General features: G+C 40.9%; 5 protein-coding genes across 6 annotated transcripts; all 5 read left to right on the top strand.

Annotated features, from left to right (window-relative positions):
* The first annotated feature begins 11921 nt into the window (after window positions 1–11921).
* On the top strand, window positions 11922–44183 carry pard6gb (par-6 family cell polarity regulator gamma b). Its single transcript, XM_035682015.1, has 3 exons — window positions 11922–12344; window positions 17301–17523; window positions 42572–44183. The coding sequence occupies exons 1-3, from the start codon at window positions 12273–12275 to the stop codon at window positions 43660–43662; spliced, it is 1386 nt and encodes a 461-aa protein (XP_035537908.1). The 5' UTR covers window positions 11922–12272; the 3' UTR covers window positions 43663–44183.
* Window positions 44184–46423: 2240 nt separating this feature from the next.
* bloc1s4 (biogenesis of lysosomal organelles complex-1, subunit 4, cappuccino) lies at window positions 46424–50246 on the top strand. The gene is made up of 5 exons (XM_035681982.1): window positions 46424–46830; window positions 47940–48011; window positions 48113–48214; window positions 48909–49043; window positions 49266–50246. The coding sequence occupies exons 1-5, from the start codon at window positions 46513–46515 to the stop codon at window positions 49362–49364; spliced, it is 726 nt and encodes a 241-aa protein (XP_035537875.1). The 5' UTR covers window positions 46424–46512; the 3' UTR covers window positions 49365–50246.
* A 259-nt stretch (window positions 50247–50505) lies between these two features.
* On the top strand, window positions 50506–54329 carry LOC118342699 (nuclear transport factor 2-like). 2 transcript variants are annotated; one of them, XM_035681321.1, is made up of 5 exons: window positions 50506–50668; window positions 51897–52017; window positions 52347–52418; window positions 52618–52716; window positions 54024–54329. In XM_035681321.1, exons 2-5 carry the CDS (start codon window positions 51913–51915, stop codon window positions 54138–54140), a joined length of 393 nt encoding a protein of 130 aa, XP_035537214.1. In that variant the 5' UTR covers window positions 50506–50668; window positions 51897–51912; the 3' UTR covers window positions 54141–54329. The 2 variants fall into 2 exon arrangements, with proteins under 2 accessions (XP_035537214.1, XP_035537213.1); XM_035681320.1 differs by lacking the exon at window positions 50506–50668 and adding an exon at window positions 51073–51119.
* Window positions 54330–54547: 218 nt separating this feature from the next.
* rrm2b (ribonucleotide reductase M2 b) lies at window positions 54548–58724 on the top strand. The gene is made up of 9 exons (XM_035681044.1): window positions 54548–54714; window positions 55343–55507; window positions 55796–55912; window positions 56052–56185; window positions 56754–56848; window positions 56965–57098; window positions 57518–57622; window positions 57799–57912; window positions 58153–58724. The coding sequence occupies exons 1-9, from the start codon at window positions 54637–54639 to the stop codon at window positions 58303–58305; spliced, it is 1095 nt and encodes a 364-aa protein (XP_035536937.1). The 5' UTR covers window positions 54548–54636; the 3' UTR covers window positions 58306–58724.
* Window positions 58725–59021: 297 nt separating this feature from the next.
* Window positions 59022–66216, top strand: mtdha (metadherin a). The gene is made up of 12 exons (XM_035681043.1): window positions 59022–59445; window positions 60202–60300; window positions 60548–60659; window positions 60934–61101; window positions 61292–61342; window positions 61596–61760; window positions 62329–62409; window positions 62557–62628; window positions 62899–63026; window positions 63328–63438; window positions 63561–63636; window positions 63792–66216. Exons 1-12 carry the CDS (start codon window positions 59095–59097, stop codon window positions 63857–63859), a joined length of 1482 nt encoding a protein of 493 aa, XP_035536936.1. The 5' UTR covers window positions 59022–59094; the 3' UTR covers window positions 63860–66216.
* Window positions 66217–66286: the final 70 nt, after the last annotated feature.

Raw genomic sequence — 66286 nt, 5'->3', positions numbered from 1 at the left:
AGCTGAGCCAAAACACCTAGTTAGCTTTCTTTGATAGCTGATCCTACATCTGTGGTTCGATGGCACCTTGTCCAACCTGCTCTGAATGATCCAGCCAGCAGGCCGTACGCTGAGCTGAATCCTCCCTGTGTGCCAAGAGACTGTCGAAATATTAATCCCACCCCGGGTCAGAGTACATTAACAGTCTCTTTTATGAGGTAGCGTACCCCCAGAGCCTTTCAGGGGGGAAACCTTTAGAACAATGGAGATTGTTTCCTGGAGGCTCTGAAGCAAATAAATTCAGCCTGTAGGGACCTTTGAAGGGCACATGGCGTTCTCACCGAGCTCCAGTAACTTCTCAGCAGCAGATAAGTGTTAAATTGTAATGCTCTGAATCCCTGCTGTGTATCTGCTGCCACAAAATATCCACACATAAAAAGAAAAACGGGGTTCAAAGGAAATGTAATAGCCAAGTATTGAGAGAGCTACTGTACAAATCAGAGCTGGAACAGGTGTGGAAGAAAGATACTAAGACAAGGAAGCCAAGTCCAGACTGTTGGGACAAGGCTATAGGGTTGTGGTGAACTAATCCTAAGCAGACCTACCTCGTCTGTCTTCAACCAGCGACACCTCGTAACACAGACGTGTATGTGTGTTTAAATGTATGTGTAGGAGGACGTATAGGGACTGGTCTGCATCATGTTACAAGTTTAAAAAAGGAGGAGACATTTTGGAGAGTCTGCAGGCTCTCCCCTTCACTAACACAGTGTGTGCATGTATGTGCACCACGTGTGTGTGTGTGTGTGTGTGCGTGCGTGTGGGTTGTCAAAACCTCCCACCATATGGGGTGTTTTAGCAGGTGACCCAGCGGACTGCGTTAGTGGATGACGGAGATGCAAAACGAAGCCTCATCCATCTCCACATCTGCAGTGAAGACAGGGAGGTGGGGTTGGGGGGGGGGCATTGGAGATGGATAAGATGCAAATTGGTGTGAAGCTCGTATGCAGTGCATTGTTTCCTTTCTAAGAGAAGTAGTTGAGCACATGACATCAGCTCAAAACTCCTTTTCTCCACATGTGGCACCTTGCTGAACAGCTAAAAATGTAAATGGTACAAACAATTCTTAAGATTTATGCTGTATTCTAATCAGTGTTTTGACTTTTTTACTTGTATTAGCAGTACAATTAATTTAAGAATTTCTTTTCCATTTCTATTTCTTGGAATGAGCATTAATTGCGCTGCAGGGAAGAAAACAACACACACACTTACACACGAACATAGCCCCAACGGCAGTTCTCCTTCCTCTCTGCTCGTCTCTCCCACGCTTACCTTTCACTCCTACACAGTCTCTACTCCAACACCGCGTGAACATACTGTAAACATGTCAGCTATTTAAAAATATGGACACGTCTTGGCATTCACAGTCTCTCGAGTAAAAATAGCTGGAGTGGAAGAGGGATATTTTTCTTCAAGGATGAAATCATGCAAGTTATTGTTTTAAGGAGCAATTTTGTGATTTTGTTAGAGTAACTTTTCCTAATCTCGATCCTGCTGTAACATTAAATGTAAAATTGTGTCTGTTATTTTCTGTTCTCAGTTTACATTTTCCTGCTATCTGTACATTCAAAAATAGTCTCCCTTTGTTTTGAGCCTGGAAATGAGATGACTGAGAGCTGCGTGTTAACTTCTTAGTTGCTAAGCTGCATGGCAGCCATCAACCAAATGACTAGTCGTAAATACACAGAAGGCATGCACAGATGTAACCTTACAAACTGATCTTTATCATAGGCTTGTCTTTTTTCTGCAGCATATTCAAAGTGTGCCCTGAGTTGGAGGCCTTGTACCGCCAACCAGAAAGTGCATAAAGCAGACCGTTGGCAAACGAAAAAGGAGAGGAGGAGGAGGAGGAGTGAGGTAAGGGCTGTGGGAGCTGAGTGGGGTGAAGGGAATCAGGGCATGTTTACCTCTGTTCTCTTGGGGCACTGCTTTAGGGATGGTGTGGGGGGGTTCGCTTGTTCTTTCAAAGAGGGATGGGGGAGTTTTGGGGAAGACTCTAGGAGGGGGTAGACAGGGCAAAAATTTTATATTTGGGAAAAGTGAAGGTTGCGTAGTTCTCCGCTGCCCTCTTTTAGCCGGGCTTGTTTTCATTTGTCAGAGTGCCCGATAAAGCATTAGAAAAAATGTACAACCCAGACAGCCTTATCAACTGCAAACCGTCCTGTGGGTTGATCACTTCCTCAAATAATCACACATTTCAGTCCCTCTCACACACTTGACATGACGTTCACACTTACAGCCAAGTGGTATGGGGGTACTGCACGTAAAAAGTGGGCAGTGCAAGTATGCTATACGCTTTATATGCTCTGTCTTCCCTCTGCTTCTCTCAAAAAATTATTTAAAAATGTATTGTGCTACATAAATCAATTTTGGAGCGAAAGTAGCTTTTGCCTGAAATTCATAAGTTGGGAGTGTAGTCTTAAAAATAGTTTCTGTCAACCAAGGACTTCTTTTCATTTTGTAAAGTATCAAATTTTGTGGCCTGTATCTCAATTTGGCTCTAAAGTGAGCTTGTTAAAAAAAGGGAAGAAAAATATTAACAAACAATGAAATGTGAGCTACTTGTTTGTTATACTCTACTTGTTAATTTTATTCCATCCAGATCCCAAAAAAGAACTCAAAAATCATGCACATAAACACCAGCGCAAAATGAAACCACTAAACCCGGCCCACACCTACGATAACCCCCCTCACAGTCGCCAGCAACTCCTCACCCCTGCAGCTCTCTCTCTTTCTTTTTTCTCTCTCTCTCTNNACACACACACAAACACACAGGCACCAAAGGCCCCCGCCAACAAAGAGAGGGGGCAGCAGAGGAGCGAGAGAGGCATAGAAAGGGAGAAGAAGGAAAATGCACGCTTGACTAATTCTTGTATTCAGAGTTGGTAGTCCCTTCCCCTCCCTCTCCTCTTGCTGTGTGTGTATGTGTGTGTGTGTGTGTGTGTGAGAACTGGCACACTCTAACCTTGACATTTTAGCATCATGGGGGCGATGAATGAAAATGACCACAATACACTTGGGAAGGAGGGAGGGTGGAGGAGGGACGGGAGATGATAAGGGGCAAGCAAGGTTTAAATGGTGAAGGGGTAGCAGAGAGAGAACGATCTGTTTGTCTATATATTCATATATGTGTGTGAAGGCGAAGTGTTTGTGTACAGTTTTGTGTCCAAAGTCAGCAGCAGCAGCAGCAGTAGGGAGGGAATGGGATCTCTGCTCTAAACAGCCTGACGGTTATTTAAAGGCCTTGGGGCCTGTGCTAGATTGATGTTGTTTTCTTTCAATCAAGAAGCCGTGTGGGACGCGCTCACGCTGCAGACTGCTCGCATAAACACTCTTTACTGCTCGTGTAGGGGAGGAAGACAGGCCTAGACACTGTGTCTACATCGGGCTGTCTCTGTCTCCATGTCCGTCTCCGTCTACGTGTCTCTGTCTCAAGGCCTGATGGGAACTTCTCACAAACTTACTGTAACCTCCATGTTTTTCCCATGTTTCATGCTCCAGGGCAGTGTGAAAATACATACAAGGAACAGCAGCTGAACCAGACTATTATTATACCCACTTAGGATCCATCCTGAATTCATCCCAGATTTCTCTCTAGCATGTTGTTACTCAAAGCACTCTACCTGTCTACCTTTTACTACAAAGGAACGAACATGTTGGAGCATAGCTTCATTCCTATCTGTAACTTTGCATTTCTATGCCTGGTATCTTGTTTGTTTTATATCATCTTCCACTGTTGTACTGATTGTGTTCTGCTTTTGGGGTTGTTATAAATTAATTCCTGTATTTTCCCTTTTATATTCTGTTATTATTGTAATTAATTGCAATTTCTGTCTTTCTGTTGTTTTCAGTTTTATGAAATCATTGTTGTTTTGAACAAATGCTATACAAGTTAACTTTACTCTTCATTTATATATGTGTTCATTTGCAGAAAAAAACACAGCATAAGGCTAAAAGGCCTTTACTTATTCAAAATACTCCTAAAAAATGATTTCATGTCAGTACCAGTTGAGATATTTGAGGTTTACCAAGGACAGAATCTGTCAGTACAGCCCAACGCTTAATAGAACAGGATGGTTCAAATTTAAACACTCCATCCAGAGGTGTAAAATTACAATGCATGCTACAGTTTTTCACAAGTATGTAGTTTGAGCTACACTTCAAAGAGGCCTTTGTTACTGGTACAACAAATGTTCTCATCTCACCTCAGCCACAATGATGTCCCCCTTCACATCCAACAGACACAAAAAAGTGAGCTAGAATAACCGACTGGGTGCTTTTGTGTTTGTGTGAACGCGTAAAGTATGATTGTTTTCTGGGTAATGGCAGATGATCTGTGCATGCACATGGCTATGAGAAGTTTGTCTACAGGTAGAAATCATTCACCAGACTAGAATGTGTCCTCAAGGCTTATAGGCAGTAAAAAGAGAGTGAGGTTATGAAATGTCTTGAGGTCTGTCGGAAAAAGGCGTTTTAATTTTCCCACCAGTAAATATTCTGTGAATACATTGTGAATTATATCTTTAATTTCTCCAGGCTGTCCCGACAATTCAGAATTACATTGTACATATCCAGCCTTCAAGGCAAGCAAGAAGCACAATCTCTCCCTAGTTTTTTCCCATGAGTGAAAGATTCATGCTTGTACTTTTAAAAGATAAATAATCAATATACTACACATCACACACACAACTGCTCCAACTCAGCCACAACTGATATTTTATACCAAAAGATACCAAAGGGACATTGGAGGCAAAACATTAAACATTGGAGAGTCCAGCTCTCTCTGGCTCACTGTTGTTAAAGAGACAAACTATTTTAACTCCTGTGGGCAGAAAAGTGTCCAAATCTAAGAGCTGAATTTTAACAAGTGTAGTTGCAAGTTCTTTGTGAAACCTTTAAATGTATAAAAAAAAAGCTATGTATTTAGCCTGCTTTAATTCCTTCCCTCATTTCATCTGAAATTGTAAATGAGAAAATCCACAGGTCCATCCACAGCCAAAGAATGTTATCTGGACAATAGATTGCACTTCTGTATATGTGCTACATAATCTACTACTGCACATAGTCTTCAATAAAGTGTATGTATGAATTAATTTTATCCATTGTCAGTTTTTCATTACTGTGTGGCCAATTGTAGGTGGAAAACAATTTTGCACCCTCACCATCTATGTACATCCCTGAGGGCTGCTGTCCTTATATCATTATTACAATTGCACATGTAATGTATGTAAGGAATTTCTGCTCTACATACATTATTATTAAACTGCTCTGTGGTTGGGGACAGAGACTACTAAGATCACACCCAAAGGTTACTGGTAAAGCGCGAGAGGTGGGCTTACTGCTGAGGACATGGGTATTCCATTATTCCAACCATCTTTTGCATCTCCATGGCAACAACACCAACACACACACAGACACACATAATAGTCTATAAAGAGCATAAAAGGAAGTGAGTATAACTCAGTTTACTTGTGAGCTCTCTGTACTTGACTGCACTGCCGAGTCTCACCGTTGGCCCATTTTGTTTTCCAGCCAATTAGGTGGCAATGCTGCAGAGGCCAAATGAGACCTGTTACTATTATCCAACAGCCTACCTTTAGATAGACCTGCATGTTATAGTTACTGCCAGTAGAAATTCTGAGGAAATTATTACAGTCATGGTGGAAAATAACTGGAACAAATTATGGGATGTGTTGGATGGGTGGAAGAAAAGGTTGGTGAACATGCAGGCACACACACACTCACACAAACACCTCTGTCACAGCAGTAGCCTCTATGCCTTTTTCTTTCTCATCGACCAGAGCTATTGATGTACTGAATGTTGGAAGGCTGAGTCAATAAACAAGAGGAAAAGCTTTTTGAGGGGAGAGTGACTGAAAGGAAGACTGTATCCACATGCAGTCTATCTTTCTGTGCATTTGTGTACCTTCACATGAGCGTGTGTTTGTGTTGTGTGCATGCATCCATGTGTCTACCTGCACATTTCTCTCACTGTGAAATCACGTTGTCTCTTTGCCTCCACTCACATCTCCTGTCCTTTCGTCTCCCCTCTCCTCTCTCCAGACTCTCAGAGCTGACTCATTAATGTTTAATGCTCACTCAGGAAGCAGACATGCTCAGCACGGCTCGTACGTGCACACACACACACACACACACACACAAACACACACTCTCCTACATCCCCCTAGCGACGCCATCCTCATTACCAGCCTGAGATTTGACCTTTCACCCCTAGACCAGATGGCTGATGTTTTCATTCTAGAGAGAGAAGAAATGAACCAGGAGTGGCTTCACATCGCACAGCGTCACAAGAAGGAAAGTGTGTCAGAGGATGATGAGGGTGTTTGTCTATCAGCAGGAGGATCGCCTAGAACTATTGCTGAATCAGGCAGAGCCATTGTGAATTTATATTCTAAAAAATAAAAAATATAAAGGATTTCCAGGAGGCAAAACGGATATAGTTGCTGTATATCATAACCTGTAGAAACAGTTTGATACTGAGAGGAAGAGGAAACTGCTTGTTCACTAGTATAGCAGGTTTTCTGATTACCTTCAAGGGATTCATATTAACAAATTTAAGGTGAATTGTTCTTGGAGTTGGACCTAAAAGCCAGTGTAAAGGTGCCCTTACACACTCTCATTTCTTCCACTGGCCTGCAGACTTTGCTGACTCTACAAACTGTGACAAAGTCCAGATCAGGCTGCAGGTCTTTACACACTTTACACATCAAAAGATTCCACAAATCACACAGCGTGGATGAGAGGCAACATCCATACGGGATTGAAACTAAGCAGGCGTCAATGTGTGTGTGAGGTGGCATTGTGTGAAAGTGTGTGTGTTGTGAAAAAGAGAATTAGAGAATGAGTGAAAGCAGCAATTTCACAAGTTTGTGTGTGTGCCTGAGCACATGTTCGTATGTAGCTACTGGTATGCCAATGGCACCCTCAGGTGGTGATGGTGGTCTCTGATGAGGGTAAGTGCATGCATCTGTTTAGTTTTAGTGTGTGCATCTCATGCCAAGTCAAGTTAAGATTATGTGTACATCTCAATATTACTTATAAAGTCACAACTGGCTTCAGAGTGGAACAACAGGTATGGATTCAAACTAATAGAAACAAAGAAAGCCACCAAAAAAACTTGATGAGAGAAAAAAATGAGAGAAACAAAGGCAAGAAAAAAGGCAAGAAAACAGCCAATAGACAGCAATAAATAAAACAAAATAAAATTGACTAATATTCAGGCAAAGGGTAAAATAAAGTCACCACCTGAAAAACAGTGGCTGGTGGCAAGCTGGAGGTTGCATTAAAAAGCCTGTCTGGCAAAATATATCTTATGCAGGGATTTAAAAGTCATAGTCATAGAATTACAGCAAACACTTTTTGCCTTTTTGCTAACCTTAATCAAGGAACAGCTGTGCCACAGAATCCTATATGCATTATATGTAATCACAAAAAAAAAAAAAATTGAGGTTCGCAAATTTTGCAAAACTATTTCAGAAAAAAATTCAGGACAATTTTGGACATTCTTGTCCTCAATTCAGTTTATGAGAGCAACTAAATTTCTAGTGTCACCTTGTGTTATTGGTACATATAGCTGGATGTCATCAGCATAAAAATTTAAATTTATACTGTATTTGCAAATAATAAAAAGTGTGTATACAGAACAAAATTGTGGACCTAAAATGGAGCCTTGAGGCATACCACGAATGAGATGAGCGATACAGGAAGGTGAGAAGGTAATCCTTCAGTTTTCAAGACAAGGTCTAGTACTATCAGAGTGAAGCAGTCACCAGAATCACATATATAGATATTTATTTTTATTTTTTATACAATGGCAGCAGATGTGTGGTCAGCACTACTTAGTCATCAAGTCGCCCCCATAACAGAGGTGACAGCCTTCTAGAGAGCTTCTGCCAACAGCATTGCATGTGTTCACTTCACTCTGTCTTTCTACCTCCTACAAAGACTCTCACCATCATTTTCTGCCTTTTTTTCCCACCTCCTCCCTCTCTGTCTCATACGCAGGCATATACTTTTAGAACTACACAGCAGGAGAGAAAGACAGAGTAATGGAAACAAGCAAAAAGATTACTTTTCCATTTTTGCACTGTGGCTGTATTATAGTTTGCCACAGAGTAAACGAGTCAGAGGACAGGGCTGGACAGTCTGATTGTGTGTGATCCAGGGGAAAGGCTGTAGCTCTGTTTATGTTAAAACACAACCACATTGTCTGTTCAGTATGACCTGAATGCTGAGATCACCCGGAGATTCATATGACGGCAGTATTTGTGTGTGTTTGTGTGTGTGTGTGCCCTCCTTTCTCTTTAATCAGAGAGTGAGTGGAGCAGAACAGAGCGGAGGGTTGAATCAGGGGCCTTTCTGCCGGTCTGGCTGACTTTAGGTTGGCACTGCTGCCGTCTAAATACCCTCTTATAACCAGCTCCGCATGTTTCTCTGTCTCTACACAGAGGATGGATTACTGCAAGTATCTTTTCATCTCACTGTAATCTTCTGCTCTCACATTACCCCCAGAGGACCACCTGAATTCAGACATATTGAGCAGGATTAAAACCACATACTGCAATAAGTTCTGAGTATAAAGTGACTGTCTGCACACTCGTCCTTACACACAACATCATGTGAGGAGAGAAGAAGGAGGGTTGCCGTCTGACTGCGATGATTAACTCAGCCTTCCTGATTCTTTTCCTTTTTACCTTTCTTTTGTCTTACTCCTTTATTTATTATTTCTGTCTTTCATCAGTTGTTATTTCATTTCATTCATTTGCTTTTCTCTCTTCCAAATTTTTATAATGCATCTTGGTCTTCTCCTAACTCTGTTTTTGTCTTTTTTGTCTAATTCATTCATTTGCTACTTCACATATAGCCACTGATACTGAATCAGTGCTTATTCAAAAGCTTATTCACCAAGCTTCAGCAGGCCCCACATGGCAAAAGTTTAAGAATTACTTTCCTTGTAAAGTTCCAGTATACATTCAGATATATTAGAAATTATTTATTTGTTTAGCAGTATTTAATAGAGTAAATTTGCAGCCATCTGTTAAAAAAATTATAATATTTCATCAGTGTATGAAATTTAGAAATGATGCCTTTTCTGTTTTGTTTTTCTCCTCTCTCATCTTACATCTTGACCACCAATCTTGGCCCTCCCATCTCTTTTCTCAGGACTATCTGTGTCCCAGTAACAGAGAAAATAATTTTTTTGTCAGTGATTTCTCATATGCGTGTTTTATCAATTGCCAAGTCCGGTTTGGGGTGAAAAGTGCATGTTCTATTTCTGCTGTGGAAAAACTATTTATGAGCGTATGCATGAGGCGAATGTCAAAATCTAGGATGATGTGACACATGATTGGTTGAAAGTGAAAAAACATGCTTTGTAATTGTTGTGTCAGCGCTCTCAGTGCCTGACAAAGCCTTCTGCATCTAGACCCAGTAAAGATCTATTGTATGTGCTTTATGTGGGTATGTGCTGACCTCTGCTGGGGATAAGTGGGACTACTGCATTAGGGAGGAGAAAAATGAAATTTGAGATTTATCCTACAAGGTACCCAGGCACTAATTCACTGACTCGTGGCAATTTTGTTCTTATTTCCTTTGAAAAAGGGCAGTACTTATACGTATTAGAGAGCTAAGTTTCCCTAATGTTACGACTGCTTCAGTGTACCATTTAGGCTCTATATTATGTGTCATTGTCCTCCTCACTGTTAGACTCTATGCTAAATGTCACTGAATGACTTTTAAGTTGTCAAAGAATAAAGCAAAGTTGTTTTTAAGTGTGCACGTCGAACTCCAGTCTCTAAAAGTCTCTCTAGCAAAAAATGCATTCAAATAGCCTTTAAACATGATTAAGTCTGGAAGATACTTCAATGTCCCCTGTCTACATGTATAGCTCACGCACTTGAGAGGGACATGTGCAACACTTGATACTGGCCTCGAGTGGGCGCCATAAGCTTTACTACCAAATCACGTTACATAGAATATATTATTGTTTACTAGACACAGATTCATCAGTTTTAATCACCTCACATCCAAAATGTTTTGTGCACCTCATACAGTTTGATGCAGCAACAATATCTGTTGAATAAGTGACTAATTAAAATGTAATCTGTTGTCATCAAAGTCTTCTGATTGTTCATACCAGTAAGCAGTAATAATAATAATAACTTTAACATGAAACACAACTTATGGAAAATGGTATCTGAGCCTGTTTATGAGAGGGTTGAAAAAATTTGGAGCTCCACGTCAGAAAATGTGACAACAGTTACAAATGTTACAATTAAATAAAAGTACATTTGAGCCCAGTTTCACTAGCAAACAACCTAAAAGACAAAATTATCTCTGCAATCATTACTGGAGCCAAAACATGGACATTGCTGTACCAGAACAAAAAACTGTACCACTACCATGACCACACAGGAAACACTGGTATACCTTAAGGGCATAGCTACAGTGAAACTAGCATCTGACAGTGTACTTAGTAGGTTTGTAACTGGTCAACACATTCCTATAGTGGGTAAACAAGCAATAGTTTCAGCTACTGGGAGGCATTACAAACTGCAGCTGTTGTACACAGGCGGCTTTAGGGGCCTAGGAATGTTGTAAAGCAGGACTGCAGTCAGAGATATTCATCACCCTGTGTTTCTCAAAGCTGTAAGAAGCACTGTGGGTGTTGGTCACAGTTCAGAGTAGCTGCAATGCTACTGCCTACTGGACGTAAAACTTAATGGACTTGTCAGGAGCTATAGGTGTGCTGTTACTATCTTTTCCAGAAGTGGAATTTACAGGTTTCTTTCTTAAAAGCAAATTTTATGTATATCCACCTGTCTGACAAGTCAGCACAGGTAGTAATAGATCAAAGATAAAGACAGATAATGAGCTTCCCCTCATATGGATTCAGGTCTGTACATGGCAGGCATGTTTGAGTGCCAAGATATCAGTAGTATTGGGAGTTGCTGTTTGCTCCTTTTGAATAAACACTGAGGACACTGGGGGAAATTAGGCTTATGTACTCATATTCCATATCACAGATCAATTTCTTGGCCTTCTTACTATAGTAATGACGCAACTGCATGAGCTGTAATGAAGAAAAAGGAACCAATTACCGAGATAATGAGATAAGGCCTGTATATGGCTCTGTCTCTCTCAAACCTGCAACATATCATTAAGAGGGGGAACAGCACACACAACAGGAACACAGCATCAGTTTCATGCTGCTTCTGCAAAGGTTTTTATTGTAACGCTCAACTAGAATTAACTGCAAATTAGATTAGTGTTATACTTTCCAGCACATACTATAATTTTAATTTACACCATATTCTACAATCAACTATCTGTGGTTCTAACAAGGAGCTTTGAAAATATTTGTGTTGAGAAATGCGTCCTCTGGCGCACTGGAGGACCAGTGTAGCCTGCTGCTACTTTCATGTGCTGTTGGAAATATTAGAACTATTAGTGAAGTGTCATGAAAGACCAAAAGAAAAAAAAAAAGATGGATAGGACTGGAAACGTTTAAGTCCAGGTTATTATTGATTAAGAGGACCGCTTTGTTAAATGTAGGCAATTTTACATATTGTGCACCACATTCAACAAAAGGTGCTTGTATTGATTTACTTAATTTGTTTTCTGTAATACTTAAACTGTGGTGGAGGAGAGGAAAAGAGTTCATCAGTTAATAATAATATTGTATTTTAATGATATAAATTATTTGTAGCCATTGAATAGATTTATATGAATAATTAAGATTGCTATGTTGAGTTTTCACCGCGCATTGTGTTTTTAATAAGCGTATTAATATGTGTACAAGTAATGTGTATTATAAATGGACGTTTAAGTCAACTCTTACCTGCGACAAGAAAGCGCCTACGAAGACCTGACGGAGGAAGCTGGAGATTACGAGCAGCCAGTGAAGGCCTCATAGGATCCCATTTTTTAGGAGGGCTGATGTCATTTCAAAACTTAACTCACTCCCAAGTCAACGCGGCGGGTTGCTCGCCTCCTATTCTCCCGTAAAGTCCTCTCTGAAGTCTGGTGGAGCACATTGGGGGGAAGAAAAACTCCAGGAGGTGAAATAAACTAAAGGAAAACGTCAACTTTTCTACCAGAGACGAAGCAGAGGGATTTTACACGAGAAACCCCGGGACCAGAGCCCCTCTTTCTGCGGGCAAAGGCGGCTGAACTTTTCTTTTTTCTTTTTTTCTTTGAACTGCAACCACAGAAAAATGAATCGGAGCTTTAATAAGTCGCAACCTCTGCGAACTGCGGATTGTAACGCGGTGGAGGTGAAAAGCAAGGTGAGTGTTGAAGGGGTGTGAGGTTTTCTAGCCTCTAAATGGTGGGGGGGGTTTTTAGGGGAGAAAATAAAAAAAGAGTTCACATGGTCGTCCCCCGTAACGGAGCTGGAGCTGGTTCGGACAATCCGCATCTAACGACACATCTTTTCTCCTCTCAGTGATAAAAGCCTGTATCTGGTTCATTAAAACAGCAGCTGAACGCAGCAGTTCCTGCATGTTTCTGTAATTTGCACTGATTATTTTCTTCCTTACCTCCGAGCATGCAGATTGTGCTGATTTGGCTCTTTCCCTCCCTGACACGAAGCTTATGGGCGAGAAAAAAAAAAGAAAAACTGGTTTGACGTTGTTTCTCAAACAACCTGGCTTTAAGTTTGTTACAATAAGTTTGTATCTGTTTTTAAATCGGATGTTTGGTTTTTGTTGCAAACATTCACTGCGGGGTTTTTGTGCCACAGCCTCCTCATTGTTTTGAGTAGTTTGTGAGAGGCTGATGGCTGCATAAATTAAGTTAACCACCAAGTAAGTGACCACAGTTATCTCCTAATTTCAGGCTTATGTAATGGCCACCAATTTAACACAAAATGTGAACGCACACATCACATGAATTTCAGTGTCAAAACCTCATCAGATGCACTAAAACAATTGCATGCATTCTTAAAAAGTTCTGAAGGCTGTAGACTCAACAGTTTCTACAGTATAGTGAGAATCCTCCCAGAAATACACACTCCGTTCAATCCTGACCACAAAGTGAACAAACAGTGAACTATTTATAATTTTGCCACAGCTTCTCAGGGACTTCTTGTGGACAACATTTTTCTCTAAATTCCATTAAAATGACAACCTAGACTGGTATTTATGAGTGTGTGTGTACACATTGCCAGCACACACACACACACACACACAAACAGAGAGTGTGTGTACTGCACATATGTGAAGGACAGCTCCTGAGTCACAGTTGACATGCCAGATTGAGAGGATTTTGGAGAGGTGACTCATCCAGTCCAGTGGTCTTTTCACTTTTAGTTTCGGCTGCCAGGTTTCAGCAGGGGTGGTGGGGCAGTGACCTGAGATAACAGACCCACTGATGGTGGGTGGAACAGAAAAGGAGGGAGCACATCTATTCCAGGATGCTCATACAGCGTCATCAAAGGGTTTGTTTTTTTGGTTGTTTTTTGCGGCAGGGTGGGTTTCAGTGTTAGTCCCGCAGAGACAGGAGTGGTCTCTCTGGAGCTACCAGAGATTGTTTGTGGGTGGGAGTGAGGAGCGAGGTGCTGCGTGGCTGGAACAGGGAGGTTTAACAGCGTCATCACTATAGAGCTGACTCACTGTCATACAACGTCACATGTTTCCCTTTTTGGATCATGTGTAGCTCATCACTCTCATTACGTCACTGTGTTCTAGTTTTAGTTGAACAAAATGACTACGTTTAGTTTCACGACACATCCCTCTCGCTGACAGATTTATTGTAAGAAACCGAATTGAGACCGTTTAGTTGAGTTTCACTACTGCTGCTAGTAGTTAGGGGTCTATTTGGATGCGTAAACGCAACAATTAGGAATTTCCTAAGCACACCGCATCTACTGCATGTGATGTGTTTTAAGCTAAAAAGGCATAAATCACAAGGGGGTTCAACTCAAGCAGTAACCAGAAACCTACTTGAAGTGTACAAAATGAATCGTTTCATGCACATTTTAAAATACTAGGACTTGCTGATGGAAAGTTGCATTTCAGATTCTAACAACAGTTCATCTTACTTCAAATTCTTAAAATGCAGATGTAAATAATCTATCCTTCCGCTTGTTGATAGCAGATTGAAACTGTTCCTTCAGTCTTAGAACTGGATACCAAAGTCAAAGGGAAAAGGACTTAATGTAGAGTGCCTAGCAATAATAGAGACCCTATGACCTAGAAGACTGAGAATCTTCACAGACATAAGAGCCAGTTAGTTGTTTGAGTGCTTTCATCCAACAATTGAGAAATCAACCTCAAAACTTGTAAAACAGTTTGAGTCCTAAAGAAAACTTTGCCAAACAATAGTTGAGGTTAAACAGTCAGACTCACTATAGATGGCCAGGGGGTGATATAAGTTATGGTGTGATATGTTGTGTGCCTGGTTCTCACTGGTTAGCGTTTGGTTTTCTCAGAGGCAAACTGTTCCAATGATAAGCTTCTCAGGGATAACACGAGAGGTGTCTGGCTGCCTGTCGTGGAGCCTGGGCCAGGAGCTGGTTTCACTCACTTAAAGCTGTTATCAGAGACAGAGAGAGTGCGTAAGGATGTAGGGGGTTGGGCGGGATTGTTTAGTTTTACTCCCTCTGCCCTCACTTGAATTAATCCAGATTTGGAAGTACTGTTCATTTCATCACAAAAAAAAAACAGCCTGAGCCATTCCACCATCAGTGTTTTTGCAGATCAGATCGCATATTTATTTGTTAATCTTCTAAAATGCCAAGAACTTGTAGGTGAGATTTCTTAGGTGAGTTGTCCCTGACTTTCAGAGTATTAGGTGAGGACAAAGCCAGTGTTGGCGAAAGACACGAGTCAGTTATCTTCCATTTCCTCCAGTGTGTCAGAGTTTGTGTGTCCAGACGTGTTACAACGTGTTATCATTACCCTGCCCTGATAGGCTAGGAAGGACAGGTGATGTCACATTTGTAGCGATGTATTCTTAGGTTTGGGTTAATCACTCCCATGTTCAGACTTGCTCATACCAGAGGGCCGAGTTCTGCTTGTGAAAACAAATTGTTCAGACCGATCACGAGGCGCGGTGCCAAGAGAACATTCAGATTCTGAGCAATGATGGTGCGCTTACTGATTATCATTTGGTGCGCTGAGTGGAACACGTTGACGTCTTGCAGTGTTAATCACACTTAATTCATGTGTATGTTTCACTTTCCCCAAATGTTAAGTACGCCTACTGAACACTGACAAACCTGTTTGTCGACTTGTGTCATCTCTCACATGTAGGTTGAGTTTTAATAGCTGGAATTTAAGTTGGGTGCTTTTGAAATGCAGGTTCACATACGTGCCTCCGTTTGTTTTGTCAGTGAATCTGGCAGTAAACCACACACCCGCCTGGCATCCCATCCAGTCTCCTAACACGCCCCCTCTTAAATTCATATGTCTTCTTCTAATTACAGAGCCCCCCCCGCACCTCTTCTCTCCTCCCACTCAGTATACTACGACTCCTTTTCTGCTGCTCTTGTCAGCAGTTTGCCTCTCCCTCCCTTCCTCCCGCTTCTTGATCATCTCTCCACTGTTCTCCTCTGCCGTGAGCTGATGATTACAGGAACAAAAAGCACCTTAGTCTACAAATTACCACTGTGATTCAGACACCTGTGCTACAGCAATTGTCTGTTGTTGTGGTTTATCGTGCTGCGCTTTTGTGCCTCGGCTGTACCTCTCCCCCTCAAGTCCATTCTTGTCTGAGTCACATGATGACCCCACTGTGACCCTCAGCCGTGCTCTCATTGGTGGTTTGGTGACCTAGCCGGGAAAGCGTAGCACAATTGTCCAAGTCGGTGTGTGTAAATAGTGGGTGGGAGGTGGGCCTGCCTGCCACTGTCATTTATATATGCTGAGACAGCTTACTCATCTACCTGTATTGTTCTATTGTACAACAACCTCCTTCCCTTTTCCGGATGTTTTCCTGGTCAAAGTTGCATGTGATGCGCAACTGACTGATGTTTTTCTAATGATATGATCTTGTCATAACACAAAGCTCTGCACAGTTTCTACCAGGAAATTGTTTAGCTGGGGTGGTTAGCCACCCAGATCCTGATGCATCTTTTCTTGTGATCAATTTAGTTAATGGATGAAACAACAATCACACTCAGTTCCCATTCTGGGAAATATGCGTATCCACTACACCCAGCAGTCAGTTAGCCTAAAATAGGACACAAAGACTGAAAAACAGGGTGAAAAAGTTAGCCTGACTCTACAAACAAATGCTTTAGATAAGATTGGTACCACTGTTATATCTGTTTGTTACATATAAGGCTACAGCCAGCCGCTGCTTAGCATAAAGTTTGGAAACGGGCGGAAAAGGGTTTGTACGCATTTCCATCTAACTCTCTGCAAAGAAGTGAATTAACACACTTCCCAAAATGTCAAACTAGTCCTATAAATATGTTACTTGCTGTGTGAGAAGCACCTCTGCTCTTTTCCCCGGAAGGTTAATGTTTCATTTCATAAAAGCGTATACATCTTTATGATGATAGCAGAGGTATATTTTAGGCGAGGTGGCCCACCTCAGCTATAAAACACTGCAGGAAACACTAATTTATAAGTCTTTCATACACAAAGGCACTTTAGTTTATTCAGGTATGTTGCTGAATATCGGAGATCCACTATGCTCTCAATAATTTTACCTGTGTTTTTCTGTAAATGTCAAACTCTTCCTGTGGTTTTGACTAGGGCTACAATTGATCATTCAATCTGCAGACTTCCCAGTTAACTGATTAATTGTTTGGACTTTAAAACAACAGAAAATTATGAAAAATGACAGCCCAAATCCCCCAAATTTTAAATAAAAACATTAAAGAGCCAAAAATAAAGTAGTGAATTTTTACAATTGAGAACCTTGAAGCATCAAATGTTTAAATTTTTTGCTTTAAAGATGATTTAAAAATAATTGCAGATTAATTTCCTTTCAATCAACTACTGCTTGTTGTAGCTCTTCGTCCATGAGAGTCTAACATGCAAATGTTTGGGCAATGATGCTTCTTTGGCTGCACTGAAACCAGGAACAGCTTCCCCTGTGCCATATTTTACATAAGGTCATGACCACAACTGTGACAGAGCTGAGTGGACGTCCACCCTGTTAGTTTTATGTGTGCCAGTCAGATGGTTTAGATAAGCGCATGGGGTCGGACATCCCGGTTTCCTCTTCCTGTTTGGTTGTCCTTGTAACTGTCCCTCTTAAAGGCCTCTCTTTTGATCTTCCTTTCTCTACAGTATGGGGCAGAATTTCGCCGGTTCTCTGTGGACCGGGTCAAGCCCGGAAAGTTTGAGGAGTTTTACAAGCTCATTCTGCACATTCACCGCATCGCCAACATGGAGGTGATGATCGGCTACGCGGACATCCACGGTGATTTGCTGCCGATCAACAACGACGACAACTTCTGCAAGGCGGTGTCAACAGCTCATCCGCTGCTCAGGATCTTCATACAGAGACAAGGTAAGCTGTCTGAAAAGTTTTTAAGACCACATGACTTCCTTTGGCCTTTTTTTTTCTTTATTCCACAGCAGGAATCAAGCCTACTGAGTCTAAATCTTTTTCTCCTAGACATTTTGTCTTAAAACTGGTTGTTAGTTTAAATAAACGTTGAATGGATATTGGGTTTTCAAATATCCTGCAACTGGTAAGCCTATAAAACAATCCTCTCTTGCAATAACTGCATCTTGGGCTGCAATTATTGCGCTGACTCGAATGAAGTTTCCCCACAGAATATTTCCTCATCCAATTATGCCTTTCTTCCCGCTATGGGAACTCGAGGCCTTTTTGTTTATTTCATGGTAGGCTTTCTGTGTGTGTCTGTATGTGTGTTTTGTGTTTCCTTCCCTCTTATTGGCTGGATCTGTCTCAGTCTGTGTCTGTCTGCCTGGCTAAGTCCTGTGTCTTATCCAAAGGAAGGGCTCGCAGGCAGATGATCACACACATAAACACACACACACACGCACACACATACACACAGGCCAGGGCCTCGGCAGCCCCATAGAAATCAGGTCATTGAGCAAAGCCTGTATCCCAGCATACCAGACATTACTGAGAGACAAAAGATCTGCATGAAAGAGAGACTCCTTACTGAGCTCCCTCCGTCTGTGTGTGTGCGCGCGCATGTGAGTGTGTATTTGTTCAATGACAACACCACGGTACCCTGAATGAGAACTAGTCCTAGTCTCTCTCTCTCCATCTCTCTCTCATTGATCCCAACTCTGGAGTGGATCTTGACTGGCTGCCAGCGAGCATACAAATGAATCTATCACCATTCACATCTATTCATACCCTCAATCCTTCTTGGAATGTCCCTCGCTCGGTTGTGTAATGAACATGTACACTCCAGGGTATTGTTTTAATTGTCATCCAGTGGTTCAAATACAAAAGCTAGCCGCAGTGCGGTGAATTATCTTGTCGCAGATTTCCAGGGTTTAGATATTAAAGTCCCCACCAGACTCCTCCTTTGTATGATTCACTGCCTTGAACGCTGTTTGGCTTCCGTCACTGCACTTTGAAAATCTCTCATAAAAGCAGCTATTTTCTCGTAATAGTCTTTTGAACAAAAAGTGATATCTATCAGTGATTTTTAGGCTGTGCTCTTTACTTCAGGTAGCTCATACGGTCCCAAGAAAATTGTTTAGCAGAGATTGAAAAGCCTCGTTATCATTTCACTTAGTACACAATGCACCTATTAAATATATGCAGTTGGCTGTGTGAAATAGGCACTCTGCTTTCTCCCCCTGATTTTTAATGCTTTAACAATATTATTAAAATTTAGCGATAATTTTAAATGAGTTAGCCCTACATATGTATGCATCACACAACAACACATTGTTACGGAATGTTAAATAATGTCATAATTAATTCACAAGACCCATAGTTTGTGCTTCATACCCATAGATGCAACGATTCTGCTCACTTTGAATCTTATACATCCAACTGAGGTATACCTGTCCGATGACATAGGTTGTGTACCACGCATGAGTTTGTCATTACCTTTATCACATCCCTTTTCTATCCCACTCTCCATAAAAGCCTAATAGAAATATGCCAAAGCACCAGCTGAATTGACTGTTGTTGTAGGAAAGATGTGGTGGCTCTTAAGAAGGGGCTTATGTAGTGTTTTTGTGGTATAAACGCAACACTGACATAGGGATATGCACTGTTGTGACTGATGCTGAAGCAGTCTGGGCATCTTAAGCCTCTATTGTTAGTCGATAGACAAAGGGGTGTGTGTATGGCTGTGTGAGTACCTCATGTCTCAGAAGAGCTGCCCTGCTCCCAGTATGGTACACGCTCGAGAAAGTATGTGTGTGATAATGACTGTATCGGTCGGTACCAGCCTGTTAGTACAGGTCACCATGTATCGTCTCCGTCCTGGTCAGCAGACCACCCCAGATGAAAGACTCCACACACACATAAAGACACTGTGACTCACCCCTCAGTCACAGAAGGGACATTCTGTGTAACTTAAACTGGACTGGTCTTTCATATGGATATGAGTGCGCAAAGAAAAAGAATACATTTAATTGGACTGCTCCCCTGACTGCCCAAACCACAAAGTCTTTATGTTTCATTTTCTGTCTACTTTCAAAGGCAAGAAAATTAAAATATCATCTCAAATGGGGGGGGTGTTACAATGTTTAAAACATCCATTATTGTTTCAAAATAAGCTGCCACATGGGAGATTTGATCACCTTGTCAAGTTCATGGACACGTTTTACAATGAGGGCTTTTAAAGGCTTTCATAAGAGTTACAGACACAATGAAAGATGAGAGGGAAAAGGGAGGAATTAAAAGGAAATCCAAAAAAGGAAATTGGTAGAGGATAAACGTCCAGTGAAGCATCAAGGTGTGCAGGTCAGTGTTTCTTTCTACCGGATTGGTTAACTAATACCTTAGATCAGTAAGAAAGACCTCCCGTCCAGCACAAGAACAGACAGATTGATGATTTGTGTGTGTGTGTGTGTGTTTGTCTGTGTAACAATAGGTATTCTTACATACGCGTGTCTCTTTTATCTACCTGACACCCCCCTTCCGGGCTTAGATTGCCATTGTTGGTAGGATCACTTGAGCACGTGCAGCAGTTGTATGGCGATACAGCCATAATCCTGCGGATACCCGTTACTCCCTGTGGGGAACGATGGCAGCTTGTTTAATGAAGACAGAATAGAGCCTTGCACTTTTGTGGTTTATTCCAAAAACGATACACAATAACCTGTCAGTGTATGTGATTGCACAGTACTTGTGTTCAGTCAGAGCAAGGGTAATTTAAAGGGTAACTTCTGTGTTGTTTTGTATTTTTAACCACCAATATTTTAAAGCTAGAAGAGTAGTCTCTCAAAATGGGACAGTTTCAAGTTTTTGATTATGGTTAAAGTAAAACCTAATGACTGTGCTTCAATGCCCTTGGCTGTTTTGGAGGAACTCTCTCTTATTATAAAGAAATCTGTTGCTCCTCGTCTCGCCGTTATTCCACAGTTTTAGTTGAATGAAGATCTGTCTGTCAGGGCTCATTTTGCTCCTCAACATGAGGTTATGTGTTGCTTCCATTAAATGTGGAACTATATTAACTACTTCTGCAGACTTGAAAGTTGCCCAATTTAGATAATTCGGCAGTCATGTTTTTTTTTTCATTTGTCAGAATTATTTTAATATCTCAAAGAGCAATACCCTCATAAGAGAATATCCTCTGAAGGAGTGCTATTTTGCAGCCAGGTGGCAAGTATTACATTGTCAGCAATACAAAACTATTACTAGGTGCATCGAGCTGTAACATTTTTTGAATTGGATATATTTCACTTTAGCGGGGTGCAAATTGCTGAATTGTTGAGTTCAAAAACAGAAAATCTCTTTTCTTTGTTCTTTGGAGCCTTTTTGTTAAATTGTTTAAATTTGAACTGAAACCACAGGCATTCTGTAACGTAATGATTAACACACAATCTTATCGTGAACCACTGAGCTGTGCAGGAATGTTTAAACGGGATAAATAATGAAGTTTTTTATTGAGTGACTGCTATGTAAGTAATAACAGGGGACGTGCAGCATACAGAGTGTATACTGTAGGATGTGCAGTACTACAGTACTTTAGAGAGGAGATTTAAGGTGGCAAAAAAGTGGATAGAGAGAAATATTTGTTCCAGTACTCCCAGTAATAGTAAAATGTATGAAATTGGATATCATCTGTTACCTATACACTTGAAAACAACATAATTAAAGACCATGGATGTGAATGGCAACTTCTCCAGCCTCTTCAGCTTTAGTTTAAGCTTCGCACAAGGTGTTCTGGGAAGCCAACAATGTCAAAAAGCTGTGGTGACAAAATACCAGTTTGTAAATTGGGGAGGGGGGGTAGTCGCTTCACAGAGAGAAGTTTTGTACTGGGACACTTCTACATTTCTCATGCAGACACAATCGGGGGGGGAGGGGCGAGCAAGTGATGGGAAGAAATGGGTCAAAAGATTTGTGAGCAAAGAGGAGTGCTCGCAGTGTATGTGGAGGTGGACTTGCCTAGTCCAGTGTGTGGGTGTGCGCGCGATTGTTTTCGTTCAGTCATGTGTGGTCAACTGGTGATTGATGGTAGATTGGGGTCATATGCACATTTCCGTGTTGAAGTTGCTGTGCAAGTTTCTACATGTTCGTACAGAGGAAGACATAAGATATTAGAGTTCCAGTATGCTCGTGTTGCCTTTAGTTTCCTGTTTAATGCATTTGGTTTCAAATTTGTTGTTAGCAATTTGACACTGGTATGTTTATCAAGGAAAACTACTGCTACTAACTAACATAGTAACAGTTCATTCATATTCTGCCTCGTGCAAAATGATGCAAATTAGGACCTAGATAGATAAGAGAGAGAGTCAGCACTCCCTACACAGTTTTTCTAGGCCAAGCTAACTCAGATGGCCGCAAAATGCATCATGTAAATCATATAAAGATCTTTGTTAGTAGTGAAAAACACTAGACAGAATATATCTTATTTGTTCCCACGAATCCATTTTTGGAGTAGAGTTTGACCTGTGAATGAAGGCTTGTTAATGTGCTGAAAGTCTTTTGGAGCTGGCAGACTGACACAAGCTTACAGGCGTTGGTGCATAGCTTCTAATTCCCCACACTACACTAATGACCAGTAATCTTGATGGTCGTCTAAGCACAGTGGAGGAGGAGTAGAGTTCAAATAAGGATATGTGTATTCAATTTGATTTAAAATTTTACCTGTAATTACACTAATGGTAGACAAAACCGGCCTTGATCCAACAGAAACACAGGCCTGATTTTGGGTGGAGAGGGGGGGGTTGTTTTTGTAGACAGTGCCAGTGGCCTGCACACAGACTAAACTTCAACAAAGAGAAGAGACCCCTGTTTGGCAAAGGGCTGAAAGTTTAAATAAATAGAACAGAAGAGGTAGGCCAAGGTCGAGTCTGTGCGGCTTCATATCTAGCATGCTGAGCACCGGGGTTTACAGCTGCGGCAAACCAACTGCTCTCCACACCTGTGAAAACTAGAAGGCCAGATATCAACATCAGCCAAGCTAAAGAGAGATGTGGCACCACAGCACAAATAAAAAAAACAACAACTGCAGAATGCAACAGCAGCTGCGCCAGTTAAAGCCGGCACCCAGACCCAGAGCTGTTTCTCAACAACTTGAACTGCACAGTTGCTTGGAGATCAAAGAAATGCTAGCGTTCTTATATTTCTATGGCTGCCCCGACTGTCTGCACTTTGCTGACTTTCCACATTTGGCTCTTTTGCCTTTTCTTTATTTCAGCTGAATAAAAAAAATGTTGTTTACAGAACAAAGCTTGGCAGGCTGTGACTAAAGAGTAATTTACTAGTGGTCGACCAATATGGGGTTTTCACTGGCCGATGCGGATATTTAGAGAGCAGTGCTGCTGATGGCCGATATATAATGCTGATATCAAAACGAAGAAAAGTCACGTGTGTTTCTATTCTATAAGACATTCAGGCACACGTTTACTGCAGGATGCATGAAAGTTATAGTACAGGGCTCCAAACTTACTTTTTTTACCAGCTTTCAGCACAACAGAAAACGTCATAGTCAAGAAGGTCTCTGTTCATTTGAAACTGATGACATCCAGACTTGACTGTTCATGTGTACTAAGGAAAAAAACATATGCACAAGATTGAAGTGGTTATTTTATTTTCAGAATAACGAATAGGAGAATATTTCTGACCGGATTTTTCCAATTATGGAGTCAGCAGCAGGAGCTCCAGTTAAGCATCAGCTACACTCAATCCACCTATAAATTTATCTGCAGTTTTACATGGAATTTAATGATGTCCTTTCCTTAGGAAATAATCTCAAAGACATAAAATAGAATAAATAAAAATGAAAGACTGTGAAACAGAAACTCTGCCATTGCCATAACCCTGAAACGGTTCCAGTCCAAATGTTGCTGAAATGGAGAGGAAGTTTGGTGGGATAGTGTTTTGTCTGGTTTGCTGGTTTTGCTGAAGTCCATGCTCCAATTTCCATAACTTCTTATTAAAATCTTATTTCCTCTCATGAAAGAATAAGATTGCAAGCAGACATTGAGTTTCTACAATTCTCATGTTCTAGTTTAAATGTTTTGAATTTTTAAAGCTTTATTTGCAGATACTTTTATTTCAATGTGCTGTAGTTTATCATCAATGTTTTTCTTTTATTCCTTGTGTCTTTATTAGGGATGCACCAGTTCAACCTTTTTTCTCCTTTTACCGATTCTGATAACCTCAACTTAGGGTTTCTGTGGATACCGAGTACTGTTGTGATACCAGTGCTATCTGTGCAGCGCTCACAGCAGGGTCTCTGAGCGCGACTGCCCGGCTGGTGACCTCTGCAGGTGCTTCCTGTCGCACCGTGGCTGAGTCGAGCTCCTCTTGGGCCTGTCGAGTTTGTGGCACCGGTTAGCATCATGTCTAGGCTAGGCCAGCGTTTCATAGGCTAGCATCAGTGTTTTGCATAATGGTATAGCCAATCAGATCGGTGCATTTATAATTCTTATTACATATTTTATTACATTACATACCATTTTTTTCTCGCAGAGATGTAATGTAAAATGTCTCTGTATAAATCCATAAAGCAGCTATTACACATTTTAGACCCACAGTGTCTGTTGTGTTCATCTTTCTGGGTGCTGTTGTAGTGGCCACCTGCAGTGACTCTGTCAGCATATCTGGCCACTCTCGCACTGTGGCCAAAGGGCTTCTGAGAACGTGTGTATGTGTGTTGTGTGTACCTTTATCCACATGCCCCGTTCACTGGATGGGATTGTTCGGCAGATGTGTCAACATGCAAGTGCCCAGTCATGGTAGCTGTAGGTTAAAGCTTTGACCCCACAGCATTTGATCCATGTTGACAAGAGGAAGAGCCACCTCAGTAATTAGTGTTGGCTCTTTATCGCAGTCAGGGCCCACAAAGCTGATTTAGTCCTCGGACACTGGATTAGAATAGATCTCTTGATTAGTATAGATGATTCAGAATGATTTATTCATGCCAATGTGCAGCCTTTTCTCATTGGTCCTCTTTGCTCATTTGCATTTGAAGGCGGTTAGGTAGATTATAAACTTGCCTGCCAGCCACAGTCAAATGCCATGAGAGGCAGAAAGCATCCCTTTTCCTCATTCCAGCAGATCTATTTTGGTCATGTAAAGGCACTGCCTTATTGCATTGCCATAGTGTGCTTTTGTGGCTCCCTTTACAGAACATCAGAGTCATTGAGGATGAGTTTGAGTGTGTTCTGTGATGCTGAGGCGTCCACCACGTCTAGTCTTTGTGCTTGGTACCAGAGTGGCCTCAGGCTGTGCAACGAAGGAGCTGGTAGAGCGAAAGGCATCACTATGAAACAACAAACCTACACACTGCCTACTGCTCCTTGACGGAAAAAAGAAGACAGCATCTGTCAGTTACAGCCCATCTCTCGTTTTTTTCTCCCTAACTCATGTGCTTTTGTTTTCTTTGTTCTGCTATGATGTCCCTTTTCCTGAGAACTATGGTGAAAGTGTGCAATTCCTGTCAGACTGACGCCAACAAAACAGTGCAACCCGTCCGCCTGATCATCTTGGTGCATGTTCAGGAATGCTATTTTAGGTAGCTGCTCAGACCGATCTTCATTCTTTTCACATTAGAGCTCAGGCATGACTCAATTGTCAAGGGCAAAGGGGGAGAAAACCACGGCAGACAGTGGGGAGTCAGCCTGACAGTAAGAAAGACAGACAGGCGCTGGGAGGACTGGGCAGGTTGAGCCCACCTCCATCATGTGGTCTGGCTGTTATCCTCTTGTTGCAATCTCAGCCAACAGAAATCAGGATTTTTTTTAGGGGGCGGAAAGCAGGGGGAAGCCCGTACAGGCAGAGCAAATGTCATGTACAGAATTAGACAAAAGGGCATTTTTATTAGAGCTTTTGTAAGCTTTAGACAGATACTTTGATGACACATCTGGGTCACATTCACAGGCAGCGGCATGGGAAAATGCACCGGCTTTGAAAAATGCCTCATCTCCGGCAAGTGAGGTGTTTAAGGCCTCGTCAGTGTCGGAAATTTTTCCCACTTGCTGTTTCTGTGTGTGTCACCGCGCATCTCCGCCATACCAAATAAATCCCCATCTCTACAGGGAAAAGTTTCTGTGCCGTAAAACCTTTTAGGTAGCGTGTGTGGGCCTCTCAATAAAACCTGTGTGTGGCCTTTTTTCTGCGTGTCTTCAGACAATGCCAGCCATAGTTAAAGTGTGATGGAGATGCCTGCTGCCTGCCAGGAGCAAGACAGAGCAGCAGCAGCCATGTCCGATGGGGAGCTGCCTCTCTTTGTGCCTCTGACTGCAAACCAGCTTTGACGATGCTGTAAATTATGTCAGCTGGCACAAAAAGGGCACAAAGGACACAAATCCACACCAGTACTAAACATGCAGCCACATGTGAGCATGCACACATGCACTGTTCCATTATATCTTTGCTACTGTTATAGTACATTTAGTCTTTTGCTGTAACTGTAGCAAAGCCTCGCAGAAGATGCACACACGATTGCTTTTGGACTACCACATACATGTTCATATGCATCACAAATCACAGCTGACCCGTCTCTCTGTTGTCGAGGCGTGGGAGGGCGACGTCCTGTTTTTTAATTAAACTTGTAAGGGCTGTTGTGTTTGGCAAAACTATATTGGTGTTTGTGTTTCCTAAGTCCCTGCTTTCATTTTGGTTTACGACCCCGCTTTGAACTGCGTCCCCCGCTCCCCCACAATGAAGTTTCCAGACATTGTGGGACGGGAGCGTCTGTGGCAGGGCACTTTTGACGAGCATTTCATTGTATTATGTTTACACTTTTCAAACCCAGAGTCAACAATGTTCGTCCTTTTTTTTTGGTTTTGCATAGTCATGAATTGGCAACCAAAAAAAGTTGGGGTTGTAGTAAATCCAAAAACCGCTCAAATGTTTCCCCCATTGTTTGACGAGCAAATTTCCTGAAGGATCCTGCTGATTTGCATCTCTTCATATTGGTAAAGATGAACTATATACACAGCTGGAATGCTATCACACCTCTGCAGACATTCTATTATGACTACTCTGATTCTCTAAAACTCAGTGGCTCAGTTGAAATTGACCTCATCCTGCATCTAAATAAGCCCAGAGTCGCAGGCTCTGGAAATTGAATCCTGGATGTGATGAATATAGCCAGTCCTTCAGGGACAAACAAACAACTTCCTAAGCCACCACCACCACAGCCACTCCTCAGCAGCATGAACCTTCAAAAGAGAGAAAACAAGCTTGAAATACTTCCGTGCCTTATTTCTTTCCCTTAGTTTATGGCTTGAAAGTGGAATGAGATCCTGTGACATGTTTGACTTTGAATTTCCAACTGTGTGTGGGTTTTTGTTCTTTGTTTGTCTGGTTGTTTGTATGTTGTCACAAGAGTAAGAGGCAGGGTTTGTTTTGGGATTTCCCCGTCTTAACTTCATAGCATAAACCTCTGTTTATCTACAAAATAGGATTTCATTTAGAGCTTTAGAGTTTGAACTATTCAATGGAATTTTACATTAGATTCTTTTACTATATACTTTAAAAAGTTTTATTTTTTGTAGTTGTATAAATAAATTATTCTTATGTATAACTGACAAATCAATTGTTCATCTTTGTAAAAAAATATAATAATAATAAAAAGAAATTTATATTGTTTTTTATATATATAATATATATAGTATATAATATATATATAGTAAAGTTATATATATAATATATTATATATTATATATATATATATATATATATAACAGACTTTCAAAGAATTGTTTGGAAGACGTTTGTGGCCAACAGTTAGAGGAGAAGATTGGTATCACTCTCATGGGCCTATTTGTCCTTTCACAATAAGGCTACAGTCAGCTTCCTGTTAGCCTATCTTAGCATAAAGACTTAAAACTGAGAAACAACTAATTTGGCTTCAAACTAAATAGTAATAATATAACATGTTAATTAGTGAGTTAATTAGTGGCGCTGGTAGGTGGATTATCTGTGGACGAAGTCAGGCTGGCTGCTAACATTCCCTGGTGTCATATTTAACAGACAGACAGACACTGGTATCAATCTTCTCATCTAACTCCCAGGAAGATAGCAAAGAAGCGTATTTCCTGAAATGTTGCTCTAAAATCTTCATATAACCTGTAAATGCACTCTTTATTTAACTTATTTTCACAGATAACTGACAAATGTTTTCCAACATTTTGCATTGAAACCAATCAAGCAGAGAAACCAGTTTTATAATAGTCAGACGTAAGTAAACATGTAAGGATGTGTTTGCTCGTATTCTACTGGAGAGGGCGAACCTAATTCTGGGAAATTCAAGATAATTTTTTTTACATGTTCATTATGTTAAACAGGTTGAGGGTTCAGCAAATACATTAAATCTTGAGGTACCTCTGGTAATGAATTAAACACCATAGGTAATGATATTTGTAGAGATGGCTTTTCCTTCAAACAGGACAGAGATGATACTGAGAATGATTGAATAAGAGTATGCAGTGGAAAATTCCCAGGCCAAGTTTAGAACCGAGCCACGAGCAAAGTGAGGGAAGAGGGTGAAGATTTGGGGTTAGAGAGAGCGGGGAATATGGACGCTGGGTGGATGTTAGTGGGTTTTTGAGGGAGGAGTTGCTGGTTTGTGCAGAGATGGCTCGCTGTTAGACTCCTCACTGCAGTTCCTCCTTAATTACAGCCCTACCGGAGGACAAGGCCAGGCATGCTCCGTGTGTAGCACTGAAAAACTTGCACAAATTCACACATACAAAATGTAATGAAATGCAAGCTTGAGCAAAGGATTTGTGTCCTTTTGAGGAAATCCTAGTTTTCCTCACATTATCAAAGAATGTAGGTTGGTTTGAAAGGAGTGTGATTGTCACTGATGCACATGTCATATCTTCAGTCTGGTTTTCTGTAATCTTTGACAAATTTCCTCCCATATCTGAATGTTTTGGAGTTCTATTTTTTTTTGTGTGTGTGTGTTGTGCAAGGACTTACAATGTGTATCTAGGATACAGGTCTCTTTTAGCAGAATGTTGATCTTTTTCCCTTGAATTTTCAATGGAAGTTACAAAAACATTTGAATTTCCATTATCTTTTTCTAATCGACAGACCTACTACACTACTAGACTTTCTGGCCTAACCAAGTTGAAAAGTGCTTGGTAGCTAGCACAACAACCTCAGCTCAACCTAGCATTGCCTCTGCAAAGGGTTATTTTGGGAGCCCATAATTACAAAGGAGGGACTGGCTTTGCTTCTCGACAACTCACCCGCAGCAAACACACTCACCACTGGCAAGGTTGGCTGCAGAGCCATCCAGCTTACTTTAGGTTAACGCTGGCTCCAAAAAAAAGGCTCGGGCTAACTGCTGGTAGCTAGTAAGTGTATTAGAATTTTGTAATTTAACTGAGGTTTTCGTCCTTCCACTTTACTTTGAAATGAGTGGAGTTTGTTGTGCATACTGCTGCTGATGCACATGGTATGTGCATATGCTATAAATATTGTACATTGCAAACAAACACACTCCTTGTCCCTTGAAACCAATCAGATGTGCTCAACCTCATATCGTGTGATGTGAGTTATTTTCCCCATTTGATGACCCTGGTCAGAAGTTCACAGTCCCTGAGGCAAAAGCCATCAGAACTTAAATCCATTTAACATGAAAGCCTGAGCAAACATGGCTGTATGGACTTTGAACAAGTGCACTTACTGTCTGAAATCGTGTGTCATTGGCCTGTGTTTGACACTAGTGTGTCTGTATGAGTTAAGGCCCATGTTTTTTACTTTTCTGCATATCTTGGTGTTTCATCAGGGGGACCTCTGGATCCCTAAAATTGTTGACCATGTGTGCACAAACTACATGTGGGTAACGTTCACTAACATCATAATATGCAATACGCGTTAATGTTCTGTTGTTGGTGATGTATATTACATTGTGAATGGTTATGTTGCTTGGTGATTTTGACAGTATTCAATGCTCATTATACTTTTATAGGTCCTGCAGGATATCAGTGGACACTTACAACCTCCTGCAGAGAAGCTTTAAATGCTCATGCCAATTTTGTTTTGTTTCTAAGTTGTTTTGTTACGTGTTTCTGCTGCAGCACAAATTGCCCACTCGGACAGTGGAACAAATAAATGTACTGAAAACTGCATGGTGATGCTGAACAGGCAACCATGTCTTTGGCATAAAAAAAGCATGTCTATGTGTCGCATATAGTAGAAGTTGTTGTTTGTTTTCCTTGAAATAGTCTGCCGAGAGGAAGCTGACTGTTTCTTTAGAGTTGTTTACTCCTCTGGTATCCCCTTGTGGCCAAGCCACATTGACAAAATAAGAATCGTTTTTTTATTGTTGTTTTCTTTTAAGGAAGAAAATGGGGCATTTTAGAGTTATTTATTACATTTTCTGATTGCACTGAAATTGTTGGAATTGAACCATTGTTATTGTTTTTTTCCCCCCAAAATGATGGTACTAGTTTTTGCAGAATAATTTGTTTACTTGTGCACGTAATGGTATTTAGTATTTTTGTGTGTGTGTGTGTGTGTGTGTGTGAGAGGAACTAAAGGATCAGTTATAGCCAGCTAAACGACCAAGTATAGCCATATATAGGTCATGAGGCTAAAACAATGAGGCAAGCTGTCATGCCCCTCACCAGTCTGGCAGTTGTTGAGCCGTAACCTGCACTGGAGTGATATGATTGGCCAGAATGGAGCCCGAAGTATTTATGATTGGTTATCACAAATCACCAGAGCTGGCAATGAGCTTAACAGTAGCCATTGCAAACTTCATTTAACATCAAAGCAAATCACTAAGAGGATCTAAAGCCTCTTATCCAGGTAATTGATTACTTTTGGAAGAGTTTCTGCAGTTACTATTTGGTCTTCAGATATTTGGTTGCAAGGTTTTGCTTTGCTTTACTATAGTTATTTTATATTAATTTTTTTTCAATTTTTATATTCTTAACTTTAATCTACTCTTCTACTTGTGTGTTGCCAGGAAATAGTAAGATTTTAATTGTACGTATACATTTCTTACTGAACATAGGTTAATAAACCTCTTGAATCTTAAAAATCTTAAATTGAAGAAAAAAAAAAACATTTAATGCATCTTTTTGATTAGCTCCTGGTCTGACTCGCAGATATCTGACATTGACAGACACACCAAGAATCTGCTCCCCTCACCCTCATCACCCCTTCTCCAGACATGTGGGCCACGAGTTGGCTGAATCAGGCCAACTCAGCAGTTCAGGATGGGAGAGGAAGGAAAAGAATGGAGGAGGGGAGGAATGAAGCCTGACTCTTATCCTGATATGAATTGTGTCCTAGAGACTTGCTGAAACAATGGGTACTGACAGCTCATGTGGAAATACTCCCACAGACAATTTTGACATTGTGTGCGTCTGTGTGTATTTTTGTGTGTGTGAGAAGAAGAGAGTTGTTAGTTGGCTGAAGTAAACCACAAATGGAGTCAGTGGAGCAAAGCAGGAGCAGGAAAGAACCAAGGATATGTGTCACCACACACAGGAAGTGTTCTGTTATGCTGTGTGGTTGTGTAAGAGAGGGTGTTGGTGTTTCAGGTGCAGGGTAGGATGGGACCGAGGCCTGTCCGAGCTTGCAAAGGATTTACCCAATCGCCCTTACCTGGAGGCCAGGAAGGGGCTTTTCATTGACTCTTGCTCATGACTGAATAGAGGGGTGCTCGCGTTAACGGCAGAGTTCACATACCAGTGAAAATCCCCTTCCAAAGATTAAGGATGGTGACTTCCAACTGGATAAACAACGGAAGTGGACAAGAAGCCCATATTCAGCCAAAACTATCATATTGATTTGTTGCAAAACAAGGCTTGACTGTCAGAGCTTCTCAGTAGGCAAAGGTGTGTGTTTGTGTGTAAGAGAGACTGTGTGATTGTGTGATTGTCTGCTTGGATAACAGTAAAAATGATCTCATTCAGCTTTGAAGGGAACTTTTTATCTGGCCAATTGTGAATCGAGTTGTAACGTGACAGATTATTTTTCTTGCCCACAGTGTGAATGAGATGAATGTCTCCAGAGGCAGCCTCATAACAAAGGATAATTTTTCCTGTGGGTTGATGTAAGACCTTCTCAGCAAGGCGTCTTTTGTGAGACAGGAGAACTTCACCCTTTCTCAGTCTTTCTGTTTTCCCTTAAGCCGGCACTTTGCTACAAATGAAATCAAAATAGTCTCCAAGGCAGTATGATGGGTTGTCACTCCTCTCGACTGTTTACAGAAGGAAATTTGTCCATTTTCAAGTCTGCATATGTTTACTTGCTTGCCTCTCATTTCCTTACTCGTCTGCTTGGATGTCATATCCGCCAGCATTTCTCTGCCTGTCTGCAGTGTGTGTGAGTGACTGTGAGAGAATGAAAGAGAGATGGTGAGAGAGATGGTGAGAGAGACAGCGAGGTCATAATCCTCCTAGTCTGTTTGGTGTCTGTCACCTGCAGCCGATAAAAGATTAGAAAGTGACTTCAACTCAGACAGCTCAAACAGCTGAGGAGGGTGAAGGTGAAGGTTACTAAATAGGACAGGAGAAGTCTTCCAGAGTTCACTTTTGGTTTTGAGGAACTGCGAGCCGAGTCTAGTGGGGTTGGGTCTCGTTGTACTGCTACAGATCTTGGGTGTCTAATAGCAGAGTGGATCTGAGCGTGATGTTTGCGTAAGTGTCAGCTTGGATCACGTGGTTTAATCACAATTTTCTATTGGCCTAAATGAAATAAATTTAATTCACAGATATTAAATTGGTTAGAAAATCTTCTTTCTATCCATCTTCGGTCCATCTGTTCCCCTTTTGGCTATAGAATGTTTTATTGTTGGTGTAAAAGGGGAAAGCAAGATGTTGCTATTTTTTATATAAATTAGTCTTTGAAACCTTTTAAACATTGTTTTTGAAATTGGTTTCTGACTTAACATTCGTTTTGAGAACATTGTTACCTCTGCCAAGGAGGTCATATTTTTGGTGCCATTTGTCTGTCTGTTAGCAGGATTACGGAAAAACTACTGGCCCGATTTTCATGAAAGTTGGTGGAAGAGTGTAGCATTGGCCAAGGAAGAAACCATTACATTTTGGTGCAGATTCTTTTTCACTTTCGTTAAAATTGTGAGATGGTTAACGAAACTGGGTGGCAATCTGCACTCAGGAAAACTACACATGAAAACTAGAAAGGCCAAAAAGTCAACTGACATCTCGTTTTTTTAAGTTCATTACTAATGTTTGATATTGTAATATAATTAGTTAGATGTGTCAGTTCCTATATTTGGCTTCCAAATATTGAGAACGTTCTCATGTTAGGTAAATACACAGAGCAACGTATGTTATTGCAAGTCTCAGTGGTTTAGTAAATTTAGTTTACACAATCTGGCAAATGTTTCAACCCCTGCATTCACTTTATACGTGGGTTTTTATTATTTTTAGCTCTCCTGTATGTCAGTATGGCCACTTCTTCCTGGCATTTCACTGAACCTGTTGTTATTTAAATAAATGCCGCTATATAAATAAAATGAATAATTTCAACACAACTTCAACACTGGAGGAGTTTATTCATTTTCTCAACTGTAAAACTATTAACAAGCTGTTGCAAATGAACCAAATTCCCTTTTTCCCCACTCCTGAAATGAGCCCAAATGAATGTAATTCACACTGGACTCATAAACATTGTTCTCTTCATTAAGCAATGTCAAGAAAATCCAATTGAGAGCAATTCTTTTTCAGCCTGGGGCTCATTAAATATTATTTGATGGTTGAAGAGGCTGAAAGCCCGCCAAACTTTTATTTTGGTTTGTGAGTGTGTTGAGTTTATACAACAACCGTTCTTATGCTAGTCAATGTATCTGTTTCATAGTAGAGTATTGGCCGCGTGTGTGATCCTCAAGTCTGCCCACACACACCGATTTAATCACTCACGTTGACTCTCACATACACAGAAGGCCAGACAGGTGGCAAGGACACAAGTCCAAGTCTGCTGCTGTGACTTGTGTCGCCAGGGCACTGCCAGAAGCTATTTCCCCTGAACATTTCTTTGCCAAAATGCCTGTAAAGTATATGATTTGTCACATGGTTGCAATGTTTACTCTCGAGTCGTCGTATTTCTCTTCAAAATGAAAAATCTGTCGACTGCTTATAGCTCAGTATATCTTAAGTAAAAGATCCAAAATTTCCATTAACTTTGTGACGTTTATTTATATCTTCACATGGGTAGTAGGCAGTGAACGCAGCCCGGGTACCTGTGGGCCAGATGGCGGTGGAGATTTTGTGGAGCTTAAATCAACAGCATGTGTTTTCTCGGTCGGAAACATGCATATGATCAGCAGAGAGGCAGCTGGATTAAAACCAGAAGCAGTAGTTGGTTATATTCAAGAGAAAGAATGAAGGAGGAGGCAGGAAGGTTACAACGGCACTTTTTTTCTGAAGGACTCTGTGTGTGTGTGTGTTGTGTGTGTGTGTGTTGTGTGTGTTGTGTGTCTGTGTGTGTGTGTGTGTGTTGTGTGTGTGTGTGTGTGTGTTGTGTGTGTGGTGTGTGTGTGTGTGTGTGAGAGAGGTGGGGGGGGCTCTTGATGGAGCGGAGATTGTTCCTTCTGAAAGGTTGAAGGAATTCGAGACCTGTCTGCTCCGTTACTCTCTTCTACCTCGCTCTTTGATGTTTCTCCTCTGTTACACGTCAGCCTCCCTACACACACAAACACACAGACACACAGACAGACACACACGAATACAGGTTAATCTCCTTGTACGCACATGCACTCTCCCACTCCCTTCTCTTTAAATACCTTTCTCGTGGTCTTAACCTCTGTTCCCCTTGCGATTTGGCCCAACATCTGCATGTGTATTAATAACGTTGCAGGTGGTGTGAGAGTGTGTGAGTGAGAGAGAGAGATGGGGGTGGGGGTGGGTGATACCTGCAGTGAATCTTAAACGTGCGACTCCCAGACCCCACCCCACCCAACAACCACACAGGCCGAGCCAGAACGGAGCAGACAAGGCAGCTCCATTTAACTTGTCCCAGATGTGCAGCCCGGCCCCTGTGCGCCGCGGTAACTGCTAGTGAAATGAGTGCAGCGAGTAAAGGAATGAAGGGGGGTGTGTGCTACCCAGCACATATATGAATGCAAAACTTTTAGACCCAAGTTTTGTTTCATCGGGAGGAAAAAAAAATTGTGTTTTCGCAATATTATCAAAAATCGCATTATGGCGAAGTAAAATATAAAAAAAAAAAAAAAAATTGTGATTGCAAAACTAATGATTCCCAATTCGCAATCACAGTATCTGTCAAAATAATCGCAATATGCTTCTTTTTTTTTTACCATATCATGTAGCCCTACTTCTGTTTAAACTTATTCTCTTTTACCTCAGTCCCACCTGATTCTTGGATGATTTTTCTAATCCGGTGTCTTTTTTTGTTTTCTCTCATTTCAACTATGGATAGCATGAAGCAGAGGTCTGTGAAATCGGTCTTTGGAAAAAGAATTTCCATTGAGAGACAGAGAGGTATAGATATAGAGACATTCAGTATATAGATATAGATAGATAGTACCATAAAATGGAAATACTCAATAAAATAACAAGTACTTCAAAATTCAAGGACAGCACTCAAATGTCCTTAATTACTTTCATTCTTTTCTATGAACCTAGCATGACTCAGAAACTTCCAGCGAGTTCCTGCCCAAACCTTGGGCGCAGCTGTCGATTTATAACCACGTAGGTTTATCAAGCTTCTCCAAATTTCCACCCAGGCCCTGCCTCAACCACCCCTGCAAGAATGTGAAATATGTTTGCATGTTTAAAAAAAAAAAAGTTCTTCTTTATTCTGTCTGGATTCTTTTTCCATGTTAGTGTTAGCTGAACGTCTTGGCAGCAGTCAGCCCCTAAACACACAGATAGACTTCCCGGCTGTCTCCAATGGGGAGGAGAAGAGACGTCCAAGAATACGGATTGTTTTGGTTCATTCCTTACATTTGTGTGTATATCCCATTGGAAAGGGCCTCAACGTGCACTTGAAATTGACAAATGTGAAAACCTGACCTGGCAATTCAAAACATTTGAGGAGAATTGCCTATTTTAGTATTTTACTGCAGATTATTTACATGGGAGAAGAATGTAGAAATATGTTTTTCAGCTCATTTTGCTGTTTTTGGATGTGTTGTATGAAACCACTGGAGACTCATGAAAACCAGCTATTTCTGACCCCATGCTATGTGGAGAAAGCATTACAAAGCGCTCTGCATTTCATTAAATCATCTCTTTTCTAATGCAAACAGGACAAAAAATGCTAATGTGGCGAGAGGAAAAAACACTCTTACTGTACTGCATTGTACTAAGCTGTCTGGTTTGCTCTTGCATGGCCGTGCTCTGTCATGTGCTGTTTCATCCCGTTCTACTTTATGCCATATTCCTGGTGGTTTGGGTGTATGAGTGTGTGTCTGTCCGTGGGGCCCAGGAATGAAGCCCACTGCCACAGCATCCAGTGACCTAATGCTAAAGGCAGCAGGGTCTAGCACTGTTCACCATTCTCTCTTCTGTGCCTCGTCTCTCCCCCTCTCCAGTGATTATGGTCTCTCCTGTCACTAAGCACTTTGTCACGCTTGGCCGAAAACCATGTTGGGGGCTTGGGGGGTTGTCGGGGTGCAGGAATGTCACTTGCATAGATAGACTGTAGCTGGATATGCTGTAGAACTGAGCAACAGGCCGTAGGTCATGGGCTGTAGTTTTAGCATGCATAAGGGAACTGATGAATATATGCCGTGGCTGTCCTGTGAAAACTGTATATCTGCTTTTTATGAGCTAAGGATTTTGTTACATTTGGACAACGCCAGGCTAGATGATTCCACCTATTTCCAGTCTTTATGCTAAGCTAAGCTAACCAGCTACTGGCTGTGGCTTCATATGTACCACACAGTCATGAGAGAATCTTCTCATCTGATTCTCAGGAAGAAAGCTAATAAGCATATTTCCAAAACTGTCAAACTATTCCTTTCCTGTCAGGGAAAATTTGGAGATGCATGGATTTCCCTGGACATTGACAATAACTGTTTTATGATGCCAAATCAAGAATATACAGTAGCATTTAGTTAGAATTTGCTTCATATATATGTACCCAACTGTAATGTAGTGTTCTTTGCACGTCAGATGTTACCACTGTAGTTGGCTATATAGCTTCTGTGAAGCAGTCTGAAAGGATTGTTTGTAAGTTCCTCAGCTGGGCTGCTAGTGTCTGGGTCATATCACTGGGTAAAAATATCATTACCAAGGGGTCACACCCCTGAGGGGCCACCACTAAAGCTCTTAGCAGGGTGTTGATGTTATCACCGCTACCCAAAGTCTCACATACACATAATGACTTTCCACTGATAAAGTTTTAAAACCAGAAATATTTAAAAGTCAACCTTCTTATAAACAATATATAATGGTAACAAAACAAAAAGCAAAAGTACAATTTTCTTACAGTTGACAGTGACTCAGCCAATCAGAGCTGATGATTGGAGCTTTTTATAAAGATGGATACCGTATGTTCCTCCTATTTACTGCCCTACAAGCACAGAGATTTCCATTCATAAATATTAACATGTCTGTAGGAATGACACGCAGGCACTGTGCATTCACACATGCTAGCATTGTACACTGTCACACAACACTGAGAAATAATGAAAAATGATTATAAATTCTGGCTCTGGTTCCAGCAGCTGGTTGCGTTTTCCCTCTCCTCGTAATGTTCTTTGCTAACACAGGTATACCAAAAGTAGTTAACATAGCGCGCCAGCTTTCACAAAGCCCAGTGTGAAATATCACACATGAAGCCGGTCCCAAACACCTCTTCAAACACAATTAGTCTGAACTTCAGCTTAGTGATTGTAGTGCTGCTGAGGGAAACCTAAAGCATACCAGTCATGTTGTGGCTGTTGCACAGTCACTTATGTAATGCCAGGAGCTAATGTTTGTGTCTGTAAAGATCCACCTTTTGACGTCAATGCTTAGAGAGTGGCATGCATGCACGCATCATACAAATTCCCTGCTGATTAATTTCCTCATACCATATGTGTATTACTCATTGCGTCCCATGTAAAATTACCCAGGCATGAGAAGGATTTGAAACGCTTTGTCAAAATAGAAGTGTGTTTTGGTTTTGGTTCGTTTCCATCGTCTCTTGAGTTTCTGTTTACAGTTGTGTCGAGTCGGTGGTGAATGTTAGAAGACCTGCCAGGAGCAAGTGTGCAGAGGCCCTAATGGTTGATCATAAAACTCTTTAGATTCCAGTCTTTTATGGGAGATGGTGGAAAAGCAGTAGGACTTTAAAGGGCCTTCTCTTCACAGCTTTGGTTAACTAGAGGTGGGCTTTAATGGAACAAAGACTATTTTTCCTCTTTTTCCTTTGCTTTGTAAGCACAAGAACAGCATGAGGCATTCAATAGCAACTGAGAGCCGGATATAAACTAGCTTGCCGGCTTCTAATTGGTCTGTTTTTTTTCCCTCCTCAATGCAACAAAACACATATATTTCAGGATTAATTTAAGTTTGTCAGATAGTTCTCAATTTCATTTAAGTTAGCACCAAGTGTGGCTGTGAAAAAGATTAGCAATATGCCAGTGATGGATCACATTACTTAAACGGTATCATGGCAAGCTTGAAATAGCCAGTTGCTTTGGTTCAAAGCAGCCAGCGCCTGTCTTGAGAAGCAATGCAGGTCTTCAACCTGTTCAGAGATATCTCCAACTTCATTTACCACCGCATTCCTCGAGGGTCATGCACACACAATCATGCAGACTCATGCACACAGCCACACACATCAGCAGAGAGCAGAATGTAGAAGTCACCCAGAAGCCTTATTTCCACCTCTGACCTCTCTCCGCAGACCTTGTGTGGGTTGGAGCCATGTGAGGTGGGGTTGTCTGGCATCATGGAGTTTTAGCTTCAGTGTACCTAAATAAAACACCTTTATGCATCTATTGCAAGACAGAAATTTAGGTTTAAAATGGAAAACTAGAAAATAACTTTAGAAAATCCAGTGTCAATTTCTGACCTTCTTTCTTTATCCACCAAGCTGTATAAAAGCTCTCGTATTACCCTCACTGATACTCTTTACCACAGATGTTTAATGTGCTTTAAGTGAATGAATGCTTTTTCCACCCCTGTCAGCATTTAGCCTCACTATTAGCTGTATTTCTAGTGGAATTCCCTGACCCTAAGTTTAAAAAAAGTTTGAGATAAATGCAAACAGCTGGTATGTGGATGCATGCTCTGTGTGCTCTTAGATTGTTAATTGTCATTGTATATTCCCTTATACACTCCGAGCAGTAAATTGCATTTGAGGATAAATAATACCATTGTGGAAATATTGAGTAACAGCTAATTGGAGCACCAAGCTTTTCTACTAGGCTTTGATCTGAGGTGCTGTTTAGTCCTGCAGATGCCTGGCAGTGACCCGACAGTCTTTGATTAACGGGTTCACATTGGCTTACCCATCATGCTTCAGTGTAGCAGGGATTAGGTTTGTCAGGAGTTGTTACGATAACCTTTGTGTGATCGGCTGGAACGGGCTCACGTAGTTTAGCTCGTGTGTGTGTGTGTGTGGGTGTGTGTGTTGTGTGTGTTGTGTGTGTGTGTGTGTCTTCCACACTTGGCAGGATTGAGTTAGGACTAGAAAGCTGTGACACCTGATAGTTCATAATTACTTGACTTCAATCAGTGACCTTTATGAGGTTAGACTTGTTTACAGAAGTCCTTTTTTGATCTGTGATTTAAAGAGCCGAGTCATTTTCTTGCTTTATCCTAGGCTGCAATCACATTTAGTTAAAACACTACAGTACAGTAGTCGAAGCACATGCAAGTTTACCATGAAACATACACACAATTTCTACAGCGGAGTGTGTTCAGGAAGGTTTTTTTTTTCTCTCACAGTAGCAGAGAACATAATGTTTAACTTTGCAATGGAAAAACCCTTTTCCGTTTGATGAATACACGGGTCCTGAATATAATACCCCAGGCCTGCAGACAGGCAGAGACACAGGGTTTTGCTGCCGCAGTCTGGTTCTATGACTCGACAACTTAATTTGTTTGGCATCCCCAAATACTGTAATCCCATGATGCTCCAGTGGTTTTACTTACCAGGGGAATTTGCTTCAGCCGTGCTTGTGATCGAAGGCATAGTAAGGGCTGCAACTAACAATTATATTCATCATCAATTAATCTATCAGTCATGATTTCCCATCACTTGTTTTGTCCAGCTGCCCAGAAAGAAAGTCAATTTACTACCATTAAAGACAAAGCAAGGCAACTAGGCTGGAACCAGAATATGTGGCAATACTGAATGAAAACAATTAGACTATTGTTCTAGTGCACTTACGGGTTATATGTGTTGTATTTCTGTTTACCTGAAACATAAATGACTTGGAGTTTGTTGAATGTGAACTCGGTGTACCTGCGTCGCCTGCAGCTGTTTTTGTCATTGTTTAATGCCTTCTTCTTTACTTACTTGGCTCACATTCATATTCTTCCACAAACTGTGACACTACTGGATGTTTGCTAATTATCTACATAGGTACATTAAGTAGTAAGTACAGTACAATGTCTGTACCTGGTTCCATTGCTTAACAATAAAGGACATCAGTGAGACAGAAGTGAAACACAGACTCTTTAAAATGTAGCACTCATAGTGAATTGTAATCATTGTAATCAGCATCATGTTCCCCAAACCAAGATTTAACCCCTCAGCTCAGCTCAGCTTAACTTCAATCTTCCCCCTTCAGCTATTGCCCTGGGACATATCAAACACCAACACGGGCTTCTTATGGGATTTTGCAGGACAGCTGTTAGACATTACAAATACAAGGCATAATTATAGTTGTACACATCGGATTTCTGACTGAAAGATTGCATATCCTGTTAAATACACTGGTGATGTGGTGTGGCGTTAGTTTCAGACTGAGGTGAGGGTGTGGAAAGAGGAGGGTGTTACACCATAGACCTGTAATGAGACTCTGCAGCGATTCCCCACCAACATGGTTCCCATCAGGGAGACTTGCACTTGTGGCAGAAATTCCAGCCCTGTAGCAAATGCCTTGTCTGGATTCAATCAAATCAGCTTTTGCCACAGCATGCACAGAAAACTAAGACTACCATGCACTTAAAGTTTGATAATATTCAGAAGCTTCTCCTAAAAAAAAAATGGCATTTGAAAAAAGAAAACTAATTTTGAAGCAGCACAAGTTGATAGGCATTTTCCAGGCCATTTCTTTATCTGGTATAATGCACTTTTGGCACAGCAGTTTGGCCTGAGTCTGTAAGCACTTGACAACATTATTTCATGCTGTGCCAAAAGACGTCAATCTACTATTTCACTCACTCATTTATCATTTTTATTTTTCTCCAATTTAGTCATCGCCAATTCCCTATGTGGGCTGTGGTTGGTTACAAAAGCTGCGTCTCTTCTCCTGACACTGAGAGCTTGCACAATTTTTTTACACCATTTCCCTCGCAGACCCTTGATTTCTGAATCTGGAGTAAACATTCTGCCTAGTCAACATTCTGCTCAGGAGCAAGAGGATGCAGTGGTGGGAGAAGAAAATGTATATTAAGAATGATGAGTCAGCATTGCATAGGGAGTCGTATGGCAGTCATCCACACTCCTCTGTGGCTGGAGGGATGACTGGCCAGCTGGCTCTGCTGGGAGTCCATGTTTGTTTCAGCCCGCTTTCCTTCCACAGTCTACTTTAAAGACAGGGCCAAAAATGACAGTGTGCGCAGTCACTTCACACAAGCAGGTGTCCCAAACAGTAGGGCAAAGATGACTCATTGCGGTTGCCATGGAAGTGCAGGAGCTGATGCTCCCCGCCTGGGGATCTTCACTTCCTGTCACATCAGGCTTTACTGGGTCCAGATTTCCTGTCTTCCTGAGAGGGAAAGATTAGAGAGCTATCAAGTTATTATTGTTTTCATCATGCAGTGCACTGTCATTTCTCCCAGTCTCACACTGTCAGAACCACAACTCCATGAACTAATTTACCAGAGGCATTTTAGTGTTATACCCCATAGTTTCCTCAATTCTCCCTCGTTTATTTTATTTCATTTAAGCTAGTGTATGTAGTTTGTTTGGCAGCCACCATGTTGTTTTAAAGAAGCCACTCTCTTGTTGCAAAGGTGATCTAGTCCTCCCATGAAGGTTTTCATTGTTTTATTGATTGCTTTAAATCTCTGGTCGGAAAACCTCATGCTTCCGCTGAGATTACCGCACTGATCTTCCTTCACAGCTCATTCTTTCCACATTGTATTTTTTTAACAGTACCATGTTTGTACTGAGGATAGTACATGTATGTGCCTGTGCATGTGGGTGCAGAAAGGCACACTGGGAATCCCTACAGTGGCTGCCTGGTAGCAAAAGGGTGGTTCACCTCTGTCAGCGCAGGCAGGAATGCTCTGCACACTCAGCATTTTATGCGAACATGCACACACAGAGTCAGTATTAGCATGTGAATGCAGTTGACATGCTTACATGTCATTTTTAATATATAGGTGGGACACGTCGTAAAAAAAAGCGTTGTAGAGTAAACCAGCAAGGACTCAGGCCTTGTTTATGGCTTCAGTTATAAAAACTGTGTTATGTCACATACTGGGTAAAATCTGTATAAATGATAAGCAGGTCTTTCACAGGAAAAGTACTTTCAAGCACATCTGTGCGTAGTTTGAACAAAGGTTTTTGAGTTTGTAAGGCAGGTGGTTTGATTTAAAGATGTAGGCAAAGGCTGGAGCGTTCATGTACAGGTTCTGTAGTTTCAAGATGGAAAATGTTTCCGTTGTCAGTTTGTTTTAACTTTCCAAATCCTCCTCTCTTAATCTTTTAGGTATTTTAGTTTTTCCTTTTTTCCCCTGTTTTTCACATTTGGGGTACACATGTTTGAAAGAAGAATGTTGCCTGCACGTTAACAATGACAAAACAGTAAACATCTAATCTCTAACACTTTTTGTTTCTGTCTCCCTTTATTTCTATTTTTTTGCAGAAGAGGTCGACTATGCTAACTTTGGCACCAACACAATAACTCGTAAGAAGAAGGCGGTGGTCGCGCTGCGCAATAATGACATCAACCGCAAGCGGCCACACATCCGCATCGGCATGCCCCAGGACTTCCGGCCCGTCTCCTCCATCATCGATGTGGACATCCTACCTGAATCTCACCGCCGTGTCCGACTGTATCGGCACGGCTCGGACAAACCCCTGGGCTTTTACATCCGAGATGGAACCAGCGTGCGCGTGACGCCACACGGGCTCGAGAAAGTGCCCGGCATCTTCATATCTCGGCTGGTGCCTGGAGGGTTGGCGGAGAGCACCGGGCTGCTGGCAGTCAATGATGAGGTGCTGGAAGTGAACGGCATCGAAGTGACTGGAAAGTCCTTAGATCAGGTAACGGATATGATGATCGCCAACAGCCATAATCTGATCGTGACAGTCAAGCCAGTGAACCAGCGCAACAATGTGGTCCGCAGCAGCAGGATCTCGGGGAGCTCAGGCCAGTCGTCTGACAGCAGCGGGTCGACTGGTTACCCGAGTTTGTCGGTAGCCTCAGCGGGGGTGATTTCCTCTGGAGCACATGGGTACCAAGACGACCTGGAGAGTGACGAAGAGACGGATATTGTCATTGAGAGCAGCCTCAAGCGGCCGTCTCAGAGGTCCAATGCTTCCCTGGCGTCCAGTGCGTCCCGCATACACCAGCAGACGCCAACAACCGCTTCAGGCCCGGCTGCACCTCCAAGCCCTCCCACACGTCCTTCATCGGTGGTCTCCACTGCCTCCTTCCACTCCCAGCCGAGCCTCAATGGAGGGTCCCATCACCACCACCACCAACACCACCACCAACACAGCAGCCTCAGCTACCAGCTCCACAGAGACCTGAATCTTCAGCACAACCCGCACCAACAGTCCCAGCACCGTCAGCACCATGTACAGCCTCCGCATCACAGCAGCAACCCAGCCCTCCGCCACAGCAACGGCAGCCTGCACAAAATCCTCAGCTCCATGAAAACGGACCCACGGCACAGTCTTGCACTGCCCAGAGGAGGGGTGGAGGAGGATGGGACCGTCATTACCCTATAATACTCCCAAACACACACAGACAAAAAACATCCCGACTGCTCAGAGACTAAAACTGGATAAATATGAGCGTGCTTGGTCAGACACTAATTTTGTAACTTCTATTTGTTTTTACAAGATAATTGATAATAGGAAGTTACAAGCCAGGAAACAATGAAAATGTATTGTATATATTTCCTGTATTTTTTAAGTTTGTCTGTCTTACATCAAAAGATTTGTATGTATGTATGTAATAAGCATCAGAACAAACTGTTTTTAGGTGAGTCCACTGTATCCTAGAGTTCTGAATGTGCCTACAGCCTAATATCTTCTGTTAGTGACCACTTTTATTAAGATCCTTTTCATTCTTATTACTGGGACCAATTTGGGGTTGCTTATGGATGTTTTTAAAGAGTAAATCTATATTTCTTATATTCTGATAAATGCTGTGTAGAGTATGGATTTTTTTAATAGTCTTTTTATGCATTGATGATTGTGATCAAATCCCTTGTATCTGTTCCAATAAATTATTCTAAGTCTCACAATTTTGATAACCAGGGACGTGATGTTTGGTTCAGCAGTTACATTTATGGTTCCTAAAGAGTTCGATTGTGGAATTCGCTCATTCCTCATTTGTATAATTTTATCTACGTTGGAGATGTTCTCATTTGAATTGCTACTACTATTGCACCTGTGAGGACGTGGAGCATAAATTCATTTGAAAATACAACTTCATATTCTTCAAAAGTGTTAATTTGCCCATCAGTGGTTAAAAAAAACAGACCATTGAGTCAAAACGTTGAAAATTAACAGAAGTGTTTCACTGACAGATGAAAGTTTGTGTGATTTAATTTGTCTGAGTTTAACCTCATTTTAAATCCTCAATTTCATCTCTTTGTTGTGGGTGCATAAATCTGCTATATTTGAATTTGTTTCACCAAACTTTCGTAGCAAAAAAAAAGCTTTGTCTACTAAACATACAGTAGATGCTGCTTTTAATTGAAGAACACTGGCTGAACAAACAATATGACATACTGAGGTGTTTTAGGTGTAAAGCTAAATAAAATGACACAACATCAAGTTTTGGATTCAGCCCATCAGAACCTAGTGAGAAGCTCCTTTCTAGAGTCCCTGCTGACCGTAAATACAGCAAATAATCAGAGCAGACGCTGACATCGTAATTTCTTCACCAACAGAAGCATCTGTAGACGAGGAGTGCATAACCACAAAACATGACGTAAGGGGCGTGACATTACTGGTAGTGTTGTTACCATTCTGCAGTTACAGTAAAACTGTGAAGATGTTTTAATCCTCAGTACCTACACAAACTAGGTAAAACCACACTGATCACTGATAGTATGATTATTAATAATAAACAATTAAGAGCATTTTTTATTGTCACTTTAACCTCACTCCAGTCATGATAAATGGTAGGTATGTGGGATACGTAGGTCCAGTTTATCACTAAATACTTAGCTCTAGACATCACAGTGAAGACTGAAGGTTGACTTTTCTTTTATCAGATACAAACGGTCTTTATCACCCTCTGGCTGTTGGCTACAGTCAGTATATTTAACATGGACATGTAGCAGGAATGCAGCTGTGTCCTGGGTCAGGAGGCCCTATAGCAGAAGCAAACTCCTTTCACCTCTCTGCTAATGAATGTTTGTCTGCTGTGTTTACTCAAGATGCCACACTGCTCAAACAGCTAATAGATCATTGACACCCAACTGGTCTGCTTTGGCTGCAGTTTGTGCCAGTAATCAGCAGATTTGAGTGTATTGGCAGACCTAAAATCCTCGATGTCATACAATCAGTCTTTGTTATCACTGCCGGGAAAAAAACGCAAAAGCATATGCATTAGGTCCTTGTAGTTTGAAATAGTTTTAGCACTGATGTGTGAAAGAACTACCGTATGTTCCTCATATGTGACACAGATGCTCAGCTAGCAATTTTAAGATTCGAGTGTAGACTGTTTAAAACTGACGTTAAAGATTACAGTAAAACAACATAAAAGAAGGGAATTTCTTTGTGATGTGATGCAAAAAAATACTCCATACCAATACAATATAAGTAAATCTTTTACCTGTGACTAAATGTAGATTTTGTATTGAGGGGAATTCACTGCTGCATCTTCTCCAAATAAACTGATTTGACAGCTGATTTGTTCCATTAGATATTTTGTATGTTGAAAGGTATGATAAACAGATACAGAGCAGAGGCGTAAACTATACGCCTCTGCTCTGTATCAGCACTGTGCAAACCACAAGGGTCCATTGCCATACAGTAATTCTGGCCGCCATCTGCTGGCCGAGATTGCAATGACATGGTTTGTCATGAACTGTACAACACAGGCAATGAACATCAGTGTCATAAAACACTGACATTTGCATAATTTCTCACGAAGAGTTGCGAGTGTTTTTGTTTGAAAGAGTTTTTTAATCATGACATGAAATTACATTTTACAATCAGACTCATCACCATAGTTTTGTGGTTTTCCTGTTTCAAAAGTAATTTGTTTTGCTGATTATTCTTTTGACACCCTATTATGAACTACGCTGTCTATCTATTCACTACAAGGCTTTGTTTAAAGACAATTTTTGATGATACATTTCCAAAATGATTGTGTTTGTGATCTGTGTTTGAGTGTTAGGAAATGTGTATTTTATTAATTGACTTTAATTATACCATTAACAGTCACAGCATCGTAAGGTGGGCTAAAAACTAAAAGTTCCCAACGCTTCAATGTGCGCCACACTGTTTTGACCCTCACGAGTTACCGTCGGCTGCACAACACACGTGACCCAGTCAGTTGACAGGGGCAAAACACGGCAGTAACTTCCATCACACAGAAAAGACAGACAGACAGGCGACATGGACCATCACCGAGTGGACAGGGTGGGTCTTCTGTCCCCCCTGGAGGAGTCCAGCGCGGAGATCAGCAGAGACAGCGGCATTGTTTCCCAGAGTGCGAGCAGTCTGTCCATGGTGAGCGAGATCCTCAGCAGCGGCACCGTGTCGCAGAGCCCCAGCTTTGGCGCAGCGGCTAACGTTATCTCTCGAAGCCCGAGCCTCAACGAAGCGGCGGAGCCCGGGACAGCCGACCAGCACTCCCCAGAGCTGGACGACGAGGTCCTGAGACACACCGCCCTCAGCTACTCCTCCTACATCAGGGCGACCGCTGGAGAAGAGGTTTGTGCCGATGGCTTTTACACGAGAGAGCCACCGCCGAGCCGTGTGAAGCACTGTACGTACTAACTAGCTGAGTTAACGGTTAGCTCTTTGTTTATGAAGTAGCTGTGCGGGCTGCTGTAGCCTAGCACACACTTGGAAGTACTCCAGGATAACTCCCTTAGTCAGCTACAACGTGGTCAATAATAATCAATGAATCTAGCGAGCTAACGTTAACTTATGCAGTTCTTTAGCAACGGCTAAGACAAGTGGTTGCTAAGCGACACACAGGCAGTGACACTGAAGGGTGGTCTGTCGTCACTGGCTCTGGTTCATCATGACTGCAGCTCTGCTGATTTACTGGGACGTGGAGATGTTTTATGGCAGAGATTGGACAAAGGCATTGTTCTGTAAGTGACATGTAAGTGTAAAGTATTGGTTATAAAGTCCTCAGTCCAATTCAAACCCCTGACAATGTATTTTCGAGTCCTAAATAAGTCCTTCAACCCATTTAATGACATATGTGTTTATTTAAGCACCATATTGGTAACTTAAAGATAATGTACAAAATAAATCCCCCTATTAAAGGATTCATAACTCAAGACTTATCTTCCTTGAGTTCAAATCATGTGACAAGAGTCCACACATCTTGTTTTCTGGTTCACAACATTATTCAAATAAAACTTATTTAGAGTTACTAACAGAAAAGGGCTGAACTGTCAAAGTCTGTTCATAACAACAGTTTGGGGAGACAGTCTATATATTTGTGAGGACTGACTATATCTCTCAAACTTTACTCATGTTATGGCTGACTGACCAGATTGCTGTCACTCCTGAGTTGACATTAACTGGATATGCGTGATACCAGTCAGTTTAGAAAGAAGCTGAGCTAGCTCGCCGGCTCTGTAGGAAGACAAAGGCCCCTGTGTTTTGGCCCTGTGGTCCTCACTGACACAATTTAAAGGCATATTTTTGAATTTCAGCTGTAACTGATACGTGGGACTGATTTTAAAAGCACAGAAAGTGTATGGTGCCGTTTATTTGATGCATTTGATGTATATTTGGTTTCTATATAGTTTGTGTGTGTACAACATTTTCACAGCCTTTTCTTTAAATCATTTCTCCTGTAGATCCTGTGTTTGGAGAAGAACTTGGAAGAAATGCTGACAAGAGTAGATGAGTTTGTTGGAATGCTGGATATGGTAAGATAAGACACCGATACATATTATTATTGCACTGCATCTAATTATTGTTGAATTACATGCACATTTGTCTCTCACATTCTTTTGTGTTTTTCCTCTAGATCCGTAATGATACCTCCCAGATCGTGAATGAAAACCTACCTCAAATCCAGCAGAAGTCTGATGAAATGAGACAAATATACAGAAGAATTGATAAGTTAGAGGTAAGTGATCATTTTAACTTTGCAAGGCTGAAGGGGTTACTGACTTGATCCAGTTTATGGCATCTTGTGGCCACAGCAGACTCCCAGCTACAATTCTGCAATGAACGTAACATGATACCAATTATGTAACACAATGTAAACAGGATTTGCATGCAGTTTTTAGTCATGATTCAAGTGAAATATCCACTTCACAAAAGGAGAAACAGAGAGATATTATGAACAAGGTAACCGGCTTACTATCTCCACCTCCAAAAATGGAAGTAAATGCTGGTCTAGGTGTGTAGTAGGTTCCTGTTTTCATGTCCTAATAATGTTTAACCCCACTGAGTAACTAATGATACATAATAATCGTAAGTTATAAAAGCTGTTGCTTTAATAATATTCAGCAATGGAATATTTCATCATTTATTATATTACTTTCTATTATTTAATTCCACTGAACAATTTTTAATTCAGTTTTTCCAAACATTGTTTCAGGTTCACTCATCGACCTCATATTTAAAGAAGATCCAATTAATGTTAAAATCTTTTACAGATTGTGAAAGATACAGTAGATTCTTTGCCTGCGTGCCATGTGAAACCTTTAGTTTCATGTATTAGTTTATATTTTATTTTTATTTTAGTGTGATGTTGAATTGTCTTGAATGATGTTTGTCTCATAAAATGTTGCAATACTATTCTTATGTGCTTGCAGGCCTTTGTAAAGATGGTGGGAGCCAACGTCAACGCGATGGAGGAGCAGGTCGCGCAGGCAGAGGGAGAACTAGGAACACTACCGGGTGCTTTCAAGAAGATCCTTCGCACAATGAGTGTTCCAGGCTTCTTAAATGTGAGAGCTTATGAATTTTGTAGTTTGACATTTGTATGCACAGTACCTATGGTTTGTTTGTCTTCTCGTATTAACAATCATGACATTAACCAGCAAATTATGCTGTGAAACTGTGTTTTGTGCCTACTGAGTTGAGACCTTTTTCAAATAAACCTTTAAAATCTAGCCCAGTAGTTGTTGAAATTGGATAATTAGGATTCATTTGTGTCTGTTCACTCACAGAAACCAGCCAGCCCCAGAAGACCAGCACCACATCAGCGTCAAGAGGTCCCCAGCGTGTTCCGGACAGATGATTATTTCACATCACAGCCAGAGCAGTGACACACTAGAACATTTAACACATAACTTGGTTCTAACCTCAGAGGCCTATTTGGTGAAACTGTAAAGACAACTATTACTGCCATCCATTGCAGGAGGATCTTTTGGTGCAGTGGCCTCAACAAAGCAATAGTAGCCTTTCTGAACAAGTCACTGGAAGTCAAGTGCGTGGAGAGTGTCATTTTCCTGGAAGCAACAAGCACTGAACTGTAGCAAAATGATTTTAAAAGTGCCTAAATGGGTCTTATTTACTTTTCACTATTTGTGAAGAAAACAATGTCAGATGTTGGATTTTTGACAGGTCAGGAGGACAAAGTCATCCTAGTTGCCAATAGGACACTGTAAAGAAGGTACAATAGTAGGAGCTCTAAAGATCTTAATGTATTACATGAAGAATTAACCCAGCTTTTTTTATAAATCACATTCCTGTTACTGGTGTTTGTAAAGACCTGCACGCTGTTAGGAATTCATCTGTATTTCTTATGTTTCATCACTCTCTCCAAGCAATATTGTGATATCAATATCTCATCCAGTTAAGCATTTAATGTCTTCCATTTCAAAACATTTACTTAATTTTATAGTCTGATATTACTGGCTATGGATGACTACATCTTTGAGGGCACCTTTTCAATAAAAGCACACTATAGATGAATTGTGTTCATTTCTCAAGTCAGACTATCTGACGAATCAACATTTTAACCATGGATGGAGCTGTGATTGAACAATAACTGGAGGAAACTTACGCATCCAACGAGGCTTTACACAGCACACTGCTATGATTCATTATGTCATCATTTGCCATAATAGTTAGAAATAAACACGTTTTTATTTACAGGTTGATTTTGTTTTACGTTTTTGTAAATTTTCATTAAAGATTCATTGAGTCTATTGCATGTCCCATTATTGTTTGTTTCTCCTTGCTCACTTTTGGCCATAATGCCTAACCCTTAAATGAGTATTGAGCTTTATTCCTCTGAGTTCCGTTTGTCAGGCAGTGCTCGGCCTACAAATCCCGCCTCCTTTTCCTTTACCAGGATTGACAGGGCTAAATCCGAGCCTCCCGAACCGGGTTAGTGATCTCGTTAGAGGTGTGGATGTTGGACGTGGTACAGAGTCGGGGAGAACGAGCTCCTGACAGGCTGAACTCAGGGCAACAACTTCCACTGTTCTCCGTCTTCCATTGGTCAGCTGGTGAGCGACGTCATAAGTCGTCATGACTCGGAGGAAGCGGGAACCCCATCAGCCTCGATTTGACTGGATTTGTCTCCACGCTGGCTTTGCCCCGCTGATTGAAAAAAAAAAAAAAAGTAAGCTAAAACTTACGGACACGGTAAAGTACGGGTTTTTTAATTCAAATGCTTCTCCGTAGCAACTTGTCCAGCTGTGGTAACGCGGTTTTGTTGAGACGAGAGTAATGGGGATACCGTGAATTAAGCGTTTCCGGGAAAATGTGTGTGCTAACGGTAACGTTAGCCGTGAGTTACGTTATTGGATAACTTATGGCGGTGGCTCTCGGTGTTGAACAGTGGACAGGGGTTGTGGTTAGTTTTCTATTTAACACCGGCTGTAGGTAGCTATCCTCCTCGATCTCCGGACTAGCTCGCCTGTAACATGTTGAATTTATTTATGTTCTCTATCGAGCTTTAACTGGTAACTTTAAAATGAATGTGACTGTGGTCAGACGTTTAATAACGCTACGCCTCGGGACGTACTCACGGTTTATTGCATGGCTGCCTGGTTTATAACAGATTCAGCAATGTAAGTTTGTATTGTTTATGTCAACTCATTGTTATCATTCTTATCGTTGCACCTCGGGATTAGCATAAATAAGACAATACATCACTTAAAGGAGGTCGCGGGTTTTTCCAGTTGTGTATTTACAGCTGTATCCCCGAGCAACTCACCCAGGGTTTCCCATATATACACAAAGCATATTTGGGGAGAATTTCTTCCATAGTTTTGCAATAATTTACGACTTTTCCAATGTCTATGTGTGCAAACGCAACTGAAAGTGTCCCACAGACTGAGGCATGCCAAAGTTATGCATTCATATAGAGTTGTATTGGTCTTAATCCAGAAAGAAAACACACTGTTGTCATACCTATTTGTAATAGTAGAGGGCTAAATGTAGAGTCAGAAGCTGCACTGCAAGCCTGATTTATTGCACATATCTGATTATTTGTTTTTTGGGTTGTTCACATTATATTTGTAATGTGGTCCCAATCAGATTCCACTGTGATGCTCCTAATCTGCATAATGAATGTTAATGTAGAGTGAAGGAAAAGTCACATGAATTTTGATCTGACAGTTCACCCTGAGGCCAATAAAACAGACCTGTATCTGATGTGGAAAACATATGAAAGTGGCCTGAACCAGAATTTAAAAGATCAGATTCCATGTGATTTGTACTGTTCACACTGTCCTGAAAAAACCCGAATAGAGTATTTTCATGGTTTTATTTGTATATCAGCGAACAGCCTGCGGTGTACTGCATCTTTGACTGACTGCTAATGACGAGGATCTTCTCTTTTACAGATTCAAAGCTTCACACATGGCTGGCGAGAAAGAAATATGGCAAAAGATCGGAGAGGGCTTTGTCCAAGAATATTACAACCAGTTTGACAATACCAATAGGATGGGACTGGGTAACCTATATGTAAGTTTGTTCAGTGTACATTTAATAATTGCCTGTTTTAATAAAAATATATGGAACATCAACACTGACTAGGGTGGGAAATGAGCACCAGTCAAATGCTGGTAAAATATAAAAGTGGCTGGCTGAACAACAAACAACAAAATAAAGATTTACAGTTGAGTAGCAGGTGACTTTGAATGTTTATCTGTCAGTGGCTAGTAGATGTTCACATTTTACAAAGTAAAAATCTCACCCTGACACTGACAAACCAAATTCCATCACAGTTACTGAGGCATGATAAAAGAAATTATTGCATGCATGCATTTGATGCCCCTTTTATTTTTTCTTAGTCTGCTGAAGCCTGTTTGACGTGGGAAGGATCACCTTTTCTTGGGAGAGAAGCCATCGCTGGAAAATTAGCAGTAAGAATCTCTTCTCACTCTGTTTGTATTAATTACCATCTACAAGAGTAAAAAGTAGGCTTCCCTAGAAGGTTAGTAGTAACAGAGAAAAAAGGATCAGCAATGTTCACTTGCAGCTTATAGTCCATTGTGTGTGTGTGTGTGTGTGTGTGTGTGTGTGTGTGTACATTCCACTAACACTATTGTTTCCAATCTGCAGGGCTTGCCTTTCAAGCGTATTAAGCACATTATTACAGAACAAGACTTCCAACCCACGATAGACAGCTGTATCCTCATCATGGTGTTCGGACAGTTACAGGTAACTTTTACATTATTGTTGATAACCTTTGTTATCTGCACCTGGGGCCTGGATTACAAAGCAAATTCTACTTGGTCCGGGTCTCTTGGCCATAACTGGCTTCACTGAGCCTAATATTATCCAGCCTGCATGACTGGTATCACAAAACTGGCTATGAAGTGGCTCAGTAAACTCTGGGTTTTCCAATCCATTCGCAAGTGTGTTCATGTGAAAGAAGGTGGAGTCGTTAATTACAAGCATCTTCTGAACCATGAAGGAAGTACTTTTAATATAATATGAGATTAAATTTGGTTAAAGCAACAAAAAGTGATATTCAGCCAGATGAAATGTATACAATCGCATAACTATAAGTATGTGGTAAGTAAGAAACATTAGCAATAATTTACAAATGTTAAAGTAAGGCTATAAATAAGTGTGGGATTTATTATTACAGTATGTGTTTCTGCTTCCAAAGCCAGCTTCCATGTCTGTTGTGTCTGTCCGACCAAAATGTTGCATTTTTTACTCGTAGGAACTAATTAGTTTGGACTGTTTTTCTTAAAAGAGAAATAGAGGGTATAGGTTTTATTTATTATCGTCACAAAATCGACTTGGCACAAGAGTGTGAAGCATCGACACCGTCAGGAATCCTGTCTGATGAAAGAAACTTTGCAATTATAAATGTAGCTATATTTGTATTGTATGTATTTACTGTGGTAAACTATCCCTCTGTTTGTTAGAAGTTCTGTTTTAAAATCAAAATGCACACATGGAAAGCCTGGAACAGCAAAATAAGTATACTGACCCATAAAACCTTTATTGCTTTATTACTTGTGATTGCTGTCGTTTTACCAGTGATCTGACTGGGCGGGCTTCCTTTTGAAGTTAACCTGTTCTTGAGCAGGTTAGCTGTGCAACCCCAGGTTAGCGTGATGATTTTTGAAAAGTGAGCCAGCTTCGTGATCTTGCAAAACCACAGTGGAGCTTTGTGGTGCAGGCCCCAGATCCACAGATACACAACCTGCAATACATTTTTGTTTTATGTGGGATAACCTGGCGCTATTTATTTAACGCCCCGTACACCTGCTGCATCTGATTCTCATTGCCTCAAAACATTTTTACTGTCTAGATTTAATAAAAGAGCAACGTTCTTCTTGTAAATCAAACTCCTGTCCTAGCTGTAGAAAATTGCCTTTGTTTTATCACAAATGTTCCATGAGTTATTAAAAATAAATAAAATAAACCATCATACAAGGTTTATTTTCTGCCTTAGTTATGTTTTCTCATCATTATACTCTCAAATTCTTCCAAAACCTTCTCTGTAACAGGTAGATGACGATCCACCAATGGCCTTTCATCAAGTGTTTATGCTGAAGTCACAGAACTGTGCATGGGCGTGCACAAACGACGTGTTCAGGTTGGGGATACACAACATACCAGTCTAGCGACCTGGATTTGTTGGCTCACCTAGATTGACATCCAGCTCTGAATTCATACCGTAGCCCTGCTGTCATTGAAAACAAAAGGAATTATATGCAATTCCCTTATGTTTACAATACATATATAAGCAGGCTAATTGTATTAAAGATGTCAAATTACATTCCTGTCAAATAAAAAGCATTTATCAGACTGAACTAACTGTACTTTCCCCTTGTGTTGTTTTATTACTCATCCTTCCCCCTCCGCACATGACAAAGGTTGCGGTATAATGACTCATATTGTGAGTGAAGTGTGAGTAGTAAAATCTTCATGGTATTGTGTCATCTAAACTTTGTCGGTCTTATGGTTTTGTAATACAACATTTATGGTGATTGAACACTAGAGGCGCTACACTCCTCTGTGTTTGTGTGTGTGTGTCAGTTTAAATGGTTTAACCAACAAAGCTACAGCTGCATCCACGCAAGGTTATGTGATACGGAGGAGTAGCTAGAGCCAAACTAAATGACACCGACTGGGAAAAGGACGTCTTCTCGGGAAATGGATCTAATAAACCGACAATCTGATCAAATTAAAGAATCGGTAAGCGATTTCAGTACAGCTGCTGTTATAACTACTTGGTTAAAGTAATTGCAGTAATGGTAGTGTGTCCATCTCACTCGAGAGTGGGAGACCTTCGGGTAAATAAAGGCGTTTCAGCTTCGTACTGTAACATTAAGGTTAGAGTTTTTAATAAAGAAGCAGGTTATTGCCAATTTAACGTTAAGTCTTTAAACCAACATTTTAGCCGCATGGAGACTGGCCTCGTCTGCTCGTGTAAGCTACGCTAACTGGTAGTGACGGTGTAACGATAGGTTGTTGTCGGATACAACGTCGATTAAAATGAATAACTATTGATTCAATGTGATAAGATAAAAGCTAGCAATGACAATATTTTTTATAAACACACATAAGCCTTATATTAGACGTTTAAATAAGATATGCCCGTTGTTTTGGATCTTACGAGTTAATGCGCAAGCGCACTGGGCTATTTTGTAATTAAAGGTACAATGTGTTAAAACGTGGTTAAAACAGTCTGAAGCCGTAGTTGACATGCTGCTAACGTTTGACAAACCCAAATTTAGCCATTAAACCATAAATATCAGTCAGATGTCATGTTGACACATTTTTACTAATTACTGTTTACTTACTGGGCTCTGGCTCTTTGTAGGGTGGCCATAAAGATAAAGACCCAGACTGCCAAAATAGTTCAGAGACAGAGGATGAACCTTTGCTCCGAGAAAACCCCAGACGGTTTGTCGTCTTCCCCATCCAGTACCCCGACATCTGGAAGATGTACAAGCAGGCACAGGCGTCTTTCTGGACGGTGGAGGAGGTAGGTATCAGTTTGAATGTACTTTAATTCTTGTGTTTCACCAGCTGGCTTATGGGAAAAACCCACAATCACACACTCATCATCGCTTCAAATATGTACAAAAAAAAGTTTGATTGACTAAATGTATATACTAATACTACTGAAGTAAGTTAAATTACAAATATATGATATGATGATATACAAAGGCAACTAAAAGAAACACTGTCGTTCACCGTAGCCTGTCACAAGTAAACAGCTCTGAATACTTTTCAGTATTTTAAAATATACTGTTGATGTTGTGTTTTTCAGGTTGATCTGTCCAAAGATTTGGCACACTGGGACCGTTTGAAGCCTGAAGAGAAACACTTCATCTCCCATGTCCTAGCGTTCTTTGCTGCAAGTGATGGTATCGTCAACGAGAACCTGGTGAGAGGGGTCAGAGGGGTGTCACTCGGTTGTAACTGTTGTTTTGTAGGGTTAATGCCTCTGAAGAGGGGCACAATTGTTGAGCATGACCCAGTAAAGTCACATATAAAATGTATTGTGTTTATGTCTCATCTAACAGGTGCAGAGGTTCTGCCAGGAAGTGCAGGTCCCTGAAGCACGCTCCTTCTACAGCTTCCAGATCCTTATAGAGACCGTTCATTCAGAGATGTACAGCATGCTCATCAACACTTACATCAGGGACCTGAAGGAGAGGTTAGTTTGTTTTGTTGTCCCTCCCTTCTGATGCCCAGTGGCTCTGACAAACGTACATGCAAAAGCAGGTCGCTGGTGAAAGGTGTATTTTGTAAATTAAGCACAATTTAGAAGAACTCAGAACGACAGCAGGATATAAAAATGTAGTTTCCTCTGTGCTTTCGGAGCCAGAACATAACCACATACAGACAATTTCTCCCTGTATGTCTAATCTTCTGAAGGTTCCAAACAAACTGTAAGACTTGCACCTGTTCATCACAGACAATGTCTACACCACTTTGTGGTTATTTCTGTTGCATCCCCAACTGCAGCAGCTTCCATGTAGCTACAGACTAGGAAGACAACTATTTTATGGCCTCTGAATCAACAGGTTAATTTTTACAATATGTATTATTCTGCATGCATTTGACTCTCTTCCACTTTTTGTGTCTTATGTTTGTACAATTCAACTTCATTATCATTTAACACAGTGTTCAGGCACAATTCATTGTTGGGTCTCCATAAAGGCACTGTATTTGATATATATTTGCTATATTTTTAGGGCTGTTTTATTAATTGTGTGTTTCAGGGACTACTTATTTAACGCCACTCAGACCATGCCTTGTGTGAGACGAAAAGCAGACTGGGCGCTCAAGTGGATAAGTGACAGCAAATCCACATTTGGTAAGGAATATACAACATTCAAAACATGATATTGTTGTATCACATCATAATGAGAGAGAGAGTGGGGACTTTCCGTTTATCTGTAGTAAATAGTAGTTTTGACACTTTGCCCTCAGGGGAGCGAATTGTGGCTTTTGCAGCAGTGGAGGGAATATTCTTCTCCGGCTCATTCGCTGCCATTTATTGGCTCAAGAAGAGAGGACTAATGCCTGGCCTTACCTACTCCAACGAGCTGATTAGCAGGGATGAGGTGAGATGAAATCACTAACCAAAAGACATGTGGTTTAAACTGTAAAAAGAACCTCAATTTTGAGAGCAACTGAAATAAAATACAGTAGTGTACAAAATGAGAAAGCAAACTTAAGTTTGATCTCAGCGTAGAGGTTTGGCTGTGCACATGTTTCCTCTCCTTTCAGGCCATTCAACTAACTCTGAGGTTACTGTATTATATTACTGTTTATATTATATTACTTGCCAGTCCTCTGATGTGACTGCTGGCTGGTTCAACTCCTCTATCCACACTTTTTTATTTAAACATCTTCAGAGTAGGTGTGGCTCATTTTGTTTGGATGGTAAATATGTTCACAGTTTGCATTTGAAAACAGTTCACGGCTGATCTTCTCTGTTTTTATATAACTATTCTGACATGTATATTGATGTGTTTCTTAGGGCCTGCACTGTAACTTTGCCTGCCTGCTGTACAGCTACCTGGTGAAAAAGCCATCAGAGGACCGGGTGAAGGACATCATCACCAAAGCTGTTAGCATTGAGCAGGTCAGCAAGTGTTGCAGAGAATATATTGTTATGTATACAGTATATGAATGTCTGCTTGTTACTCCCTGTTTACCTTGTCTATACTGACTCCCATTGCAATAAATCAGTAGCAGCTTAACAGTCAGTTGGGGCCATACCAGTTCTGTATATATAAAAACAAATGTTTGGTTTTGCAGGAGTTTTTGACAGAAGCGTTGCCAGTGGATCTCATTGGCATCAACTGTTGTTTGATGAAGCAGTACATTGAGTTTGTGGCCGACCGGCTTCTCTCTGACCTCGGACAGGCCAAGGTAATAATATTAAAATAGATATAATGAAAGCCAAATGGTGATTTACATTCTAGTAGGTGTTGTGTTAAAATGGAGGATTACTGGGTTGGGAAGACTGACTGCAACTGTAAAAATGACCACTAAACACATATGCTTTACACAATAATTGACTAAAGAAATGTAATTTAATAACATCAAGATGTGTTAATGGATTCTATTTTGTGTTTGCTTCTTTTTTTTTTCCTCGCCTTTAATCAAAAGGTATACCTGGCCGAAAATCCATTTGACTTCATGGAGTCCATCTCACTAGAGGGGAAAACCAACTTCTTCGAGAAACGAGTCGCAGAGTATCAGCGATTTGGAGTTATGACAAGCATGATGGACTCTGAATTCACTCTAGATGCAGACTTCTGAAACTGAAATGACACTGTTACATTTTACCTGCTTATTTATTTATTTTTTTTAACAGTTATTGACCAAAAACGGATTTGTTACAATACTATCACAGTATTACAAATGAGAAATACATGGTCAAGGCTGTACAAGTTTCTGGCAAGGGGGCACTGAGAATTACACCAAGAATCAATTAGTCATTATAGTTTGTTAAGTGGAATAAGGTGAACAAATGGACTTTACAAGCTCTGCTCATGATTGACCTCAACATGTTCAAGATAAATTATGAGTGGTGTGATAGGAGAGATTATTCTCTACTTCTTTTGGAGACGGTTCATTACCTGGGATATATTTTATTGGGTCTGCAGCTCTGGCTGCTAGTTTCTATGGTTAGTTTTTAACATCATGTGTAATGTACAATAAAATGTTTTGTAAAATGATTTTTTTTTTTATTTTATTGTGAAATTTTTTTATTGTGAAACTTTTTTTTTTTATTATTTGTGCTGAAATATCTACTCACACAGCCACCAGAGAGTCAATTTAATTAAATAGCCTTATTTTTAAAATGTCGGCGAGTAGTTGGTTATTATAATGTCTTAAATACATGATTTAGATGTGGCCTAATCCTGTAATCTATAGTTAATGCTGCTGCTTTGAAACACAATAAAGTAACGTTAGTATTTGTTTCCTACCAACTGTAGTTTAACTGATTCCTGCCAACGGTCGGATTACATTAGCCACTCCTCCGTTAGCACACGGATGCTGCTGATGACAGCTAACAGTTAGCTGGTGTTTTAGCTACTTGGAAAGATGGCTGGGGACTTCCGAGGCTTCGCGCTGGAAAAAGCTGAACTGCTTTCCAGCCGTTTGAAGGAGGTCCTGTCTTCGGGGCAGGGGTTTGTTCGGGCTCAGTTCGGGGTGGATTTGGGTCTGGAGCCCGAGCTGTACCCGACGTGGGTCATCCTGTCCACGGCCGCGGTGGGTCTGCTGCTGCTGCTCGCTCTGTCCTGGGCCGCCGCCGTCTGTGGCGGGGCGCTCGTCGCGAAAAAGCGGGGATCCCCGGTCATCCGAGGCAGCTGTGAGCCCGAGAAGGCCAATTTAGCTAAAACGGCCAAACCAGAAGAACAGAAGAAGAGGAACAAGAAGAAAACGCTTGACAAGGTACCGTGGACAGTGTTGAAGCTGCTGAATCACGGTGGGCCAATCACAACAAATGGTTCCGTTCATTGGTGTAGAAACGATTAACGCTAAACGAAAGTGCTCGGCTAGTTAGCGTTGGCTAGCTTTGAGCTAATTTATACATTTATCCTCATTGCTGTTTTATTAGTTGACCAATTTGGTCATCTCATACACCAGGAATCTGTTCAAACAACACAATTAAGCTATGCATGGGTCATGTGCCCCACTTAGAAAATGCCACGAATAAACCAGCTAGCTAGTTAAATATACAACGAGTCATGGTGCCAGCTGACAAAGCCACTAATGATTGTTAGCTAAGTTCAATTAACGCTGTTTAGTGAAAACATTATCGTTAGCCAGCTCTTATACGATAAGCATTACAGCATAGCTACTGCTTGCCTTCACGTCTGATTAATAAACTGTGTTAACAGTGTGAACATTGCAAGGCTTTCACACATTATTCAGTCTGCAGCACAAGTTCCGGACTCCGTTTGGTATTCAGTTCACAGCTAAAAGTCTTTGTAGTGAGGCGTAACAATTATTTAAGTCAGTGGATCTTGTTTTTAGTTGGTTCAGCAATGTAAGTTTTCTTTTAAAAACGTACGTTCATGTAGCAGATATAGTTATGTTATAGAGATTAGTCTGCCAATGCTATCAGACTTTAGGTAAGTCATTTTTGCTATATTACTGGATCATCAACATCATGTTGTTTATCTGATGTCTGTCTTCCTCCCCCAGAAGAATCAATCCAACGGACAACCAGTGGCTGTACCTCAGGAGGAAGTTAAAGTGACTGAGGCAGTTTCCAAGCCAGCCCCGCAGATCAAAACTGAGAAGGTATGTTTGAGCAGCTGCTGCTAAAACGAAGGGGATCTGAAACTGATGGGGGTGGTTGTTGGTGGGCAGACTGGGCAAGGCAGCACCAAGTGTTTCTTGGGTCTCGCTCTGTATTATAAGACAGTTTTGTTATTGGTAAACTATATCTGAAACTCCACTGTCACTCTTTGTCAGATTTCCTAGTGTGGCATGGCCTTAAAGGATATCCTCATACTTCAATATCACTTTTATTTCTCTCTCTCCATAGGTGCATGAGGTACAGGCCCCAGTGCAGGTGAAAAAGAACAAGAAGAAAACCAAGACAGATGTGAAACCGGTTCAGCACGTGTCTACAAATGACGGGAAGGAACCTGACGATGGTAAGACTCATCGGGGAAATTTCATAATAAGTTCTCACTTCCAAACTGACTGTTTCACGCCCCTCGTGTTTTCTGTATTTACAGCCTACTTGACTGTTTTGGTTAGCTTCACTTAGTACACTCATTATGCAGTCCTCTTCCTGTAGCCAGCCTCTGGCTTAAATAATCAACCAAATTTCATCCATAATCAACCATTTTAAATACTTCTTTTTTATCGCCCTGCACACACTCAAAGTCACCTAACAATTTGATGTTGTTTTTTTGTGTCCACCAGGCGCATGGGAGACCAAAGTCAGTAACCGAGAGAAGAAGCAGCAGCGTAGAAAGGACAAGGGCTCTGAGGACTCTGGTAGTCCAGGAGGGGTGGAGGCTCCAAAGGGAAATGTGGAGGCTCATGTTGCCCCAGCGCCTACCAAAACCAGGAAGAACAGAGGAAACCACGGTACTAGCACATGTTATTATGTGGACATTTGGTAATCTAAGGCTTTGGCCTATCATTAAAAGTGTGATTTAACATTTATTTAACAGACAGGTCTAAGCAAATACTGTATAGTAGTATAATAGTATATAGCACATGATGTCAACAGTAATATTGCATGTTACTCATACAGTTTTTTCCCCACTTCTTTCAGAGTCCCTGCATTCAAGAGCCACTGGGAAAGGGGATGCAGCCAGTGGAGCTGGTAAAGACAAAGCTAAACCATTATATTTTTTCTTAGTGAGATGGGAAACCTATTAAATAGCTTGACTTTTCTTTGTTTATTTTTCTTATGTCATATATTCCAGAGTACAGCTTTGTCTAGTATCACAGTTAAATAGAGGATATACATAAAAGTTTCCCTGGGTGTAGTAAATGAACAAGCCTGAAGTTTTGTCTTCACTCCAAAATACAGAATTTGCTAGAATACTGATTTACCCCAGTGTCTGTCTCCTCAGTGTCTACCAGCTGGAGAGAGGAGCCTTCAGTCAATGGTGGAGGTTTGACTGACATTTCCATGAAGATCCCTGGACAGATGGGTCTCATGGAGGGAACCAAGTGGAGTACATCTACACATTACAGGGCCCCACCTAAACGCCAGTCCTGGGCACAGGAGCCGCAAGGTATCACCTGACCTGGGTAGACAGAAATATAAATATTGAGAGTAGAGTATAACACTGCAGAATCTACAATGCAGTGACTTTGAGTTGAAAGGGCTGACTTTCAGCTGTAAAGGTGTTTGAGACATTCATGTCAAGTGAATAGTGTAGGACCTTTTTTTTTTTTGTCCTTAGGGGACTCAACAGTCACAGTTAAAGCTATATTTGGATTAGCAGTGTGTTCAGAGCTTTCATTATGCAATATCATTTGTGTCTGTTTCAGCATTTTTCACAGTGCCACAGTGCCAAGACAGCCTACAGTAATAGTGCCACTTTGTATGTCAAGTAAATGACAGTAGTGAGCAAAACACAACAAGCTGTCACACGAAAGTGCTGAAATTGGGCACAATGAAATAATCTGTAATAGAATCTAATAAAAGCCTCATGCGTGCAGTGATTAAATTATTTGCTTAGACTGTGGAATGTCTTTGTATACTGTAACCGAATGAACGTTGAGGCCTGATCTGAGCTCCAGTGTTTGACAGAGCAGCATTTCAACCATATAATCTGTGTTTCTGTGTGCTCTCGCCAGCGGTTTGGGGTGGCATTGATGGCCGAATAAAGGCTGACCTCAACCCTGTGTCCTTGTCCATGCTGGGTCGAAACACCAGAGGTTGGTATTGTGTGAACTGCTAGATTTATCACCCAGTCACAATGCAGAAATGTCTGATGTAGTTTTTCCACTTTACTTCAATAGCTCAGTGTCGAAGTAACCCAATTACCCAAATCACAATGTCAAATCACAATCCGTCTCCTTTAGAACCAATGTCAAATTCAATGGAGATGCAGTTGGCGAGCCACGCTGATGTTGATGATGAATGGTCTGGATTCAGTGAGTATTTCAGCAACCCATCCCACATAACACAACCTTTTAAATAACTGCAAATCATTACTAAAATGTAAAAGCTGCCAATAATTTTTAACCCTAATCTTAGGTCTTTAAAAAAACCTTTAAATTAAATACATACGTTTTGATTTAGAGGGATCCAAAAGTATCCATTTATATATCCTTATATGCTCTTGTTCTTATTTGTTTTATTACATTTGAATTTGTAATTTTGTATCTAATTCTGTAAATGTGATTTTTCTTTTTTTTTAAAAGATGGAATAGCAGCAGTGGACCCCAGCTCCGACTGGAACGCCCCAGCAGAGCACTGGGGAAACTATGAAGAGCCCCCTCTGTTGGTGACACCAGCACCTCCACCAAAGGAACAACCTGTCCCCCACAAGGTTTTACTGACACTTATTATACCAGTTTCTAAACATTTTAAGAATGCTTTTTTGCGTTATTCGGCACACCGTTAAGGAAGCAACACAAAAGTCAAGATGTTAAACATTTGCCAAAATAGGAAAAAAAAAAAAAAAAACTGAAATCCTTTCATCCTCTTTGCTGATTTATATCTTTATGTGGTGTCCATCCCACAAATTAGCTCCACACACACAGATTAATTTCTGCCATAGACACCACTGTTGACACTACTTTATGTTTTTAATTTTCAAACAACCTGAATGTCTGTTTTTGATATGGCAGCTATCAGAGGATGAGAAGGACACCGAGGATCCCTCCAGTGGAGCATCCAAATCCAAGAAGAAGAGAAAAAAGAAGAAGAAAGCTGAAGAGGAGACTGCCACTGAGGCTCAGGCAAGGAATAAAAGAAACATCAAGCCATCAAATGAATATCTTGCACAACAAAAGTATAAAAATGTTATAAGAAATGAAAGACTCCCTCTTTTGGTAACGTCATTGCATTTGTTTGATTGTAGCCGGTGAGCAGTGCACCCCAAGAACTTCCTGTGCCGGCCTCCAAAAAGCAGAATCCCAGCATATCCTCCTCTCAGAGTAGGTTTCAACAGCTATGAACTCTTTATCCAGACTCTCTACTCTTCCACACATTTCTTTTAAGCACACTGCATTTCATGTCTATATGTTTAAAAGGGGGATGGTTCTATATACAACTTTCTTATTGTTAATTTTCCTTTTTAATTTACTTGCAGAGAAGTCTGAGCAGATTGCTGAGCCTCCGAAGCCCTCCCAGAAGAAAAAGGCCCGAAAAGAAACATGAAGTCACATCACAGGTCCCTACAAAGCATATGCAAATGATTGTTAAAAGTGTCACATGCAATAATTACCAGGTACAGAGTTTCTTTCTGAGACACATCAGCAGTTTATCAGTTACCGGAACAAAAAGAAAACAAGCAGTGGGTGTTACCTGCTTGGCTAAATATAGTGGTGAAATGTGGTCCTATGGACTGAAATCTTAAAACTAATTTGCACTATTTGCTACACTGCAACCAGAGTGGAGTTTCTGGGGATGTGGACTTGCAGTGGAGGTACGTGTTTATGTAATTATTTTTTAAGGCATCAAAAGTGTTTCTTCCCCTCCGTGCGTGTGTTTATAATTGTTAATCCAAAAATACAAAACAGATTTTATTTTTATTTTTTTTGTTTATATGAAAATTTTAGTTAAAAGAGACATGTGATTTTTGCTTCCCAGAATATTGCACTTTGTTTTGTTTACCTTGCTGCTGCTGCTCCTATATCAATTACTGAAATGTGTGGGAGCAAGCTGCATGTGAGGGCTGGTCTCAGATCAGAATATATAAGTCTGTCTCAGTACAACTCTCACGTGCCCATATGTACGTTGAAAGAGTTAAGGGTTGCTGTAATTATCTCCCCTCTCCATTCTGGCCATGAAGTGATGCCCTCATAGAGCAACTGCAAAATCCACTCTTCTTTTTATTGATGAGAAACTTACACAAAGCCTTATATTAGTTTTGGCTAATAACATAAGACTGCACCTAAAATGCATTTTCTACCCCATTTCCTGCAGCGTTGTCGCTCTACGAAGGTGTCGGTGCACGGCCAGTATGGACAGCAGAAATCAGCAACCTATAACTCTTTAAGCGCACAGATTGCATATGACTGTTGTGTTAAGATAGATTTGACTTTTCTTTTGAGTATAAAAGCTCCATCAGAAAGAGTGGCAGCTGTGGTCAGGTTGAATCCTGTGTCAGTGACAGTGGTGAGAAGTTTCACAGCCAAAAAAAAAGTATCTTTTCCATAGAAACTTCTCCACAACCAGTCGTGCAGCGTAATCCACCTCTTCACTGTCCATCCATGTGATCTAAACATTTATTGTTTTTCCAAAATATGGTTAGATACACTAATGCCTGCGCTTCACAGCTGTGGGGAGAAACATAGCTCTGCACTGAAGCTGTGTATTTAGTCAGATTTTATTGAAACTATGGCAGTTTGGAGCACACCGACAGCTCAGACGTCACTGATTCATGACTTATGGATCAGAGCAGGTAATGTAAACTGATCCAGGATTCACAGTGGGGACTGTTGGTGTAGAGAGCACAGTAACTGATCTGAACCACCAGGAGGCACTAATGTGAAGTAAAGGAGTAGTGGGATTATCTGATAAAGCAGTAGCACCATTAAGTGTTGTCCCTCTACCTTTATCATTCTGAGTGCATCTGTCTTTATCTGACTAGACTGTGTGTTGATTTTTTTTAGAGAATTGATTTTTAAAAAAAACATTTTTCTTCAGTTTTTTGTGCTAGAGAAAGCCATGCCATATGTACAGATTGTAAGGGCTTTTTCCAGTTCTGTGATTGCACTGTGCAAACGGCTATGTGGAGTTCCTTTTTGATGTCGATGAATTGTTTTTTTACTACCTTTTTGCGGAATGTGAAATGTGTAACTTTTTTGGTTGTTACATGACTTCCAGGATGTATGATGGGGGATTTTTTTGACGAATTGAGAATGAAGACATACATATACATATGGAGCAGCTTTACTTCCACATGAAAGTTGGTTTTAAACAAGATACACGCACACACACAATTACACATATATAAAAGGAATTTTATTCCATTGCCTTAACCTGTAGTTGTATAGAAAGTGCATTGGCATCCCTTTTTATAGTTTCCATCCAATTGCAAGTTTTGATGTCAGAAATTAATTTCATCTTGCATGACTTTGATAATAGTACTTGTGTACATGAAATTAAATGAACGATTTCTTGCTTTAACTGTTAGTTTGGGTCCTGGAGTACCACTCGGTGTATATACTGTAATAGCTTTTTTTAATGAGACAAGTTGCAGCTTTTCTGTGGGCATCCAATTTAGCGGACATTAACAGGAGTCCGTTGTTGTAGGCAAAGAGCCTTAGTGCTTCAAGGTGTTGATCAGCTGGTGTTGGTAGACCTGATAGAACAAAATGATATGTCGCTGTGGCTTCAGGCGCCCTTTGTTTAATTTTTACTGATGATTTACGATTGATTCAATCAATGTATTTATATACTTGTCACTAGGAAATGGTGATGTGAATGATTTTGTTTAACAAGGAGATAAAAATGATATTTCTGTTTGTTTGGTGAAAATGAAAAATAAATGAGACATGCTTGATATCACATTGTCATAGAAATGCTTTTTTTGTAGAGTAGAATAGAGTAGAATATAATGCCTTTACTGTCACTATACAC

The sequence above is a fragment of the Morone saxatilis genome, unplaced genomic scaffold (assembly GCF_004916995.1).
Source record: "Morone saxatilis isolate NCDOM2014 unplaced genomic scaffold, NCSU_SB_2.0 Contig9, whole genome shotgun sequence".
In the NCBI taxonomy this organism is placed as follows: Eukaryota; Metazoa; Chordata; class Actinopteri; family Moronidae; genus Morone; species Morone saxatilis.
This window is presented reverse-complemented; position numbering and strand designations above follow the sequence as displayed.

What these genes read in the sequence shown, in the direction of transcription:
- pard6gb (XM_035682015.1), top strand. Translation starts at nt 12,273, where the DNA reads ATGAATCGGAGCTTTAATAAGTCGCAACCTCTGCGAACTGCGGATTGT. An exon ending in CGGTGGAGGTGAAAAGCAAG is followed by an intron (nt 12,345 to 17,300) that starts GTGAGTGTTGAA and finishes CTTTCTCTACAG; the next exon opens with TATGGGGCAGAATTTCGCCG. An exon ending in GATCTTCATACAGAGACAAG is followed by an intron (nt 17,524 to 42,571) that starts GTAAGCTGTCTG and finishes ATTTTTTTGCAG; the next exon opens with AAGAGGTCGACTATGCTAAC.
- bloc1s4 (XM_035681982.1), top strand. Translation starts at nt 46,513, where the DNA reads ATGGACCATCACCGAGTGGACAGGGTGGGTCTTCTGTCCCCCCTGGAG. An exon ending in GGGCGACCGCTGGAGAAGAG is followed by an intron (nt 46,831 to 47,939) that starts GTTTGTGCCGAT and finishes TTTCTCCTGTAG; the next exon opens with ATCCTGTGTTTGGAGAAGAA. An exon ending in GTGTTCCAGGCTTCTTAAAT is followed by an intron (nt 49,044 to 49,265) that starts GTGAGAGCTTAT and finishes GTTCACTCACAG; the next exon opens with AAACCAGCCAGCCCCAGAAG.
- LOC118342699 (XM_035681320.1), top strand. Translation starts at nt 51,088, where the DNA reads ATGGCTGCCTGGTTTATAACAGATTCAGCAAT. An exon ending in TGGGACTGGGTAACCTATAT is followed by an intron (nt 52,018 to 52,346) that starts GTAAGTTTGTTC and finishes ATTTTTTCTTAG; the next exon opens with TCTGCTGAAGCCTGTTTGAC. An exon ending in TGGTGTTCGGACAGTTACAG is followed by an intron (nt 52,717 to 54,023) that starts GTAACTTTTACA and finishes TCTCTGTAACAG; the next exon opens with GTAGATGACGATCCACCAAT.
- rrm2b (XM_035681044.1), top strand. Translation starts at nt 54,637, where the DNA reads ATGACACCGACTGGGAAAAGGACGTCTTCTCGGGAAATGGATCTAATA. An exon ending in ATCAGGGACCTGAAGGAGAG is followed by an intron (nt 56,186 to 56,753) that starts GTTAGTTTGTTT and finishes TGTGTGTTTCAG; the next exon opens with GGACTACTTATTTAACGCCA. An exon ending in AAGCTGTTAGCATTGAGCAG is followed by an intron (nt 57,623 to 57,798) that starts GTCAGCAAGTGT and finishes TTGGTTTTGCAG; the next exon opens with GAGTTTTTGACAGAAGCGTT.
- mtdha (XM_035681043.1), top strand. Translation starts at nt 59,095, where the DNA reads ATGGCTGGGGACTTCCGAGGCTTCGCGCTGGAAAAAGCTGAACTGCTT. An exon ending in GAAGAACAGAGGAAACCACG is followed by an intron (nt 61,102 to 61,291) that starts GTACTAGCACAT and finishes CACTTCTTTCAG; the next exon opens with AGTCCCTGCATTCAAGAGCC. An exon ending in TGATGAATGGTCTGGATTCA is followed by an intron (nt 62,629 to 62,898) that starts GTGAGTATTTCA and finishes TTTTTTTAAAAG; the next exon opens with ATGGAATAGCAGCAGTGGAC.